The 69,364-nt window shown below is 44.5% G+C and overlaps 1 protein-coding gene and 1 pseudogene across 1 annotated transcript; both read left to right on the forward strand.

The window, feature by feature from the left end:
* The first annotated feature begins 15,687 nt into the window (after positions 1–15,687).
* Positions 15,688–17,193, forward strand: LOC119299707. The gene is made up of 5 exons (XM_037576868.1): positions 15,688–15,837; positions 15,924–16,278; positions 16,358–16,519; positions 16,613–16,676; positions 16,818–17,193. Exons 1-5 carry the CDS (start codon positions 15,688–15,690, stop codon positions 17,005–17,007), a joined length of 921 nt encoding a protein of 306 aa, XP_037432765.1. The 3' UTR covers positions 17,008–17,193.
* A 4,840-nt stretch (positions 17,194–22,033) lies between these two features.
* Positions 22,034–59,926, forward strand: LOC119297550 (annotated as a pseudogene).
* Positions 59,927–69,364: the final 9,438 nt, after the last annotated feature.

The following is a 69,364-nucleotide window of genomic DNA, read 5'->3' on the forward strand; positions in this document are numbered from 1 at the left end:
CGGCGGCGGTTCGGGCCCCGAGGGCCGGATCTGGGCCGCGTGGGCCCGCCTCGACGGAGGAGAGAGGAGGAGGGCCGCGCGGATGAGGTGGCGTCGCCTGGTTGGTGGAGATCGGTAGCGGGGTGATGTTGCAGGCGGCTATTGGCCGGAGTGAGGTGGCTGCGGGGCGGCGGACATGTCCGGCGCGGCGTGGAGGTGCGTCCGGGCGCGAGGAGGAAGATGGCTAGGGTTTTATCCGCGAAAATTTCAAAGGGGATCACATATATATAGGTAGAGGGAGCTAGGAGAATCCAAATGAGGTGCGGTTTTCGGCCACGCGATCGTGATCGAACGCTCTAGATGATGGAGAGGGTTATGGTGGGTTTTGGGCCAACTTGGAGGGGTGTTGGGCTGCAACACACACGAGGCCTTTTCGGTCCCTCGGTTAACCGTTGGAGCATAAAACGAAGTCCAAATGGTACGAAACTTGACAGGCGGTCTACCGGTAGTAAACCAAGGCCGCTTGGCAAGTCTCGGTCCAATCCGAAAATGTTTAATCCCGACACACGAAAGAAAAGTAGAATTGACCACCGGAGGAGAACGAAGAGCCGGAATGCAAAACGGACAACGGGGAAAATGCTCGAATGCATGAGATGAACACGTATGCAAATGCAATGCACATGACGACATGATATGAGATGCATGACAACAACAACAACACACAGAGACAAAAACCCGAACCCGAGAAAATAAAATAACTTAACGCCGGAAACGGCAAGAGTTGGAGTACATATTGGGTAAATTATATCCGGGGTGTTATATCCACATACTGGCCAACTGTCGGTCCTCCTTGGCGCAAGTTGCGAAACTCACGCTTCTTCATGGCCATAACTCCTGCTGAAACATGGGCAGTACGAAAAGCCTGCTGAAACTGGTCCCATGTGACAGTGTCGACAGGGAAAGTGGCTGTGAAATTCTCCCACCATGGTGCTGCGGGTCCTTCTAGCTGATGTGCGGCAAACTTCACCTTCTCCGCATCTGTGCATCCTGCTGTGGTTAACTCCCTGGCTGTCTTGCGGAGCCAATCATCTGCTACTATCGGCTCGGTGCTACTGGAAAACACCGACGGGTTTAGCCTAAGAAAACGGGCTAAGTGGTCAACAGGTGGTGGTGGTGGTGGTGGGTTGTTGTTGTTGTTCCCCTGATTCTGATTCTGAACTAGCAACTGCATCAATGTGTTCTGCTGCTGGATCAACTGGGTGAGCTCCGGTGGAAAGGCAAATCCGGGGTCACGTCTCGGAGGCATCTGAGGGGTTTAGAAAAGATGAGATGTAAGAATAGAGGGGGTCTAAAGAGAAAACACTACCCATATGCACATGAGGCAAAAGCAAACAATTCACTTCATTCCATCAAACAAGGGCATACAATCGATCTAACTATCGCAAAAGTGCTCGGACTACTATATTTACATGATGGACTACTACTACTGATGAGGTGGTCTACTAGAAATATTCTTCGGTGGCAGACTCCATGATATCTGCTCCAGCTTCATCAACATAGTCATCATCGCTACTATCTGGATCCGAGTCGGTGTCGTCGATGATGATGTAGTCTTCCGGGCTAATCTCCTTGGGTTCTTCGTCTTCATCCACTGGTGTAGGGCCTCCCATAAATATCCCGATCTTCATTGTTAAGTCGGCATTCTTGTCCACCAATACTTCAATTTTCTCTTCATAATCTTCACATGTAGCCTTGAGTTCTTCCTCCAGTTTCTTGATTCTAGTCTTAACCTTCTTCAGATCTATCATGTCGGCACACATCTGGTTCTCCTGTCATCGAATGTGCTGGTTTAACTCCTGGATAAAAGCTGCGATTGATCTATCCTTCCTGGTGCTGATCATCTCCCAGTGCTCATCTCGGCGCCCACAAATCTGGTAGATAGTATCCTTAAGATCCTTGTGGTAGACTTCTCCAATGCGTCCCATGGCGATGTGAGCTGCCATGCTCTTTCCTAGACTCCAAGTTGGTGCATCAAAAGAAAACTCTATGGGCTCAGTGACTGGCATGAACGTCCTTCCTGGAACTTGAACTTGAATCATCCAGCGCTCTTCTTCAGGTAAAGTGGCGTTGCAGGTTCCGGTGAAACTTGGTACTCCTATGTTCAGGTATCTAGTGACTTCCTTCAAGTGACGTCCAAAGGGTGTATCTTCATCCGGTTGCGTGAACTTATTCCTTGCATCCGCCATCCTAAAGAGTAGAAAAGATGAGAAGTCAGAAGAGAAGAGAGTGAAAAGTGATCTAGGTCTTTTAGCTTAGTGGTCGTGTCCTACAGTCAGCGTGTGCTTTGATACCATCTCTATAGTGACCAGACCTCAAACAGTCTGATCTCTGTGCTCCGGTGTCATCCCTGGATCAGTAATGCTGACACCACACAATACTCGGAGGATTTATAGCAGAGTAGCAATCACACACTTATTACATTGAGTGTCTCATAAGAGAACTTCTTACAATAAATATGGCTTAAGGCCATCTAATAACAATAACAGCGGAAGGCTTGGAAGATAAGTGAGTCCATCAACTCCAACGGCATCACTGAGTATAGAACCATGACCTAAAACTCCTTAATCATCGTCTGAAAAGTCTGCAACATTAACGTTGCAGCCCGAAACGGGTCAGCACATGGAATATGCTGGCAAGGTGACACATAGAGAGTAATGGAATGAAACAGCTATACTATATGCATATTTGGCTGGTGGAAAGCTCTATGGTTACAGTTTTGCGTAAAGCCAATTTTTCCCTACTTCAAAGGAATAAATTTATTTAACTATCATGGTGGTTGTTAAACATTGACAATGGTTGACAGCATTCTCAATCCCAATTAAACATCATCATTAAACATAACCCAACAAAATTAATTTAGAGTAACATGTTGAGATTCACATGATAATCCAGGTACTAGATACTCAAGATGTCCATAACCGGGGACACGTCTAATCATGATTAGTTTATTACACTCTATAGAGGTTTGCGCATTTTTCCCCACAAGACTCGATCGCCTCCGTTTGGTTTCTCGCACTACATGGTGTTTGAGAAGACGGATGACCGAGACATAGTCTTTCAGAAGCGCTAGCACCTTACGATCGGGTAGACCGTACCACCTACATCCCCTACATCTGCTAGTCTACCACTGTAAGAGTTCGCACGACTTAGTCAACTATGCTAGAGCCCATAATAGCTTGTGGCTGCACACGGAAGTTTCTAGTATGAATAGTCTCATGATCCCTTTGAGCCTGGGTGGCGGTCCAAAAGAAAACAGGCAAGTCCTAGAATACCCAGGTGCCTCAATCCACCCAGATGTGTGTTTAAGTTGCCACCTTAGATAAACCATTAATTAACAAAACTCACATCTGTCATGGATATCACTCACCCAATCCACGTCTACTAGCATAGCACGGCATAATAAGCAAACGTAGAAGTAACTCCCAAAGGTTTGATAATAAACAAGTAATAGGTACTACCTCAACTACTTCCCATCCCACAATTTAATTAGATCCTAATCATGCAATGTGTGAGGATTGATCTAATGCAATAAAACTGGGTAGTAGGAAAAATATGATCAAAGTGTTACTTGCCTTGCTGATGATCCGGGAAACCTAGAGATTCGAAGTAACAAGCGGCGCACTCCGGGTATTCTATCGCAGACAAACAAACAAGCATACAATAAGTACTCATCTAATGCACGGGTAAAAGTCAAATAAGAGATTTAACCAGAAGGTTCAACTTAAGAACTCCGGTTGGCAAAAAGAATCAAATAGAACGAAGCAACGAAAGTCAAACGACGAAAGAAAATGATAACCCACAAGTATAGGGGATCGCAACAGTTTTCGAGGGTAGAGTATTCAACCCAAATTTGTAGATTCGACACAAGGGGAGCCAAAGAATATTCTCAAGTATTAGCAGCTGAGTTGTCAATTCAACCACACCTGGAAACTTAGTATCTGCAGCAAAGTGTTTAGTAGCAAAGTAATATGATAGTGGTGGTAACGGTAACAAAGTAAAGACAGCAAAAGTAATGTTTTTGGTATTTTTGTAGTGATTGTAACAATAGCAACGGAAAAGTAAATAAGCATAAACCAGTATATGGAAAACTAGTAGGCACCGGATCAATGATGGATAATTATGCCGGATGTGGTTCATCATGTAACAGTCATAACATAGGGTGACACAGAACTAGCTCCAGTTCATCAATATAATGTAGGCATGTATTCCGTAAATAGTCATACGTGCTTATGGAAAAAAACTTGCATGACATCTTTTGTCCTACCCTCCCGTGGCAGCGGGGTCCTATTGGAAACTAAGGGATATTAAGGCCTCCTTTTAATAGAGAACCAGAACAAAGCATTAACACATAGTGAATACATGAACTCCTCAAACTATGGTCATCACCAGGAGTGGTCCCGATTATTGTCACTTCGGGGTTGCCGGATCATAACACATAGTAGGTGACTATAGACTTGCAAGATAGGATCTAGAACTCACATATATTCATGAAAACATAATAGGTTCAGATCTAAAATCATGGCACTCGGGCCCTAGTGACAAGCATTAAGCATAGCAAAGTCATAGCAACATCAATCTCAGAACATAGTGGATACTAGGGATCAAACCCTAACAAAACTAACTCGATTACATGATAAATCTCATCCAACCCATCACCGTCCAGCAAGCCTACGATGCAATTACTCACGCACGGCGGTGAGCATCATGAAATTGGTGATGGAGGATGGTTGATGATGACGACGGCGACGAATCCCCCTCTCCGGAGCCCCGAATGGACTCCAGATCAGCCCTCCCGAGAGAGATTAGGGCTTGGCGGCGGCTCCGTATTGTAAAACGCAATGAAACTTTCTCTCTGATTTTTTTCTCCGCGAAAGCCAATATATGGAGTTGGAGATGGCGTTGGAGGGCCACCAGGGGGCCCACGAGGTAGGGGGGCGCGCCCCCCACCCTCGTGGACAGGGTGTGGGCCCCCTGGTCTTCATCTTTGGCGAGGATTTTTTTATTATTTATTCTAAGATATTCCGTGGAGTTTCAGGTCATTCCGAGAACTTTTGTTTTCTGCACATAAAACAACACCATGGCAATTCTGCTGAAAACAGCGTCAGTCCGGGTTAGTTCCATTCAAATCATACAAGTTAGAGTCCAAAACAAGGGCAAAAGTGTTTGGAAAAGTAGATACGACGGAGACGTATCAACTCCCCCAAGCTTAAACCCTTGCTTGTCCTCAAGCAATTCAGTTGACAAACTGAAAGAGAAAAAGAAAACTTTTACAAACTTTGTTTGCTCTTGTTGTTGTAAACATGAAAAGCTAGCATTCAAGTTTCAGCAATTATTATGAACTAACCATACTCACAATAACACATAGGTCTCACAATTACTCATATCAATAGCATAACCAGCTAGCGAGCCATAATAATAAAACTCGGATGACAACACTTTCTCAAAATAATCATAACATGATATAACAAAATGGTATCTCGCTAGCCCTTTCTGAGACCGCAAAACATAAATGCAGAGCACCTTTAAAGATCAAGGACTGACTAAACATTGTAATTCATGGTAAAAGAGATCCAGTCAAGTCATACCCAATATAAACCAATCATAATGAATGCAAACGACAGTGTGCTCTCCAGTGGGTGCTTTTTAATAAGAAGGGTGATGACTCAACATAAAAGTAAATACATAGGCCCTTCGTAGAGGGAAGCAGGGATTGGTAGAGGTGCCAGAGCTCGATTTTTGAAATAGAGATAAATAATATTTTGAGCGGCATACTTTCACTATCAACGCAACAACTATGAGATGGCTGTATCTTCCATACTACATGCATTATAGGCAGTTCCCAAACAGAATGGTAAAGGTTTATACTCCCCCTCCTCCACAAGCATCAATCCATGGCTTGCTTGAAACAACGAGTGCCTCCAACATTCAACGGGTCCCAAGGGGAGTTTTGTTTAATTATTTTGATTTGCTTTGATCTTTTTGGATCATGGGACTGGGCATCCCGGTTACCGGCCCTTTCTCGTGAATGAGGAGCGGAGTCCACTCCTCTTGAGAATAACCCACCTAGCATGGAAGATATAGGCAGCCATGGTTGCACATGAGCTGCTCAAGCATACAAAACAGAATTTCATTTGAAGGTTTGGAGTTTGGCACATACAAATTTACTTGGAACGGCAGGTAGATACCGCATATAGGAAGGTATAGTGGACTCATATGGAACAACTTTGGGGTTTAAGGAGTTTGGATGCACAAGAAGTATTCCCGCTTAGTACAGGTGAAGGCTAGCAAAAGACTGGGAAGCGACCAACTGAGAGAGCGACAACAATCGTAAACATGCATTAAAATTAATTCACACCGAATATAAGCATGAGTAGGATATAATCCACCATGAACATAAATATCATGAAGGCTATGTTGATTTGATTCAACTACATGCGTGAACATGTTCCAAGTCGAGTCACTCAATTCATTTAAAGGAGGATACCATCCTATCATACCACATCATAATCATCTCAATAGCATGTTGGCATGCAAGGTTAACCATTATAACTCATAGCTAATCAAGCATGGCACAAGCAACTATAATCTCTAAATGTCATTGCAAATATGTTTACTTCATAATAGCTAAATCAGGAACGATGAATCATCATATTTACAAAAACAAGAGAGGTTGAGTTCATACCAGCTTTTCTCATCCCAATGAGTCCATCATATATCATCATTATTGCCTTTCACTTGCACGACCGAACGGTGTGTATAATAATAGGAGTGCATGTGCATTGGACTAAGCTGGAATCTGCAAGCATTCAACTCAAGAGAGAAGACAAGTAATATGGGCTCTAAGTTAAATAAACAATCATGCATATAAGAGCCACTAAGCATTTTCAATATAGTCTTCTCGACCCCCAAAGAAAGGAAAAGAAAAATAAAAACTATTTACACGGGAAAGCTCCCAACAAGCAAAAGAAGGACGGGAAATATTTTTGGGTTTTCTTTTTAATTCTACTACAAGCATGGAAAGTAGACTAACACTATTTTTTTTTTGTTTTTCTTAAGGTTAATTAAACACACAAGAAAAAAGCAGGAAAAAGGAAAATAAACTAGCATGGATATTACAATGAAAGAGTATGAGCACCGACATCTAGCAATGAGTGTGTGTGAACATGAATGTAATGTCAGTGGGAAATACGTACTCCCCCAAGCTTAGGCTTTCGGCCTAAGTTGGTTTATTGCCAGGGATAACCTGGCTGATATCCGTAGGTGAAGCTGGGGTCGTACTGCGATGAAGAATAGTTGGGATCATAATGTGATGAAGAGGACTCTGACTGCCACTGGCTGGCAACCGCCTCAGGATCCCAAGAATAAACAGACATTCGTGGAGGCTCCGGTTCCGAGGCTGGTGTAGGATTCCGATAGGCTTGAACAGCCGCCCACGGAACAATGTAAGTACCTGCAGACAAGTTAAACAAAGAGGGAGCAGGCAAAGTAATAGTCTTATAATCTAAATAAGCACGGGGCAGCGCTGTTTCTTCTTTCTCCTCATGCCTAATAGGTATTTCAAAATGTTCAGCTAGGCGTGAAGCATAAATGCCTCCAAAGATGGGGCCCTTAGTACGGTTCATACTCAACCGTCTAGCAACAATTCCACCCATACTAACAGAGTTATCGCGGTATAAACCATGGAGCAAAATAATAATATCAGGAATACTAAGGTTCCCACAGTTCCCGTGACCAATCAAGCAGCGACTAGCAAATAAGGCAAAGTAGCGTAAAACAGGGAAATGTATGCTAGTAATTCTTGCATCAGAAACCTTCCTGGTTTCTCCCACAGTGATAGTGTCAATATAAGCTTCCACTTCATTACGGTGTGGTTCATCTAAAGAACCCTCGAAAGGTATTTTGCAAACCTCGCAAAATGCAGCTAATGTCATCTCCCTAGCAACATCATATAAATGGAACTCTACTGTTGGAGGTGATTTCTTAGGGAAAAAGTAGAAGTTCTGCACAAAAGTATTTGTGAGTAAGAGATACTGATGACGTTGGTCGCGGAGGAAGTTGGTGAGGCTGGCGTTCTCAATCAATAGATAGAAATCTTCATAAATCCCGGCACTCCTCAAGAATTCATCGGAAGGCCATTCACACGGCCGGACCTCCGCGATACGAGGCAGATTAAATTTGGGCTGTTGTTCTTCTTCCTTTTGTTTCTCCTTAGAACTTCGGCTCGACGAGCCCCTCAAAAGTCTCTTCATTATTTCTGAAACAATCTGAAATTTTTAGTAACGTCAAACAAAGTGAACCAACTTCAATAAGATTGATAGCAACTACTCATAAGTGTGCCTAGAGCATATATCAAGCATTAGAACTACTTGGAACCATATATATTTGACATGCAAGCTCAAGAACATGGTCACCTATGCAGCACAAATTTGCAATGAATAAAGCACTAGAACAAAAACTAATTGGACCAATGGAGGAGTCACATACCAAGGAACAATCTCCCCAAGCAGTTTTGCGAGAGGTGCTTTGAGCAAGGAGATCGAAAATCGCAGCAAAAGTTGCTGGAACACGAGCTTGAGTTGGTTTTTCGGGTTTGTGCGAGACAGAGGAAGAAGATGGGTGCAGGAATAAGTGGAGGAGGGCCACCGTGGGCCCACGAGGCAGGGGGGCGCGCCCTCCACCCTCGTGACCAGGTGGCAGCTCCCCCCGCAGTAATTTTTGCACTAAAAATCCTTAAATATTCCCGAAAAAATCATATTAAATTGGCATGGCATTCTGAGGACTTTTATTTTCAGGATATTTTTATATTGCACGAATAAGTCAGGAAACAGACAGAAAAATATTATTTTACTTTATTTCTACTAAAGAACAGAAAATATAAAGAGGGTATAGAAGGTTGTGCTTCTAATTTCATCCATCTCATGCTCATCAAAAAGAATCCACTAACAAGGTTGATCAAGGCTTGTTAACAAACTCATTCCGTTAATCATGGAACTGGAGAAATTTCGAATAACACTATGTTACCTCAACGGGGATATGGACATCCCCAACAATAAGTATATCATATTTCTTTTTGACAGTAGGAAGAGGAAATTCAAAACCTCCAAATATAATCGATGGAATTTTTCCAATAGAGTTGATACTATAAACTTGAGGTTGTTTCCTCGGAAAGTGCACCGTATGCTCATTACCATTAACATGAAAAGTGACATTGCCTTTGTTGTAATCAATAACAGCCCCTGCAGTATTAAGGAAAGGTCTTCCAAGAATAATAGACATACTATCATCCTCGGGAATATCAAGAATAACAAAGTCCATTAAAATAGTAACGTTTGCAACCACAATAGGTACATCCTCACAAATACCGACAGGTATAGCAGTTGATTTATCAGCCATTTGCAAAGATATTTCAGTAGGTGTCAACTTATTCAAGTCAAGTCTATGATATAAAGAGAGAGGCATAACACTAACACCGGCTCCAAGATCACATAAAGTAGTTTTAACATAATTTGTTTTAATGGAGCATGGTATAGTAGGTACTCCTGGATCTCCAAGTTTCTTTGGTATTCCACCCTTAAAAGTGTAATTAGCAAGCATGGTGGAAATTTCAGCCTTCGGTATCTTTCTTTTATTAGTAATGATATCCTTCATATACTTAGCATAAGGATTTGTTTTGAGCACATCAGTCAATCGCATACGCAAAAAGATAGGTCTAATCATTTCAGCAAAGCGCTCAAAATCCTCATCATCCTTTTTCTTGGATGGTTTCGGAGGAAAAGGCATGGGTTTCTGAACCCATGGTTCTCTTTCTTTACCATGTTTCCTAGCAACAAAGTCTCTTTTATCATAACGTTGATTCTTTGATTGTGGGTTATCAAGATCAACAGCAGGTTCAACTGCTACATCATTATCATTACTAGGTTGAGCATCATCATGAACATCATCATTAACATTTTCACTAGGTTCATGTTCATTACCAGATTGTGTTTCAGCATCAGACATAGAGATATCATTTGGATTATCAGGTGGTTCGGCAATAGGTTCACTAGAAGTTTGCACAGTTCTATCATGTTTCCTTTTCTTCCTTTTAGAAGAGCTAGGTGCATCAATATTATTTCTTTGAGAATCTTGCTCGATTCTCTTAGGGTGGCCTTCAGGATACAAAGGTTCCTGAGTCATTCTACCAGTTCTAGTAGCCACTCTAACAGCATAATCATTTTTCTTACTATTCATTTCATCAAGCATTTCTTTCTGAGCTTTAAGTACTTGTTCTACTTGAGTGGTAACCATAGAAGCATGTTTGCTAACAAGTTTAAGTTCACCTCTAATATTATCCATATAATCACTCAAGCATTTAATCATAAAGGTATTCTGCTTTAATTGTCTACCAAAATAAGCATTAAAGTCATCTTGCTTAAACATAAAGTCATCAAACTCATCCAAGCACTGACTAGCAATTTTAGTAGGAGGGACTTCAACTTTATCATATCTATAGAGAGAATTTACCTTTACTACCTGTGTCGGGATATCGGGAGGTTCTTCAGTAAATAAGTAATTGAGATCATATACTTCTTCAACAGGCGGTAAATTAAGACCATGTATTTCTTCAATAGGTGGTAAATTCTTAACATCTTCAGCTTTAATACCTTTTTCTTTCATAGATTTCTTTGCCTCTTGCATATCTTCGGGACTGAGAAATAGAACACCTCTCTTCTTCGGAGTTGGTTTAGGAATAGGCTCAGTAATTGGCTCAGGAGCTGGCTCATGAGTTGGCTCGGGAGGTGCCCAATTATTTTCATTTGCCAACATATTATTCAATAAAATTTCAGCGTCATTCGGTGTTCTTTCCCTGAAAAGAGAACCAGCACAACTATCCAGGTAATCTCTGGAAGCATCAGTTAGTCCATTATAAAAGATATCAAATATTTCAGGTTTCTTAAGAGGATGATCACGCAAAGCATTAAGTAACTTGAGAAGCCTCCCCCAAGCTTGTGGGAGACTCTCTTCTTCAATTTGCACAAAATTGTATATTTCCCTCAAAGCAGCTTGTTTCTTATGAGCAGGGAAATATTTAGCAGAGAAGTAATAAATCATATCCTGGGGACTTTGCACATAGGCAGGATCAAGAGAATTAAACCATTTCTTAGCATCACCCTTTAATGAGAACGGAAATATTTTGAGTATATAAAAGTGGCGCGATCTCAGATTATTAGTAAACAGGGCAGCTATTTCATCTAACTTACGAAGATGTGCCACAACAGTTTCAGATTCATAGCCATAAAAAGGATCAGATTCAGCCAAAGTAATTATATCTGGATCAACAGTAATATCATAATAATCCTGATCAGGAACACAGATAGGTGAAGTAGCAAAAGCAGGGTCGGGTCTCATCCTACCTCTAAAAGATTCCTTACTCCACTTAATTGGCAACCTCTTACGTTCAGGTTTATCCGGACAAGCAAGAATAGCTTCATAAGATTCATTATTAAAAAGATAACCCTCAGGAATAACAGGCATAGGTTCATCATCACTAACATCATCGTGTTCAGGTTCACTAATTTCTCTTTCTCTAGACTTAGAAAGTTGCTCATCTAGAAATTCACCAAGTGGCACAATAGTATCAAGCATAGAAGTAGTTTCATCATAAGTATCATGCATAGCAGAAGTGGCATCATCAATAACATGCGACATATCAGAATTCATAGCAGTAGTAGGTTTAGGTGTCGCTAGCTTACTCATAACAGAAGGTGAATCAAGTGCAGAGCTAGATGGCAGTTCCTTACCTCCCCTCGTAGTTGAGGGATAAATTTTTGTCTTAGCGTCTTTCAAGTTCTTCACAGTGTCCAGCAGATATAAATCCCAAGTGACTCAAAGAATAGAGCTATGCTCCCCGGCAACGTCGCCAGAAAAAGGTCTTGATAACCCACAAGTATAGGGGATCGCAACAGTTTTCGAGGGTAGAGTATTCAACCCAAATTTGTTGATTCGACACAAGGGGAGCCAAAGAATATTCTCAAGTATTAGCAGCTGAGTTGTCAATTCAACCACACCTGGAAACTTAGTATCTGCAGCAAAGTGTTTAGTAGCAAAGTAATATGATAGTGGTGGTAACGGTAACAAAGTAAAGACAGCAAAAGTAATATTTTTGGTATTTTTGTAGTGATTGTAACAGTAGCAACGGAAAAGTAAATAAGCGTAAACCAGTATATGGAAAACTCGTAGGCACCGGATCAATGATGGATAATTATGCCGGATGTGGTTCATCATGTAACAGCCATAACATAGGGTGACACAGACCTAGCTCCAGTTCATCAATATAATGTGGGCATATATGCCGTAAATAGTCATACGTGCTTATGGAAAAAAACTTGCATGACATCTTTTGTCCTACCCTCCCGTGGCAGCGGGGTCCTATTGGAAACTAAGGGATATTAAGGCCTCCTTTTAATAGAGAACCAGAACAAAGCATTAACACATAGTGAATACATGAACTCCTCAAACTATGGTCATCACCGGGAGTGGTCCCGATTATTGTCACTTCGGGGTTGCCGGATCATAACACATAGTAGGTGACTATAGACTTGCAAGATAGAATCTAGAACTCACATATATTCATGAAAACATAATAGGTTCAGATCTAAAATCATGGCACTCGGGCCCTAGTGACAAGCATTAAGCATAGCAAAGTCATAGCAACATCAATCTCAGAACATAGTGGATACTAGGGATCAAACCCTAACAAAACTAACTCGATTACATGATAAATCTCATCCAACCCATCACCGTCCAGCAAGCCTACGATGCAATTACTCACACACGGCGGTGAGCATCATGAAATTGGTGATGGAGGATGGTTGATGATGACTACGGCGACGAATCCCCCTCTCCGGAGCCCCGAACGGACTCCAGATCAGCCCTCCCGAGAGAGATTAGGGCTTGGCGGCGGCTCCGTATCGTAAAACGCGATGAAACTTTCTCTATGATTTTTTTTCTCCTCGAAAGCCAATATATGGAGTTGGAGTTGGCGTCGGAGGGCCACCAGGGGGCCCACGAGGTAGGGGGGGGGGCGCCCCCATCCTCGTGGACAGGGTGTGGGCCCCCTGGTCTTCATCTTTGGCGAGGATTTTTTATTATTTATTTTAAGATATTCCGTGGAGTTTCAGGTCATTCCGATAACTTTTGTTTTCTGCACATAAAACAACACCATGGCAATTCTGCTGAAAACAGCGTCAGTCCGGGTTAGTTCCATTCAAATCATACAAGTTAGAGTCCAAAACAAGGGCAAAAGTGTTTGGAAAAGTAGATACGACGGAGACGTATCAGAAAACAACTTCGTTATACTAATATGAATCTAGGGCAAATTTTACAGTAGCAAAATCTTGTTTAAGTTGGTTAAACGGATAGAGGGTTTCGAGACGAAACTCCAGGCGCTTGAATCGTCTGATTCCGATAAACGAGGGAAAAGTTATACTAAAATGAAAATCGGATCAGGAATCGCGATCAGAAAAATCACAGATTTAATCCGAGAAAAAGAAGAACGACGAACGTTCGCTAGAACGAACGAACGGACGAACGCTCACTATTTAAATAAACCAAAAAAACCGATCTATTAAAAAAACCGAGACTAGAAAAAAACCGACGGAAAAACCAAACGGTTTTTCAAAAAAAAATAAAAAAACCGGTGCGAATTTCGAGGCAGCGGCGGGTCGGCGGCGGCGGCGGTGGCAGGAGCTGGCGGCTAGGGCTGGGGCGGCTTAGGGTTTGCCCCGGGTGGGCTGCCCCGGCTTATAAAGCCTGCCGGGCTAGAGTCCGAGGCGGACACGGCCCGATTAGGTCGGTGCGCGTTTTTTTTAAATAATTACGCGCAGAAGAAAAATAAAAAAAATACTAAACAGACTCCAAAAATTCCGAAATAAATTTAACGGGCTTCTAAAATCAAGCCGCACAAGATGAACATTTATTTTGGACCTATATGCAATTTTGAAAAACGCACATTTTTCCTAAATTCAAATAAAACACCCAAAAACTCCGAAATAAAATCTTATTTGATTTTATTATTTGATCCTCAATATTTATTCATTTTGGGAAAGTCATTTTATTCCCTCTCTCATATTTTTATAATAGAAATAATTGATGATAAAATAAATAAAATCAAATGATCCTATTCTCAAAATTTGAGAAAACTCAAATATGAAAATAACGAAATCCCCAACTCTCTCTGTGGGTCATTGAGTTGCTTAGGATTTCTAGGATCAACCAAAATGTAAAATAAAATATGATATGCAATGATGATCTAATATATAACATTCCAAATTGGAAATTTGAGATGTTACAATAGGGTTGAAGCTTTTCATGTCAACAATTGCAACTTTTTCGTTGTGTACTCGTGGGGGTGAAGCTTTCTATAGAGTTGGTTGAAGCTTTCTATAAAGCGGGTTGAAGCTTTTCAATTCATGGTTGAAGCTTTCCAAAACGACAGTTGTAGCTTTTTTTTTCTTTCGTAGTGTTCGCATGAAACTTAACTATTTCGTCGGCTGAAGCTTTTTCGAATACAATTTGAAGCTTTCACATGAACGGTTGTAGCTTTTTCATTTTATATGGGTGGTCTGTTGAAATTTTTGCAAACTACGATCGAAGCTTTCGACCGTGCCAAATGAAGCTTTTTTCACCTAAGCTTGAAGCTTTTTTCACAAAAGGTTGCAGCTTTTTACTCTGCGGTTGCAACAAAAACACAGAGAGACGCCATGGTCGTCGTCGAGGAGGATTTCTCAATCTCTGTTTGAAGCTTTTTCATCTGCGGGTTGAAGCTTTTTGTCAAACGGTTGTAACTTTTCCTGTATTTCATTGTCTGGTTGAAGCTTCTTTATCTACTGGATGTAGCTTTTTGTGTCCATGGTTGTAGCACGAGAAAACGCCGTTTGCAACTCTCCCAGTACCGCTGTTGCGGCTCCTCCCTGTGGCCATGGTTGTAGCACGGGCGCCTTGGTCCTCCCCGCGTTTGGCCTGTCGCCGGTTGCAGCAAAAAGGGAAGAGAGGAGGAGGAAAGGGGAGAGAGGGAGAAGGAAGAAGGGTACCTGCTGTTGCCGTGATCGAGGGAGGGTGGGCGGCAGCGGAGAAGTGGGCAAGGGCACTGAGATTGGAGGTAGGGACCTGCACGGGATTGGGGCTGGCCGGCGGCGAGATCCGAAAGATGAAGACGAGGGCCAGCAGCGCGCAAGGCTGAGAGGGAAGGAGGGGATCGGGAGGAAGAAGAAAGTGGGAGAAGATAAGGTGGGCCAGGGCGATGCGGGAGGCGTACGATGGGGGGCTGATCGCGTGGCTCGCGAGCGACCGGCCGAATCGTTCGGCCGGCGCACCGCGCCGAAACGTTTCCCATAAAAATATGGGGAGAGTTTCTCAAAAACAAAATTGAGAGGAATTGCCAGGCGACCCTGTCAAACCCTTTCACGATGTCAGAGTCCGACCTCTACTAAAGGATATATACGGCACACACACGACCTTTTCAATAAAAAAGGAAAACGAGCGCACCAAACCAAACCAGCGTGTCAAAGCCATCGACCAGACCTGCACAAGTTTCGCTCGTATCAGCACCTGGTGAAGTCTCGGCGTCTCGGTCTACCGTCCGACGTCCATCGCACAGTGCCGTATTCGATGGCCTACCCCCTCGTCCTGTCCCCCGGGAGGTTCGCTCTCGCCGCCGCCACGCGCGTTGTGGCGGCTCCGCCCGCTTCTTCCCCCCCTGCGCGCGTCTGTCTCCTCGCGCCCGCCCGCACGCCCCGCCTGGCGCGCTCGACGACGGTGGTGAGCATTGCATTAGCACATTAACTCCTCTCTTCCTTCAATGATGTTCTTCTCCGAGCTGAGCCCGATCGTGACTAACTGAGCAGGGGCCCTTGCGCGCGCACGCGCGCCTGAGATTCAAGCAGCGCGCTCCGGCGGACGACGGCGCCGCCGCCAAGGAGGCTTGCCCGCGCGACCCAGCGGATAAAGAGGGCGTCGCGGAGACCGACCCGTACGCCAAGCTGTGGCCGTGGGGGGACTACTTCCCCGACGAAGACGAATTACGCCGGGAGGACTTCGCCACCATGCAAGAACGGTTCTCGCGCGAATCTACGGAGGCGGTCGCGGCGCTAAAAGCCATGATCGCCGGCGTGTTCCGTCCACTCCTGGACAACTTCCACCACCTCCGGTCCCTGAAGACCGTCTACGACACGGAGGACTACCACATCGGCATGCCCTTCGGTACATAAGCCTATGTGTATCTCCTAGATAGTACTAGGATCAATAGCTTTTTATGTGATCTGACGAGGTCTTTGTTCAGGAGCGTTGGTCGCCTGCGTCGGGTGCTATCAACTGTGGAAGATGGATCCGTCCATGTTTGTCAGCACCGCTCTCGGCTATGCGTTCTACAAGCTCAGCGTTGTCTCGTTGGAGCTCCGGAAACAGGGCTTTGCCAATGACCTCATCACCCGACTTAAATTTGGTTAGTTGTTATCCAGGCCTCATATACACACATAATAATTTTCAAAACCAAACTTCTGTGGGTTAATTTCGTTGTTTGTTTTAACCTGTGCAGTTATCATGCTCCTCATCATGGCCGTAACTTACAATAAAAAATATTCTCCACTTGATGCTATCATGTGAGTTCCATGTTTGTCTTCTTTTTTACTACATTGTCGTTGGCAGAACTTGTTTGGTTGTTTACTGGCACATGGTGCCTGTTTTTATGCTCTATCATTATTATTGACAATAGAATTATCTCTCCCACTTTTGTAACACAGGGCGCCTGTTTTTATGCTCTATTCATTGACATTTGCTTGTGAAGTGACTGGCGTCAAGAAGCAGTTCAAGTATGCTGTGCCGCTACTTAACATAATGCTAAGGCACCCAGAAGGAAGACGGGAGCTACGCGCAATGTTGTCTGAGGTTGAACTTGAACTTGTATCAGAGTGTGGGATCGTGGTCTTATAAAACCAGTTATGTAAACGTGCTTTTATAGTGCCACTTGTAGAATCCTACACTTGGGGCCTTAATATTTTTGTTACCGTAGTAAGTTGTTTCATTTATATTGCACATTCATGAAACTGTGTCAAATACGTATAGTTGTTGCGCTATAGCCAGATTGTAATTACCGGAGCTTGAACTTGTATCAGAGTGTGGGATCGTTGTCTTATAAAACGCGTGAGGATATTAAATCGGTCTTGGAAGTGGAAACCGTGACATCTGAGAGCAAGTATTTGGGACTTCCGACCCTGGAAGGAAGAATGAAGGATGAAAGTTTTCAGCTGATCATGGATAAATTGGGAAAAAGATGTAACAATTGGACTGAAAGATTTATGTCTTATGCTGCAAAAGAGGGAGACTGGGTTTTCTCCCATGCACGGGATATGTACTCCCTCCGTTCCGAAATATAAGTTTTTTTAGACATTTCAAATGGACTACAACATACAGATGCATGTAGACATATTCTAGAGTGTAGATTAACTCATTTTGCTCCGTATGTAGTCACCTATTGGAATCTCTAGAAAGACATATATTTTGGAACGCAGGGAGTACAATACCTCACCTGTCCTGTCAGATACGCATTAAAATTGTGGGTCAGCATTAATACGGGAACATGGATACATGTTCGTTTAGGCCCAACAATGCAATAGTTATCCCCCTCTCCAACCTTCGAGTATGTTGTACGGATCCATTATTCCCCATTGCTGCTTTGATGCCGACCTTCTTCCTCCTCCCATCACCCATCATGGAAAAGCATGTAGAAGTCTCAAACATATGTATACAATATAGCGGCTAGTAATGTGTTGTTGGACATATTAAAACAATTTAACTAACTACTAATTGTTTATAAACACAATTTCTTTACATGACCTCACCTCAAACAGATGTTTCGTACATACAGGCAAAGTTGGGACGGAGCAAAGAAGGTGATGAGAGGACAAGCAGGAGAAACAATGAGACTTTGGGGCACAGAGAAGAAGTTGCGGGACAGGTGGGAAGCCCAACGCGGCATGGCATAAAGTGCATTTATGACTAACATGATACGAGCTATATATTAATTCAAGGAATAGCAAATACATCATGTATAGGAAGAAGGGTAGTTTGCATGCACTCGGATCTCCAACTAGATCAACGATAGATGCATGCACGGGACCTTCCATGCATGGCAGAATCGCTTTTCTCGCTAAAGAGGTACATATTAACTTAGTGGTACAAGCTCTCCCAACCTTCACCATGGGAATTTTCTTACTGTCCAAAGGATTCTGCGAAAAATATGAGAGAATGGTAAGAGATTTTTGGTGGGGAGATGAATAAGGACATAGGAAAGTGCACTGGATGTCGTGGGAACGCATGACTAAACATAAAAGAGCACGAGGGATAGGTTTTAGGGACATGCACCTTTTTAACGTTGCATTACTAGCCAGACGGGGGTGGAGGCTCATCCAACATCCTCACAGTTTGTGTGCGACGGTGCTTAGGTCAAAGTATTACACAAAAGGTGACATGTGGTCCTCGGATGTGTCACCTGCTTGGAAAGGAATTGAAAAAGGACTGAAGCTCGTAAAGAAAAGGATCATATGGAGAGTACGAAACGGAAGAAGTATTTACACTAGTGGAAAAACGGCTAGTCACAACTTTCGTTGGGGGCGTCATTTTCCATCAACACTAACACTGTTTTTTCAAATAGTGCTGGCGGACAGCATAATTAGCACGTCAGCTTTACATGTTGGGTCCCGATAACTGCCACACGTGTGGTGTATCAGGTAGTTGTGCCACACGCCTCGTGTGGCATGGACAGGAACCAGCCCGCACGACCGCGTTTGGGCGCGCAAAGGCACGGCTCACACGTCCGGTGTGTGGCAACCCCGCCCGCACGTCCGGGCCAGAGGACCCAACAGCCCGCATGACCCAGCCGTCCCGGCCTCTGATCGATCCCCAATCCCGACTGCCGCCATCTTCTCCCACCTCCCGAACCCCTACCTCCATCGCCGGCCTTCTCTGGTTGCCATGGCAACCAGAGCAGATCCGTAGGGCCTTCCCACCGCAAACCACACCCCTTATCTCCCCCACCCCACCCCCTCCACCCCCACCCCCACTCCAACAACGCCCTCCAAAGACGACCAGCTAAAAGCAGGTGAATCTCCCGATCTCCCTACTGCTTCTCATCCTTCTTCTGGGCAGAAAATTGCAAAATTACCGACGAAGTTGGCAACTAGATCCATCCTACAGGGGTAAAACACTACATAGGTTGTGTGTCTTCACAGTTGCCAAGCAGAATACACTAGATCTGCCATGTACTACGCTAGAGATAACCGTAAGTTCTCAGTAGATTGATGCACGTAGTTGGTAAATGAATGGATGTGTAGGAATCCATAAAAAGGGAGAGAAAATTGAGAAATTTGGAATAATGGGGGGTGTGAAAATTAATTGCCACTGGTGTCTAACATCAGTTGCCACCTATCATTGTCGTCAACTGCCACCATGTCAACTTATTGCTTGTCATCCTATTGTAGAGGTTGATACCATCGAATCAAACGGATAGCTAGCACCCAGATTTTAGAAAAGATAGTGGATGTGCATGTCCTACTAGCCATGATATGTTGGTTGCCTACGCATGAAAATGTGATAACACTGACGTGTTAACTTCTACATGCAAGAAGCACAAGGATACATTTTTTGTGGATTGTTGATGCATTCTTGTTCATGAAGTGATTGAGAGCACATTGGCAGAAACGAGACGCGGAAAAGAATGAATCACAAAGATGACGCTGATACTTGGGGTTCTCAAAGACCAGAAATGCCCCCTTGGGATGCATCAGAGTACAGTCAACTCATTTCTGCAGGGCCGTTGCTGCCACTACTAGAACATTATGCAGGCATTGGTGTGATGCGTGACAACAAAAGAAAAGAACATTTGCCATGTTCGCAACGATGAAGATGACATTCTACTTATGTCCTACACTGTCATTTTTTCGCAGGTTCTTATGACCAAAACACAATCAGGGGGGCTCCGTGGCAAGTTCAGTCACATGGCGCTAACACTGACAAATGTACGGGCAGCCAACTTCAACTAGCTAATATGGCTAATCAAGGTAACGCATACGAAAAAGAACACATACTGGTCTGGACATGAAAAATAAACTTGCAAAGGTTGGCAAAAGACTCACGAGTTATGTCGGGGGAAAACGCAGAGCCTTCATGCAGCACGTGGCAGCAGGCAGCACCCATGTACCTGTCATCGACGTCATACACAGGTGAGTCCATAAAAAGTGAAGTTGCGGACGGTGAATTAGCAGAAGGAGCATAGTTGACAACTGCAGTTGCCATGACTGGACAACTGCAATTACCATGAATTAATAACTGCAGTTGTCATCCCTGGACAACTGTAGTTGCCATGGAGGAACAACTGCAGTTTCCATGCCAGGACAACTGCAGTTGCCATGTATTGACCAACTACTACGATGCTTACAGGTTATTACGGTGGTGGTGCCCCGGCAAACGTCTCGTGGCAAGCTTCACAGATTGCAGATAGAGCACGTCAATCTGGTGTGACAGACCACACAAGATGGGCACATGCAGCACAAAAAGGTAAGGAAAAAATTGAACCACAAAAGAGCACTACATTTGTTTTGTGGCAAATAGCACGTGACAAAAAAGAAGATTTGTATCAGTGATGGTGGAAAAAATCAAGCATAAAACGCTAACAAGTGGTTGTGTGCAATGAGTCATATATTGTCTTCGGAAATTTGCCAACGGCTAGAAGCATGTGTGCAGCACTAATGGTTGATCGCATTTGCCTAGTGAGCTCAAGCCTAGAATGCAAAGTTTTGATGCTAGAACACACTGGTTGCCATGTATTGGTAGCAGTATTTGCCATGTATGCAGGACTGTAGCTGCCATGCATATAGAATCCAAGTTTTCATACTAAAAAGGAGCTGGTTGTCGTGCATTGGCAAACAATAGTTGCCATGTTTGTTGGACTATAGCTGCCATGACTGGACAACTACAGTTGCCATGCATGTCCACACGCAGACTCACGGCTTGCTGTTTGAATGATGTCATGCCAAATCACTTGAAGTTGATGTGATCCGTTACAATAAACATGTTATTCAAGCAAAATCTTACGCTCGTACCTGTTTTTTCTATTACAGGGCCTACAACTACAGTGAACAATGGCGCAGGGACATCTACTGTGGGGAGCTCTAAGCGCACGGAAGACGTGTTCCACCAGCCATCCGACAATCATGCCGCAAACAATGCTGAGTCAGAGTCGGAAATGGCAATCATTCCAGCAATGCCGACAGGCACCCCTTTGAACACAAGCACTGGCAACACTCAAGTAGATGAAACTGCCGCCGATACTGAAGTGAATGATGAAACTGATGACGAAGCACAAGGGGATGAAGATGGTGGGAAATCGGAGATCATGGTACCTCAGCCACCGTACGTTGGGCAGAGATTTGAATCGTTCGCAGAAGCAAAGGAATTCTACCAGACATATGTAAAGTTCCATGGGTTTGCGGTCAACACCGAATACCATAGGAAAATTAAGAAAACTAACGAGTACAAAAGAGGTGAGATGAGGTGCCACAAGGCATGAAGGAATAAGAAGGGGAAAGGTGTTGCGCCTGTCGTTCCGGAACGAAAGAGAGGTATCATTCTCAAGACCGAATGCCCTGTCCGATGTAAGCTAAACGTAGATGGAGCACAGTGGGTGGTCACCGAATATTTTGACGAGCACAACCACAAACTCATAAAGAAGTTTGACCTGGTAAAATTTATGACCGCCCACAGAGGATTCACCCCCCTCGAGAAGAAATTCATAAAGCTGCTACATGATTGTAACGTCGGTCCATCAAGAATGGTCCACATGCTATCACTCATCCACAGCAAAGAAGGGACTCTGAGTAGCATGCCCTACATACCAGCTGACGTCACAAACCTAAAGGCAAAGTACCATAGAGAGAGCAAGTTGGCTGACATAGAGGCCACAATGGCCTACTTCAATGAGAAAGCGAAGGAAGATCCAGATTTCTTCTACATGATAAGGTTGGACGATGAGGACCATGTCAGAAACATGTATTGGGTGGATGGTGCTGCAAGGAGAGCTTACAAACATTTCTGAGATTGCATTTCATCCGACGCGACATATATCACTAATATGTACAAGATGCCATGCGCTCCATTCATAGGAATAAATAACCACAATCAGTCGTTGCAGTTCGGATGCGGGCTCGTTCAGAACGAAGACATGGATGAGTACGTTTGGCTGTTCAAGACCTTCTTGGAGTGCATGGATGGACTTTCTCCGATGAACATAATAACAGACCAGGATTTTAGCATGCGTGCAGGCATAGAGGAGGTCTTTCCGTTGGCAGTGCACAAGCACTGCAGGTGGAACATTATAAAGAAGGCTGAGGAGATGCTAGGACCGTTCTTTGCTGACCGTCCAGAGCTGCACAAGGCATTCGAGTTGTGCGTGGACCATAGCTTGACGGTGGAGGAGTTTGAAAGGAGCTGATGGCCATGATTGAAACATATCAAGTCCCAGACAACGAGACTCTTGCTAGCCTGTGGGAGAAGCGAATGTAATGGGTGCCGGCCTACTTCATGAATTGCTTCTTCCCGTTTCTGCAGACTACGCAACGCAGCGAGGGGTTCAATGCTGTTTTGAAGCGGTACGTGAGCCCTGGCAACTTATTGCTACAGTTTGCCAAGTAGTACACAGCTTTGCAACAAAAAATACTGGGATCTGAGCTACAGCAAGAAGCGAACACCGCGCTAAAGCAGCCAAAATTGCTAACGTATTTACCGATGGAGAGGCAAATGAGCAAGATATACACCAACAAGATCTTTAACAAGTAAGTCAGTTGTGTTACAATCTTATTTGCGCAAAGCACGAAGGCAGTAGGTGCCATATAGAATGCAATGCAGTTGCCATGATATGTGGTTGCCATGTTTAATGAAATACTGTTTGCCATGCTTACTCAGCTGCAGTTGCCATGTTCAATGGAAATTCTGTTTGCCATGCTTACCCGGATGCAGTTTCCATGTTCAATGAAATGCAGTTGCCATGTTTAATGCACTGTACTTCCATTGGGCATGTTGGTATGCAAATGCCAATGTCAACTGAAAAAATGTTATGTTGTTGCCATATCTACTGAAATGCAATTGCCATGTTTACTAAAATGCAACTGCCATGTTTGCTGAAATGCAATTGCCATGTTTACTCAACTGTAGTTGCCATGTGTTAATAAAATGCAGTTGCCATGTTTTATGCAATGTGCTTCCATTGGGAATGTTGGTGTGGAAATGACGATGGCCAGTTGAAAATGTTATGTGGTTGCCATGTTTAATGTACTGCAGTTGCCATGTCTAATGTACTACAGTTGCCATGTCTAATGTACTACAGTTGCCATGTCTTATGTACTATATTTGCCATGTTCAAGGTACTATATTTGCCATGTTCAATGTACTATATTTGCCATGTTCAAACAAAATGTATTTCTATTTCCATGACAACATAAGGTGCTACAAAAAAGTGTGCACGATAGTTTAATAGAAAACACACAAAACTTGCAGATTCCAGGAAGAAATAAAGCGTGCCAGCATGTTCACGGCTTTCCAGGTGGACGAACATACGTTCAAGGTGTGTTCTATTTTGGGCATGTCAGATTCAGAACCTGAAGACCCGGATGTTGGGTTTCGTAGTAATTTCAAAAAAATTCCTACGCACACGCAAGATCATGTGATGCATAGCAACGAGAGGGGAGAGTGTTGTCTACGTACCCAACGCAGACCGACTGCGGAAGCGCTGACACGACGTAGAGGAAGTAGTCGTACGTCTTCACGATCCAACCGATCAAGCACCGAAACTACGGCACCTCCGAGTTCGAGCACACGTTCAGCTCGATGACGATCCCCGGACTCTGATCCAGCAAAGTGTCGGGGAAGAGTTCCGTCAGTACGACGGTGTGGTGACGATCTTGATGTACTACAGTAGCAGGGCTTCGCCTAAACTCCGCTACAGTATTATCGAGGTATATGGTGGCAGGGGGCACCGCACACGGCTAAGGAATAGATCACGTGGATCAACTTGTGTGTCTAGAGGTGTCCCCTGCCTCCGTATATAAAGGAGCCAAGGGGGAGGGCTAGCCGGCCAAGGAGGAGGGTGCAGGAGAGTCCTACTCCCTCTGGGAGTACGATTCCCCCTCCAATCCTAGTCCAACTAGGATTCCTCGGAGGGGAAAAGAGGAGGAGGGGGCCGGCCACCTCTCCTAGTCCTAATAGGACTAGGGGAAGGGGAAGGCGCGCAGCCCATCTAGGGCAGCCCCTTCTCTTTTCCACTAAGGCCCACTATGGCCCATATAGCTCCCGGGGGGTTCCGGTAACCCTCCCGGTACTCCGGTAAAATCCCGATTTCACCCGGAACACTTCCGATATCCAAATATAGGATTCCAATATATCAATCTTTACGTCTCGACCATTTAGAGACTCCTCTTCATGTCCGTGATCACATCCGGGACTCCGAACAACATTCGGTACATCAAAATGCATAAACTCATAATATAACTGTCATCGTAACCTTAAGCGTGCGGACCCTACGGGTTCGAGAACAATGTAGACATGACCGAGACATGTCTCCGGTCAATAACCAATAGCGGGACCTGGATGCCCATATTGGCTCCTACATATTCTACGAAGATCTTTATCGGTCAGACCGCATAACAACATACGTTGTTCCCTTTGTCATCGGTATGTTACTTGCCCGAGATTCGATCGTCGGTATCCAATACCTAGTTCAATCTCGTTACCGGCAAGTCTCTTTACTCGTTCCGTAATACATCATCTCACAACTAACATATTAGTTGTAATGCTTGCAAGGCTTATGTGATGTGTATTACCGAGAGGGCCCAGAGATACCTCTCCGACAATCGGAGTGACAAATCCTAATCTCGAAATACGCCAACCCAACATCTACCTTTGGAGACACCTGTAATGCTCCTTTATAATCACCCAGTTACGTTGTGACGTTTGGTAGCACCCAAAGTGTTCCTCCAGTAAACGGGAGTTGCATAATCTCATAGTCATAGGAACATGTATAAGTCATGAAGAAAAGCAATAGCAACATACTAAACGATCGGGTGCTAAGCTAATGGAATGGGTCATGTCAATCAGATCATTCAACTAATGATGTGACCTCGTTAATCAAATAACAACTCATTGTTCATGGTTAGGAAACATAACCATCTTTGATTAACGAGCTAGTCAAGTAGAGGCATACTAGTGACACTTTGTTTGTCTATGTATTCACACATGTATTATGTTTTCGGTTAATACAATTCTAGCATGAATAATAAACATTTATCATTATTATAAGGAAATAAATAATAACTTTATTATTGCCTCTAGGGCATATTTCCTTCACCGGACAAAGGAAGGAACTACTTCATGAAAGCCTCGATCGGCCAAGGCGAATACTACTGCCAATGCTGCAAGTTTGAACGGGACGACATTGTGTGCTATCACATACTAAAAGTAATGGACATGAACAATGTGACACGGATGCCCCGCCATTTCATAAGGCGGCGATGGACTTGGGACTCTGACGACGCGTTGGCGCCGCAGACAACAAACGCAGTTCTGGCTGTGTATGACGAGAGACCTGAGTCAACCATGGAAGCCGTGAGGCACGTCGTGCTGACAAAGAACTATGCTGAGCTAATTGATGAAGCGTGCAAGAGTGATGAGACAGCGAGAGTCGCAGAAAAACATAGGAAGGTGAAAGTGCGTTATATCGACTAGGGGGGTGAATAGGCGATTTTTATGGAAGTCTTCAAAACATGGAAGTTTCGAAGACAAACGATAGAAATAAACCTATTACCATGCAGCGGAAGGTAGACTACACTAGGTAAACCATAGTCATGTATTCAATGAAGTGAAAGCACAATGACTAATAGCAGCTAGGTAGTAAGGATCAGGTAGGAAGATATTAAGAAGCCAAACAGATCACACAGTCACTCAGTGAAGACAAAAGATAGTGCAAACATACAATGACTTCACAAGGAGTAACAGTAAGTAAAGAGAAGGGAAGGAAGAAACCAGTGACTCGTTGAAGACAATGATTTGTTGAACCAGTTCCAGTTGCTGTGACAAGTGTATGTCTGGTTAGGGCGGCTAGGTATTTAAACCTGAGGACACACAGTCTCGGACACCCAGTCCTGAACACGCAGCTCAGGACACCCAGTCCTCACCGTATTCCCCTTGAGCTAAGGTCACACAGACCTTGCCCAATCACTCTGGTAAGTCTTCAAGGTAGACTCCCAAACCTTCACAGACTTCGTTCACCAGCGATCCACAATGTCTCTTGGATGCTCAGAATGCGACGCCTAACCGGCTGGAGGATTCGCAGTCCTCAAGTGTAATAAGTCTTCAGATCACACAGACAAGAAGACTTAAGTGATGCCTAATTCTCTTTGGCTCTGGGTGGTTAGGGCTTTATCCTCGCAAGGAATTCTCTCTCAAAGGCTTCGAGGTGGGTTGCTCTCAAACGACAAAATCCATACTCTGAATCTGAGCAGCCAACCGTTTATGGTTGTAGGGGGTGGGCTATTTATAGCCACTAGGCAACCCGACCTGATTTTTCTGAAATGACCCTGTATAACGCCCTCGATGCGGCTATATCTCCCATGTGTCGAAGCACGACTTAGAGGCATAACCACATTGAAAGCAATGTCGCAAGTGAGGTAATCTTCACACAACCCATGTAATACATAAGGGAAAGAGATACATAGTTGGCTTACAATCGCCACTTCACACAAATACATGAATAAAGCATTACATCATCCAAATACAATCAAGGTCCGACTACATAACCATAATAAAAGAAGAACCCCAAATGCGACGCGGTCCCCGATCGACCCCAACTGGGCTCCACTACTGATCAACTGGAATGAAACAGCACAAAGGACAAGATCTTCCTCGAGCTCCTCCTGAGCTTGGTTGCGTCACCCGCACGGACTCATTGGCACCTGCAAGCTGGTTTGGAAGTATCTGTGAGTCACAGGGACTCAGCAATCTCTCACCCTCGCGATCAAGACTATTTAAGCTTATGGGTAAGGTAAAGGTATGAGGTGGAGCTGCAGTAAGCGACTAGCATATATGGTGGCTAACATACGCAAATGAGAGCAAGAAGAGAAGGCAAAGCACGGTCGTTAAAAGTATGATCAAGAAGTGATCCTAAAACAACCTACGTCAAGCATTACTCCAACACCGTGTTCACTTCCCGGACTCCGCCGGAAAGAGACCATCACGGTTACACACACAGTTGATTCATTTTAATTAAGTTAAGGTTCAAGTTATCTACAACCGGACATTAACAAATTCACATCTGCCCATAACCACGGGAACGGCTTTCGAAAGTTCAAATCCCTGCAGGGGTGTCCCAACTTAGCCCATCACAAGCTCTCACGGTCAACGAAGGAATAGACCTCCTCCCGAGACATTCCGATCAGACTCGGTATCCCGGTTCTACAAGACATTTCGACAGGGTAAAACTAAACCAGCAACACCACCCGAATGTGCCGACAAATCCCAATAGGAGCTGCACATATCTCTTTCTCAGGGCACAACGGATTGTCCAAACTTCCGGTAGGCCAGCCCAGAGTTGCCCCTGGTGGCCACCGGCGGCTGACAAGTTGGACCAACACTCAGAGGAGCACTGGTCCGGGGGGGTAAAATAATGATGACCCTCAGGAGCACGACTCCCAAGGGAAAAGAAAAGGCTAGGTGGAAAATGGTAAAACCAATGTTGCGCATTGCTGGAGGAGTTTTACTCAAGGCGAACTGTCAAGGGGTTCCCATAATAGCCCAACCGCGTAAGGAACACAAAAATCCAGGAACATAACACCGATATGACGGAAACTAGGGCGGCAAGAGTGGAACAAAACACCAGGCATAAGGCCGAGCCTTCCACCCTTTACCAAGTATATAGATGCATTAATTAAATAAGATATATCATGATATCCCAACAAGTAAACATGTTCCAACAAGGAACAACATCTCCATGTTCCAACAAGGAACAAAACTTCAATCTTCACCTTCAACTAACAACGCTATAAGAGGGGCTGAGCAAAGCGGTAACATAGCCAAACAACGGTTTGCTAGGACAAGGTGGGTTAGAGGCTTGGTTCAACAATATCGGAGGCATGATAAGCAAGTGGTAGGTATCGTAGCATAGGCATAGCAAAAGAGCGAGCAACTAAGCAAGCAAAGATAGAAGTGATTTCGAGGGTATGGTCATCTTGCTTGAGATCCCGCAAGGAAGAAGAACGAGTCCATGAAGAAGACAAACGGACGTTGACGAATGGGTCCTCACAAACGCGACGTTACCGGAACCAACCCGAATAAGCAAACACCGGAAAGAAGCACACAACATAGTAAACAACCAACACATGAACATGGTATGATATGCGAGATGCGGTATGTGATGCATATGCATGATTGGACAAGGAATGCATGAACCTGGACTCAACTTGGAAATCCAAGAGTTCCACTGGAAAGGTGAGGTGATTTCGGTTCAAATCGATATAAAGATCGCCGGAATCAGAGTTACGGTTTGGAAATGGCAAGCGATTCAAATATGACCATGTTCTGCGATTTGCAGCAAGTAGCCATCTAAAAGAAACAAGATGAACATGCTACAGCACTCAAACATGACAACAAAATACATGGCACGGATCCACTCAAGATGCTTAACAAAAGATGAACACTGAGCTACGGCCAATTCATCCATTAACAGGTTCAAACAAGCATGGCAAAAATGCAATTGGTAAACAGGTTTCAGACTTAGTGAAATTAACACTTGTCTGGAATTTCAGATCAGATAGCACTCTTTGGAGCAACAAAACTATATGCTACATGACCTGAACATGGCAAAGCAAGGCATGGCATGGAGCTACTCAAAGAGCTTAACAAAAGTCCCTTAGTGACCTTGAGCCAAAAGGGATCAAAAAATACAATTGCAAGCATGTGAACATGGAAAAAACATAATCAATTCTCAGACTTAGTGAAAACTGGAGCATGCAAATCAGATATCAAGTAGGCATGTTTACGAGCTCGATGCACTCACTACAGAGCAAGGCATGACAATCTAAGCATACACCCATCAAGAATACACATTATACAAGCTAGACATGGAAAAAACAATAACATGACATGCACGGACCAACTACAACATCCTCGGCAAAATCGCTAACAAGTAGACAATCTGCCCAGATTCACGAAATAGCAAAAGTAGAGCTCGATTGACTCAAGCTAGGGTGCTCCATAATTGCAAACAAAGACATGGATGGATAGAGAACTACAATATTAAGAAAACATCCTTACTGATCATCCTCAAAAGATGCATGGATCACTAGGAAACAACATGAACATATGGCATAATGAGATAAACAGGTCAAGGACTTAGTGGAAATGCTAAGTCCCTGAAATCAGCATTAACGAATGCACCACTTTGCAAGCTTGTGCTAGCCACCACACACATCACAAAAATACATGGGTTGCACCTCTGGATAGATGGCAAAACATATAACAAAACTCATGAAGAGCTCAGGGGCATCACATGCACACATTAACCATGGCAAAAATGAAAAATATCTAATTGGAGCAGCAGATCTGACAATTATTTCAAATAGCATTCTTCTAACAGCATTTCGGGCATCAAGATGAACTCAAATGAAAATGATGCAATGAAATGAAATGATGTGCTCTCTGAGACAAACATTTTGATATGCTATATGCCCAAAACGGATCTACGTATGCAAAGTTATAGGATGGTGAACATGGGCATTTGAAACGTGGAGGCTAAACACCGCACCGGGCGCAAGATAGAGGCTGGCTCACCCTGGGCTTCGGCCCATGAAGGAGGAGGAGGCAGGCCGAGGCGGGAGCGGCGCGCTGGGCCGGACTCGGGCGCGGCCCACACGGCGCGCGGTCAACGGGGCGTCGACTCCTCCCGATTGGATCGGGGAGGCAGGGCGAGGCGGAGATCCATGGCGACGACGGCCGGCGGCGATCCTGGGAAAAGGCGGCGGCGGACGGGAGCCGCCGGATCTGGCCCGATCCGCGGCGGATCTGGTCGGAGGGGCCCCGGGTAGGGAGTAAGGTGGGGCGGCGGAGAGCCCGCGCGGGAGGCGCGGTGCGGCTGCGCCTTTCCGGCGACCTCCAGTGAGTGGAGGCGGTGGCGGCGATGGCCGGCCGGCGGGAAGACGACGGCGCGGTTGGCGGGACGGCGCGGCCCAAAATGGCGGCGGGGAGGGCCGGACGCGGGACCGAGCGGGCCGCGGCGGAGGGGGCCGGCCGTGTACACGTGGCAAGCTTTGATTGGGCGCGGGCGGCGGCGGAGGTTGAAACGGACATGTCCGTCGGCGATGTTTTTGTCCGGCGCGTGAGGAGAGGGAGGGATCTAGGGTTTCATCCGAAATTTCGGGAAGATGTACATATTTATAGGTAGAGGGAGCTAGGAGAGTCCAAATGAGGTGCGGTTTTCGGCCACGTGATCGTGATCGAACGCTATAGATGATGGAGAGGGTTTAGGTGGGTTTTGGGCCAAAATGGAGGGGTGTTGGGCTGCAACACACACGAGGCCTTTTCGGTCCCTCGGTTAACCGTTGGAGCATCAAACGAAGTCCAAATGGTACGAAACTTGACAGGCGGTCTACGGTAGTAAACCAAGGCCGCTTGGCAAGTCTCGGTCCAATCCGGAAATGTTTAATCCCCACACACGAAAGAAAGGTAGAAATGACCACCGGAGGAGAAAGGAGCGCTGGAATGCAAAACAGACAACGGGAAAAATGCTCGGATGCATGAGACAAACATGTATGCAAATGAAATGCACATGATGACATGATATGCAATGCATGACACGCAAGCAATGACAAGGCAACAACAGCAAATAACTGGACGACACCCGGCACATCGGTCACGGGGCATTACACCCTGGGTCACTAAGGAACTGACACGTGTTCCAACAGTCAGATTTCAAACTCACACGGCAACTTTACTTGGGATACAAGCAAAGCTGACTCGTCCGACTCTGGACAAGATTCGCTCTCATAGTCTTCACTCTAAGACATAGGTTTTGTTTAAGCATCACTTCAGTCATTCTGACTGGTTCTCTTGGACCCCACTTAACAGTACGTTGGTTCCTATGACTCAACAAAGAAGAAAAAGAACTACGAAAGATCTAAGTCTTCGAGCTCCATAGGCTTCATGCGATGTCTTCTCTTGTCATAGTCTTCAATGTGAATATCTTCATATACCACCTTTGACATCAATGTCTTCATACATTTTTAGGGGTCATCTCTGGTAGGAAAACCGAATCAATGAGGGACTTCTACCTGTGTTATCCTGCAATTCTCACAAACACATTAGTCCCTCAACTAGGTTTGTCGTCAATACTCCAAAACCAACTAGGGGTGGCACTAGATGCACTTACAATCTCCCCCTTTTTGGTGATTGATGACAAACTAGTTGAAGTTTTCAACGGGGAATATAATATGTGAAATTGTAAAGGATAAGGAATTGTCTTCATAAGTTGCAAGGGCTCCCCCTGAAGATGTGCATATAAGTAATTTGCTTTTGGAATGCAAATGCACATGGCAGTTTGTGCTTGTGGAGATCCTCTTCAACTTATGATGACAATCCACTATGCATGTGAAGGTATGTGAAGATAATGACATGCATAATGGAAAATGGACGTCTACAAAATGATCTAAGTGCGGAATTTATCGTCGCACATGCGGAATTTATCATCGCATCACAAGGTGGCAAATAAGTAGCAGACGACCATCGAGTTTAAGTGTTACAACTCAAAGAACCAAATGTATCAAAACGAGAGTTGTAAACATGAAGCAAAATATAAAGCACCCGCCCATATGGACCCGCTTGAAGACTATCAAACTCATATGCTTCTCCCCCTTTTGTCAGTAAGTGAAGGAAATATGCCCTAGAGGCAATAATAAAGTTATTATTTATTTCCTTATAATCATGATAAATGTTTATTATTCATGCTAGAATTGTATTTACCGGAAACATAATACATGTGTGAATATATAGACAAACAAAGTGTCACTAGTATGCCTCTACTTGACTAGCTCGTTAATCAAAGATGGTTATGTTTCCTAACCATGAACAATGAGTTGTTATTTGATTAACGAGGTCACATCATTAGTAGAATGATCTGATTGACATGACCCATTCCATTAGCTTAGCACCCGATCGTTTAGTATGTTGCTATTGCTTTCTTCATGACTTATACATGTTCCTATGACTATGAGATTATGCAACTCCCGTTTACCGGAGGAACACTTTGGGTACTACCAAACGTCACAACATAACTGGGTGATTATAAAGGAGTACTACAGGTGTCTCCAATGGTCGATGTTGGGTTGGCGTATTTCGAGATTAGGATTTGTCACTCCGATTGTCGGAGAGGTATCTCTGGGCCCTCTCGGTAATACACATCACATAAGCCTTGCAAGCATTACAACTAATATGTTAGTTGTGAGATGATGTATTACGGAACGAGTAAAGAGACTTGCCGGTAACGAGATTGAACTAGGTATTAGATACCGACGATCGAATCTCGGGCAAGTAACATACCGATGACAAAGGGAACAACGTATGTTGTTATGCGGTCTGACCGATAAAGATCTTCGTAGAATATGTAGGAGCCAATATGGGCATCCAGGTCCCGCTATTGGTTATTGACCAGAGACGTGTCTCGGTCATGTCTACATTGTTCTCGAACCCGTAGGGTCCGCACGCTTAAGGTTACGATGACAGTTATATTATGAGTTTACATGTTTTGATGTACCGAAGGAGTTCGGAGTCCCGGATGAGATCGGGGACATGACGAGGAGTCTCGAAATGGTCGAGACGTAAAGATTCATATATTGGATGATATGGTTAGGCCAAGGGGTCAAGCCCATGAGGCTTTAGATCGGTGCAAAAAGGAGTTTTGCGGAGGCCAGGGGGCCAAACGCCGGAGACCCTGGCGTCTGGCCCTGAGCCAGACGTCGAGGCCCATGGCGTCTGGGCCAGACGCCAAGGATTGTGGCGTTTGGTCCTGGAGTCCGAGTGGGACTCTTGCCTTTCAGGCAAAACCGACTTTGAGGAGGCTTTTGCTCCAAGTTTCGACCCCAGGGCTCAACATATAAATAGAGGGGCAGGTCTAGCACCAAGGACACAACAAGTTGGTCCACGTGATCTATTCCTTAGCCGTGTGCGGCGCCCCCAGCCACCATATTCCTCGATAATACTGTAGCGGAGTTTAGGCGAAGCCCTGCTGCTGTAGTTCATCAAGATCGTCACCACGCCGTCGTGCTGACGGAACTCTTCCCCGACACTTTGCTGGATCGGAGTCCGGGGATCGTCATCGAGCTGAACGTGTGCTCGAACTCGGAGGTGCCGTAGTTTCGGTGCTTGATCGGTTGGATCGGGAAGACGTACGACTACTTCCTCTACGTTGCGTCAACGCTTCCGCAGTCGGTCTGCGTGGGTACGTAGAAAACACTCTCTCCTCTCGTTGCTATACATCACCATGATCTTGCGTGTGCGTAGGAAATTTTTGAAATTACTACGAAACCCAACAGTGGCATCCGAGCCTAGGTTACTTATGTTGATGTTATATGCACGAGTAGAACACAAGTGAGTTGTGGACGATACAAGTCATACTGCCTACCAGCATGTCATACTTTGGTTCGGCGGTATTGTTGGACGAGACGACCCGGACCAACCTTACGCGTACGCTTACGCGAGACCGGTTCCCTCGACGTGCTTTGCACAGAGATGGCTTGCGGGCGACTGCCTCTCCAACTTTAGTTGAACCGAGTGTGGCTACGCCCGGTCCTTGCGAAGGTTAAAACGGAGTCTATTTGACAAACTATCGTTGTGGTTTTGATGCGTAGGTGAGATTGGTTCTTACTTAAGCCCGTAGCAGCCACGTAAAACATGCAACAACAAAGTAGAGGACGTCTAACTTGTTTTTGCAGGGCATGTTGTGATGTGATATGGTCAAGGCATGATGCTGAATTTTATTGTATGAGATGATCATGTTTTGTAACCAAGTTATCGGCAACTGGCAGGAGCCATACGGTTGTCGCTTTATTGTATGCAATGCAATCGCGATGTAATGCTTTACTTTATTACTAAACGGTAGTGATAGTCGTGGAAGCATAAGATTGGCGAGACGACAACGATGCTACGATGGAGATCAAGGTGTCGCGCCGGTGACGATGGTGATCATGATGGTGCTTCGGAGATGGAGATCACAAGCACAAGATAATGATGGCCATATCATATCACTTATATTGATTGCATGTGATGTTTATCTTTTTATGCATCTTATCTTGCTTTGATTGACGGTAGCATTATAAGATGATCTCTCACTAAATTATCAAGAAGTGTTCTCCCTGAGTATGCACCGTTGCAAAAGTTCTTCGTGCTGAGACACCACGTGATGATCGGGTGTGATAGGCTCTACGTTCAAATACAACGGGTGCAAAACAGTTGCGCACGCAGAATACTCAGGTTAAACTTGACGAGCCTAGCATATGAAGATATGGCCTCGGAACACGGAGACCGAAAGGTCGAGCGTGAATCATATAGTAGATATGATCAACATAATGATGTTCACCGATGAAACTACTCCATCTCACGTGATGATCGGACATGGTTTAGTTGATTTGGATCACGTGATCACTTAGAGGATTAGAGGGATGTCTATCTAAGTGGGAGTTCTTTAATAATATGATTAATTGAACTTAAAATTTATCATGAACTTAGTCCCTGATAGTATCTTGCTTGTTTATGTTGATTGTAGATAGATGGCTCGTGCTGTTGTTCCGTTAAATTTTAATGCGTTCCTTGAGAAAGCAAAGTTGAAAGATGATGGTAGCAATTACACGGACTGGGTCCGTAACTTGAGGATTATCCTCATTGCTGCACAGAAGAATTACGTCCGGGTGAAATCGGGATTTTACCGGAACCCCCCGGGAGCCATATGGGCCATCATGGGCCTTAGTGGAAAGGAGAAAGGGGCAGCCCAAGGGGGCTGCGCGCCTCCCCCCTTCCCCTAGTCCTAGTAGGACTAGGAGAGGTGGCCGGCCACCCCTCTCCCTCTTTCCCCCTTGGGAATCCTAGTTGGAATAGGATTGGGGGGGAGTCCTACTCCCGGTAGGAGTAGGACTCCTCCTGCGCCACCTCCTCCTGGCCGGCGCCTCCTCCCCCCTTGGCTCCTTTATATACGGAGGCAGGGGCACCTCTAAACACACAAGTTGACACAAGTTGATCCACGTGATCGATTCCTTAGCCGTGTGCGGTGCCCCCTGCCACCATATTCCTCGATAATACTGTAGCGGAGTTTAGGCGAAGCCCTGCTGCTGTAGTTCATCAAGATCGTCACCACGCCATCGTGCTGACGAAACTCTTCCCCGACACTTTGCTGGATCGGAGTCCGGGGATCGTCATCGAGCTGAACGTGTGCTCGAACTCGGAGGTGCCGTAGTTTCGGTGCTTGATCGGTTGGATCGTGAAGACGTACGACTACTTCCTCTACGTCGTGTCATTGCTTCCGCAGTCGGTCTGCGTTGGGTACGTAGACAACACTCTCCTCTCGTTGCTATGCATCACATGATCCTGTGTGCGCGTAGGAAATTTTTTGAAATTACTACATAACCCAACAGTGGCATCCGAGCCTAGGTTAATGATGTTGATGTTATATGCACGAATAGAACACAAGTGAGTTGTGGACGATACAAGTCATACTGCCTACCAGCATGTCATATTTTGGTTCAGCGGTATTGTTGGACGAGACGACCCGGACCAACCTTATGCGTACGCTTACGCGAGACCGGTTCCCTCGACGTGCTTTGCACAGAGATGGCTTGCGGGCGACTGCCTCTCCAACTTTAGTTGAACCAAGTATGGCTACGCCCGGTCCTTGCGAAGGTTAAAACGGAGTCTATTTGACAAACTATCGTTGTGGTTTTGATGCGTAGGTGAGATTGGTTCTTACTTAAGCCCGTAGCAGCCACGTAAAACATGCAACAACAAAGTAGAGGACGTCTAACTTGTTTTTGCAGGGCATGTTGTGATGTGATATGGTCAAAGCATGATGCTGAATTTTATTGTATGAGATGATCATGTTTTGTAACCGAGTTATCGGCAACTGGCAGGAGCCATATGGTTGTCGCTTTATTGTATGCAATGCAATCGCGATGTAATGCTTTACTTTATTACTAAACGGTAGTGATAGTCGTGGAAGCATAAGATTGGCGAGACGACAACGATGCTACGATGGAGATCAAGGTGTCGCGCCGGTGACGATGGTAATCATGACGGTGCTTTGGAGATGGAGATCACAAGCACAAGATGATGATGGCCATATCATATCACTTATATTGATTGCATGTGATGTTTATCTTTTTATGCATCTTATCTTGCTTTGATTGACGGTAGCATTATAAGATGATCTCTCACTAAATTATCAAGAAGTGCTCTCCCTGAGTATGCACCGTTGCCAAAGTTCGTCGTGCCCAGACACCACGTGATGATCGGGTGTGATAAGCTCTACGTCCATCTACAACGGGTGCAAGCCAGTTTTGCACACGCAGAATACTCAGGTTAAACTTGACGAGCCTAGCATATACAGATATGGCCTCGGAACACGGAGATCGAAAGGTCGAGCGTGAATCATATAGTAGATATGATCAACATAACGATGTTCACCATTGAAAACTACTCCATCTCACGTGATGATCGGACATGGTTTAGTTGATTTGGATCACGTGATCACTTAGAGGATTAGAGGGATGTCTGTCTAAGTGGGAGTTCTTAAGTAATATGATTAATTGAACTTAAGTTTATCATGAACTTAGTCCTGGTAGTATTTTGCAAATTATAGATCAATAGCTCGCGTTGTTGCTTCCCTGTGTTTATTTTGATATGTTCCTAGAGAAAATTGTGTTGAAAGATGTTAGTAGCAATGATGCGGATTGGATCCGTGATCTGAGGATTATCCTCATTGCTGCACAGAAGAATTATGTCCTTGATGCACCGCTAGGTGACAGACCTATTGCAGGAGCAGATGCAAACGTTATGAACATTTAGCTAGCTCAATATGATGACTACTTGATAGTTTAAGTGCACCATGCTTAACGGCTTAGAATCGGGACTTCAAAGATGTTTTGAACGTCATGGACCATATGAGATGTTCCAGGAGTTGAAGTTAATATTTCAAGCAAATACCCGAGTTGTGAGATATAAAGTCTCCAACAAGTTCTATAGCTAAAAGATGGAGGAGAATCGCTCAACTAGTGAGCATGTGCTCAGATTGTCTGGGTACTACAATCGCTTGAATCAAGTGGGAGTTAATCTTCCAGATAAGATAGTGATTGATAGAATTCTCTAGTCACCATCACCAAGTTAGTAGAACTTCGTGATGAACTATAATATGCAAGGGATAACGGAAACAACTCCCAAGCTCTTCGTGATGATGAAATCAATGAAGGTAGAAATCAAGAAAAACATCAAGTGTTGATGGTTGATAAGACCACTAGTTTCAAGAAAAGGGCAAAGGGAAGAAGGGGAACTTCAAGAAGAACAGCAAGCAAGTTGCTGCTCAAGTGAAGAAGCCCAAGTCTGGTCCTAAGCCTGAGACTAAGTGCTTCTACTGCAAAGGGACTGGTCACCGGAAACGGAATCACCCCAAGTGATTGGCGGATAAGAAGGATGGCAAAGTGAACATAAGTATATTTGATATACATGTTATTGATGTGTACTTTACTAGTGTTTATAGCAAACCCTAAGTATTTGATACTAGTTCAGTTGCTAAGATTAGTAACTCGAAACGGGAGTTGCAGAATAAACAGAGACTAGTTAAGGGTGAAGTGACGATGTGTGTTGGAAGTGGTTCCAAGATTGATATGATCATCATCGCACACTCCCTATAATTTTGGGATTAGTGTTGAAACTAAATAAGTGTTATTTGGTGAGCATGAATATGATTTGATCATGTTTATTGTAATACGGTTATTCATTTAAGTAAAAGAATAAATTGTTGTTCTGTTTACATGAATAAAACTTTATATGGTTACACACCCAATGAAAATAGTTCATTGGATCTCGATCTTAGTGATACACATATTCATAATATTGAAACCAAAAGATGTAAAGTTAATAATGATAGTGCAACTTATTTATGGCACTGCCGTTTAGGTCATATTGGTGTAAAGCGCATGAAGAAACTCCATGCTGATGGGATTTTGGAATCACTTGATTATGAATCACTTGATGCTTGCGAACCATGCCTTATGGGCAAGATGACTAAAACACCGTTCTCCGGAACAATGAAGCAAGCAACAGATTTGTTGGAAATCATACATACCGATGTATGTGGTCCAATGAAAGGCTTACAGCAGGTATCATTATTTTCTGACCTTCACAAGATGATTTGAGCAGATATGGGGATATCTACTTGATGAAACATAAGTCTGAAATAATTGAAAGGTTCAAAGAATTTCAGAGTGAAGTGGAAAAATCATCGTAACAAGAAAAATAAAGTTTCTGCGATCTGATCACGGAGACGAATATTTGTGTTACGAGTTTGGTCTTCAATTAAAACAATGTGGAATAGTTTCATAGCTCACGCCACCTGGAACACCACAATGTTATGGTGTGTCCGAACGTCGTAACCGCACTTTATTGGATATGGTGCGATATATGATGTCTCTTATTGATTTACCATTTTTGTTTTGAGGTTATGCATTAGAGACAGCTGCATTCACGTTAAAAGGGCACCATCTAAATCCGTTGAGACGACACTATATGAACTGTGGTTTAGCAAGAAACCCAAGTTGTCGTTTCTTAAAGTTTGGGGTTGCGATGCTTATGTGAAAAAGCTTCAACCTGATAAGCTCGAACCCAAATCGGAGAAATGTGTCTTCATAGGATACCCAAAGGAAACTGTAGGGTACACCTTCTATCACAGATCCGAAGGCAAGACATTCATTGCTAAGAATGGATCATTTCTAGAGAAGGAGTTTCTCTCGAAAGAAGTGAGTGGGAGGAAAGTAGAACTTGATGAGGTAACTGTACATGCTCCCTTATTGGAAAGTAGTTCATCACAGAAATCAGTTCCTGTGACAAATACACCAATTAGTGAGGAAGCTAATGATATTGATCATAAAACTTCAGATCAAGTTACTACAGAACCTCGTAGGTCTTCCAGAGTAAGATCTGCACCAGAGTGGTGTAGTAATCATGTTCTGGAAGTCATGTTACTAGACCATGATGAACCTATGAACTATGAGGAAGCGATGATAAGCCCAGATTCCGCGAGATGGCTTGAGGCCATAAAATCTGAGATATGATCCATGTATGACAACAAAGTATGGACTTTGATTGACTTGCTCGATGATCAGCGAAGCCATGTTAAATAAATGGATCTTCAAGAGGAAGACGGACACTGATAGTAGTGTTACTATCTACCAAGCTCGACTTGTTGCAAAAGTTTTTCAACAAGTTCAAGGTGTTGAATACGATGAGGTTTTCTCACTCGTATCGATGCTTAAGTCTATCTGAATCATGTTAGCAATTGCCACATTTTATGAAATCTGGCAAATGGATGTCAAAACTGCATTCCTTAATGGATTTATTAAAGAAGAGTTGTATATGATGCAACCAGAAGGTTTTGTCAATCCTAAAGGTGCTAACAAAATGTGCAAGCTCCAGCGATCCATCTATGGACTGGTGCAAGCATCTCGGAGTTGGAATATACGCTTTGATAAGTTGATCAAAGCATATAGTTTTATATGGACTTACGATGAAGCCTGTATTTACAATAAAGTGAGTGGGAGCACTACAGCCTTTCTGATTAGTATATGTGAGTGACATATTGTTGATCAGAAATGATGTAGAATTTTTTCTGCAAAGCATAAAGGAGTGTTTTAAAGGAGTTCTTTAAAAAGAAAAGACCTCAGTAAAAAGGCTACTTATATATTGAGCATCAAGATCTATTGAGATAGATCAAGACGCTTGATAAGATTTTCAATGAGTACATACCTTGGCAAGATTTTTGAAATAGTTCAAAATGGAACAGTTAAAGAAAGAGTTCTTGCCTGTGTTGCAAAGGTATGAAATTGAGTAAGACTCAAATCCCGACCACAGCAGAAAATAGAAAGAGAATGAAAAGTCATTCCCTATGCCTCAGTCATAGGTTCTATAAAGTATGCTATGCTTTGTACCAGACCTATTGTATACCTTGCTCTGTATTTGGCAAGGGAGTACAATAGTGATCTAGGAGTAGATCACTGGACATTGGTCAAGAATATCCTTAGTAAGGACTAAGGAGATGTTTCTCGATTATGGAGGTGATAAAAGAGTTTGTTGTAAAAGTTACATCAGTGCAAACTTTTACACTGATCCAGATGACTCTAAGTCTCAATCTGGATACATATTGAAAGTGGGAGCGATTAGCTAGAGTAGCTCCATACAGAGCATTGTATACATAGAATATTTGCAAAATACATACGGCTCTGAATGTGACAGACCCGTTGACTAAGCTTCTCTCACGAGCAAAACATGATCACACCTTAGTACTCTTTGGATGTTAATCACATAGCGATGTGAACTAGATTATTGACTCTAGTAAACCCTTTGGGTGTTGGTCACATGATGATGTGAACTATGGGTGTTAATCATATACAGATATGAATATTGGTGTTAAATCACATGACGATGTGAACTAGATTATTGACTCTAGTGCAAGTGGGAGACTGAAGGAAATATGCCCTAGAGGCAATAATAAAGTTATTATTTATTTCCTTATAATCATGATAAATGTTTATTATTCATGCTAGAATTGTATTTACCGGAAACATAATACATGTGTGAATATATAGACAAACAAAGTGTCACTAGTATGCCTCTACTTGACTAGCTCGTTAATCAAAGATGGTTATGTTTCCTAACCATGAACAATGAGTTGTTATTTGATTAACGAGGTCACATCATTAGTAGAATGATCTGATTGACATGACCCATTCCATTAGCTTAGCACCCGATCGTTTAGTATGTTGCTATTGCTTTCTTCATGACTTATACATGTTCCTATGACTATGAGATTATGCAACTCCCGTTTACCGGAGGAACACTTTGGGTACTACCAAACGTCACAACGTAACTGGGTGATTATAAAGGAGTACTACAGGTGTCTCCAATGGTCGATGTTGGGTTGGCGTATTTCGAGATTAGGATTTGTCACTCCGATTGTCGGAGAGGTATCTCTGGGCCCTCTCGGTAATTCACATCACATAAGCCTTGCAAGCACTGCAACTAATATGTTAGTTGTGAGATGATGTATTACGGAACGAGTAAAGAGACTTGCCGGTAACGAGATTGAACTAGGTATTGGATACCGACGATCGAATATCGGGCAAGTAACATACCGATGACAAAGGGAACAACGTATGTTGTTATGCGGTCTGACCGATAAAGATCTTCGTAGAATATGTAGGAGCCAATATGGGCATCCAGGTCCCGCTATTGGTTATTGACCAGAGACGTGTCTCGGTCATGTCTACATTGTTCTCGAACCCGTAGGGTCCGCACGCTTAAGGTTACGATGACAGTTATATTATGAGTTTACATGTTTTGATGTACCGAAGGAGTTCGGAGTCCCGGATGAGATCGGGGACATGACGAGGAGTCTCGAAATGGTCGAGACGTAAAGATTCATATATTGGATGATATGGTTAGGCCAAGGGGTCAAGCCCATGAGGCTTTAGATCGGTGCAAAAAGGAGTTTTGCGGAGGCCAGGGGGCCAAACGCCGGAGACCCTGGCGTCTGGCCCTGAGCCAGACGCCGAGGCCCATGGCGTCTGGGCCAGACGCCAAGGATTGTGGCGTTTGGTCCTGGAGTCCGAGTGGGACTCTTGCCTTTCGGGCAAAACCGACTTTGAGGAGGCTTTTGCTCCAAGTTTCGACCCCGGGGCTCAACATATAAATAGAGGGGCAGGGCTAGCACCAAGGACACAACAAGTTGATCCACGTGATCTATTCCTTAGCCGTGTGCGGCGCCCCCAGCCACCATATTCCTCGATAATACTGTAGCGGAGTTTAGGCGAAGCCTTGCTGCTGTAGTTCATCAAGATCGTCACCACGCCGTCGTGCTGACGGAACTCTTCCCCGACACTTTGCTGGATCGGAGTCCGGGGATCGTCATCGAGCTGAACGTGTGCTCGAACTCGGAGGTGCCGTAGTTTCGGTGCTTGATCGGTTGGATCGGGAAGACGTACGACTACTTCCTCTACGTTGCGTCAACGCTTCCGCAGTCGGTCTGCGTGGGTACGTAGACAACACTCTCTCCTCTCGTTGCTACACATCACCATGATCTTGCGTGTGCGTAGGAAATTTTTAAAATTACTACGAAACCCAACAGTAAGGACCAAAAAGGTTCGAAGACATAGAGCATCTACTCGTTCCCATGAAGAGTAGGTGAAGCAGCAGGGTCGTCGGTGGTGTTCGGCGGTGCAGAAGAGCTTGGAGCAGTGTCGAAGCGGGCTGAAGGAGGTGGCGGTGAAGTAGCATCGTCTTCATCCTCGATTACTCTGGCATTCACAGTTGCAGCAGAGGAAGAGAACTCAGAGTCTTCAAGAGATGGAGTTCGTCGCAGAACTGCCCTTCGAGGAGGTGTGGAGTCAAACTTGAAGTGTTCAGAGAAGCCATCCTCTTGAAGATCATCTTCAGAGCACATTAGCGTCAGCCCTTTCCAGGTGCGTCGAGAGGTTTCGTGTGCAACAAAGGCATTCTTGGTGGCAAGTTTGTGAATGCGATTAACATCCACCAAGAGGCTTTGCATTTGACGCTTCAGCCAGTCATGATGCCTATCCTGTTTCTGATGAAGAGCCACAAGAAGCTCTCGGTCATTGAGAACACGAGTGCGCTTCTTGGGTCATTGGGCAATTGTGCTATCAGTGGCTTCAGTGAGAGTAGGATGCGGTGCACGTGTAGTTCCAGCCAAAGGATACACACGAGTGACTGCTTCAACTCCTTCAATGTTCTGAGAAAAACTTTGATGCTCCGCATTCTGAAGACTTAGAGGTTCCTTGGCAGGCTCAGGATAAATGGCTTCCACAAACATATCCACATCAGGCAGAAAAATCCGATGATTGCGAGCAGACGGCTGATATGAGATGGCGGAGTGGAGTTTAATCAGCCGCATTATCCATGGAGCGTAGAACTTCAAGCCAAAAAGATCAGAGCCTGATGCAGCAAGCTGGCGAATGAAGAAGTCCTGTGCATTGAAGCATTTGCCATGAAGAATATAGGAGACCAAAGTCTTCATTGCACCTTCCAGCTTGGCATATGAGAATGTCCTTTGATTGGCCAGAGAGTTCGCCTTATGATGTGATAAATAGTCCTTGGCAGATACTCAAGGTCTTCAACGAAGAACTCCGTGGGATATGCATCATCTTGGGGCAATGGCTTCATCATACTGAGCATCTGACTCATGTTAGGTTCAGGCTTCTGAAAGATGCTCTCAATAGCTTCACTATGAAGCTGACAGCCATGTTCGTAGAGATCGCCAGGAGTGGGCAGACCAGTGAGCTCAATGATGTCAAAGGCTTTGGCTTCGTGATGAACATTTCCTATCATCCACTCCAGGACCCAAGTCTTAGGATCTCTGTTGTACCCACGGATGTGAAGTGTGGCATAGAATTGGAGCAGCAACTCTTCATTCCAATGCTCTTAGTCGGTGACGAACGGCAGCAATCCAACCTCTTTGAAGCAATCCAGAGCTTCTTCCAGACAGGGCAGACCAGCTATTGCTTCAATGTCAAGACGCTTATGTGGGAAGATGCGACCTTGATTGTATAGAATGCAGGAGTAATAGCTTCGCTGCGGATAGCTCCAGAACCGATCAGATGATATTATTTCCCTTGAGTAGGGGTTCTTGGAGCTATTGAAGAAAGTGTTGTCTGCTTTGAAGCCATTGATATTGAAGGATCCAGGTGCTGATGCAGGACCTGGAAACCTGGGCAATCTTGGGATTGGCTTCTGTACCTGAGGCATGTGCTCAACATGATAGTCGAACTGAGGACCAGCAGCAGGTGCAGGAACAGGAGCAGTGGGATCAGTGGCTTCGCTGACTTCTGGTGCTTGGGTTGGTGAAGGCTCCACTTTAGCTTCAGCCATGACAGCGTTAGTGGCTTTATTGGTGTTGGTGGTGGCAGCCTCAGGATTCTCAACCACCACTTGACGAGCTGGAGGGTTGTTCACAGTCATGTTCTCCTCGAGAACATCTTCTTGGTGAGACGGGGGTGTAGCTGCGCTTGGTGTTTCTTCTTCATCGGCTGATGCAGCCAGAATGTCTTCAGCAGCTTTAGCTTCAGACTCAGAGACTGGAGGCCTTGGTCCTTTGTGAAGCCTGCGTAATGCTGGCAACGCCTGTGGAGTTGGAGTTGGCTGGGCCTCAAACTCTTCTTCCTCTTGTGCTTGTGGGCGATCAGCCCATGATGCATCCTGAGCAATTGGCGTCAGAGGACAACCAATGCTGATGAGCTAGGGATGGCAATGGGGACAATCCCCTACGGGGACCCATAGAACATCCCCGTACCCATCTATTCCCCATCACCCCATCCCCATCCCCGTTTGCATGACCGGGGATGAAATTTTCCCATACCCATGCCCCACTGGGGAGCGGGGCCCCATTAGGGTCCCTATCCCCATAAACAAATAATCATATATATAATATGATAAAATACAATCAACATTTATTAAAGTGAAATAACAAATAAAAATGCACTAATAATGGTACATGGCGACAAGATGTTGTATGCACCATGGTTGAACACATAACAAGCCATAATGGGCATGTTTTCAACACAAATATCATAGAAATATTGAATAGTGTGAGCACACGCTTGAAGAGAGTATCAATGCAAACACCACATTTAATAAGGATGAAATTTGTCTAACTCGCTTGACATAATTTATTGACTACAAAATTTGTCTGACTCGCTTGACATAATTTATTGACTCCAACATAAGGTTCCATATGACCATAACTAACTTAAGGTAAACATGATCGTGCGCAAAAGTATTGCAGAGGTAGCAAGCTAACAGCTACAGCCTTGGTATGTGTTCGGCATCATTGTTTGTTGAAGTTGAGCTGACTTGTAGGAAGTACAGAAGGAACCCCCTCTATAGTGTGATGCGCTGCAGAAACACATACGACAACCATAAAAAAATGCTTGATGAATAGATAAAAATCTTTGAAGTATGAAAATGGTGCCATGTACAATCTTAGATTGACTCACATCTAAACCTTATTGTATATCATCAAGGCAACTCCAGAAACTAGCAGCCTCGGTCTTCTCATCATCTACATGTGACATGTCCAAAAAACAGAAACATAAATTTAATCATAAAACTAGAAAATAGAAATGGTTAAAGGATCAAATGATAGAGAAATGTGCAAACCTTTAGCTTTGTTTCTCTCCCAGTTTTGTGAACACATTAAAGCCTCTAGCAAATCAGGGGTCAGACGACTGCGGTGCTCACTAAGTACTCTTCCACTTCTACTGAAAGCTGACTCGGAAGCTACTGTAGTTACTGGGATGGCAAATATATCACGTGCAATAGCCCTCAAAGTTGGGTAGCGTGAACCAGCAACATTCCACCATCCCAACACATCAAAATTCTCTTGATTAGCTGGCACATACTCATCATCCAAGTAGCGGTCTAACTCTGTTCTGGATAAACTGGTTGCAGGCCTCTTTCTAGCTACTCGTGCACTGAAGATGGACATCACCTCGTTAGCTTCCATTACAGAAATGGACACAGACTGGGCTTCTGTATTCTCTTGCTCACTCTCCATTTGATATTCAAGCATCAGGCTAGACACTAACTCATGGATCTCATGAACTTTACTCTCACAATCAATAATGGACTCGTCACCAAGGAGCATTTCAAAGCACACATGCAGCATATCAATCTTAAACCGTGGATCAAGGAGTGTAGCAATACCCATGAGACCTTGGATATCAGACCAGTACTTGTCAAATTTTGCACTCATAGCATCTGACATAGGTTCTATAATTTCATTCCCACACTTCGACCACTTCCTTATATTCATTTTAATTTCACAGATCTTAGGAAAGTAAATATTAGCAGTCACATACTGAGTCCCAGAAAATATTTTAGTAATGTCAGCAAACAACTTAAGCCTATCACAGACTTCTCCACAAAATTTCCAATCATCATCACTAGGAGCACAAGTAAAGGTCTTTTCCCGCTGCCTCAAGCGATTAAATACACTCTTGTAGCGTAAAGCAACACTGAGCATAAAGTACGTAGAGTTCCATCGTGTTTTCACATCAAGGGATAATTTTTTACTTTGGTCTACTTTCAGCATCTTGGCAACCTCTTGAAAATTCTCTATTCCCTTAGGTGTGCTAGTCCAGAATGCAACACTATCACGGATTTTCTCAACCGATTCTTCTAACACATCCAAACCATCCTTGACTATCAGGTTAAGAATATGCGCACAACAACGCATATGTAAAAGCTTGCCACCTAACATAAGCTTACTTGGACCTATCAGATTCTCTAATATGGGAATGCAAGCATCATTTGTTGTGGCATTATCAACAGTCAATGTAGATACCTTATCTTCCAGATACCATTCGACCAGTGCATCATGAAGTATCTCGGCAATTACACGAGTTGTGTGTGGTGCTGGAACATAAATAAATCTGCATATAAAAATGCAAAAGCTTGTTATTAGAGACCATGTTATACAACGGTGGTGCAGTTTGCATAAAAAATAACACAAAATATATGACCAAAAATACCTCATAATATAGCTCTGAAGCTTCCAGGATTCATCAACGAAATGTGCTGTGATAGCCATGTAGCCTCTTTTCTGATGTTTAGACGTCCACATATCTGTAGTGATAGCCACCCTGCTTTTATTTTTCTCCATGTAGTTGATAGCCCTCTTCTTTTCAATTTTATAGCTATCTAAGATGTCACTCCTAATAGTATTTCTTCTCACCATCTTAAATAATGGCTGGAGTGCAGAAACAAATTTTCTAAACCCAATGTGATCAACAATTGACAGAGGATAGTCATGGAGAAGAAACATGGAACCAAGAGCCTTTCTAGCAACATCCTGGTCAAAAGTATAGTTCTCTACAGCAACTTTCCCACCTTGTACATTCGAACTATACCTCAAAGAAGTTTGCTTCTTGGTGTCCGCAGGCCTCTTGCGATATGGACATATCTTTAAATGGTCAAGGAGATGCTTCGTTCCATTTCTTGTTTCCCCTCCAAGCTTCTTTGAGCACCAGTTACACTTGGCCTTCATCATGTTCTTCACTTTTACTTTCTTAAACTCCTTCCAAACAGGAGATGTCAACTTCCTCCTAGGACGAACGACTACTTCTTCTGCTTCATTTTCTTCCTCTTGTGCTTCATCTTCTTTGATGTCTTCCTCTATGACAACTGAATCTGTATTCATGGGCTCAGCCTATGATACTGGTACCTCATCAGATTCATGTTGAGGGGATGTCAGTGTAGGAGCGGTGACTAGGCTGCTGCTTCCAGCGGTGGAATCCAATGGATCAAGGATCTACAAGATGAAAGAAGTTTAAAACATATGATTTTGTTCATCAGTATAGTACAGTACTGCTACCCCATGTTGAAAATGCTACTTATCTCCCACTACGTGGAAAGAATAAAGGGATATGCATTGATTTGCACACACTAAATTATTATCATGTTAAATGCAAGAATATATATGGTATTGAGTAATATATGTAGTTACCAATTACAATTACATAATGATCATGAAAAAAATGATACTACATTTATCATAGGCATGCGTACAAATCAATTCATGTAAATAGACTGTTGTGGTAGTAAAGAAGTGTAAAAAATCATAATCAATCATTATGTGATTATGATTTCTGAAACTACTGACTAATTATTCAGTGCTAGCACGGCACAATTCAGAACTGACTCTCCCCCAAAAATTAGTGGATGATGATTGATGAACAGTACTAAAATCAATCTAAAAGTTTGCAAGCCAAGGGTCGACGAAAAACAACTAAATCTTAAAAATTGTGGATGATGACCAGTACTAAATCAATCTAAAATTTCAGCTTCATGACCGAATCTAAAAAGTCTGGACGCCGATCAGTACTACAAGATACTACATGTGAGACATACATGAAAAACAATCTTCACAAATTCCAATCTCCATCATGTATGGGCCAATCTCCATCAGCAGAAGATGTCCACGCCGGAGCATGAGGGCCAATCAACTAGAAGGAGGGCGGGCAGGGAGCTCGGCTAGGCATGGCTAAGGACGGCGGGGCACGGCGGCCGGCGAGGAAGGCACCTGCGCCGTTATCGGACTCTATGGCGGGGAGTGGCTCAGGGGGACGGCGCACCTGCGCCGCCGCCGCCGCCAGCCTCTGCTAGGTCGAAGCTGTCGGCTTCTCCTATCCCCTTCTTTCTTCTAGTCGCTCGAAGAGGATAAACACGAGAGAGAGAGAGAGAGAGAGAGAGAGAGAGAGAGAGAGAGAGAGAGCACTGTGGAGATGGATGGCTGTAGGAGACGAGGTGATGGCCGTCCGGCTGCTGGTGCCTGGGTCGTGGCTGATGAATTTGATGCATCAGCGTTACCTAGGAACCTTGAGCTACGGCGTTGTGCTTCTCCTGTTGCTGCAGATCTAGGAGTAGGACGTGTTGACTTCGGCATGGCGGCGGCTGAGGTGAGCACGATAAGATGAGAGCTAGGGTTATTAATTTTTTAGGGTTGACTTCATCCTGTATATATAAACATATATATGGTCCTACATGTCATATGTAAAATGCGGGTCCCCGTTGGGTAGCGGGTCTGGGGACTAGCATACCATCCCCATCCCCGTTGTACCCTATGGGGAATAAATAAGTTCGGTAAATATCCCCATGGGGAAGATTTTCACCCATCCCCTACCCCTAATGAATGAAATCCCCATGGGTTTGGCGGGTATGGGGCCCCATTGCCATCCCTATGATGAGCTCGTTGTGCGTGAGCACAGGCGATGATACCTGTTGGTGCTCGAGCTGAGGAAGAACTGCATCATCTTCAACATGGTCATGGTGACCAATGTCTTCAGCAGCGATGGGATCAGCTGCTGGAATGTCTTCAGCTTCATGAGCCCCTGTGAAAGCAGGCTCATGGACAGTCAGTTGGCGCTCTTGAGGTTCAGCTTCAGGGTGAATCATGGAGATGGGTTCAACAATCAAGGGCTCTATGGGAGCAGCCCGTTCCTTCTTGGTATTTCTCTTCTTCTTGGAAGGGGAAGTAGCAGAGGCTTCAGGATGTTTCCTCTTCCTTGCTTCAGCCTCAGCAGTCCTTGTCTTCTTCAGTTCTGAAGCAGTAGACCTGGCTTTTGGCTTCGAGCCAGTCATGCTAGTTGGGAAGACAATTGGAACTGCTTCCTGCCTTGGTGTGTCGGGTTCAGCCATAGCGGGCTTCTTCTTCTTCTTTGCAGCCATCCTGGGGTCGATGCCAGGACGCCCAAGGGCCTTACGCTTCTCAGCCTCATTGTAGGCTTGCACACACCTGTCAGCCAGGACCTTCATGCGCTCACGAGAACCCTGAGCTTCTGCACATTTCTTGAGAAAGGCTTCCTTGAGCTCGTGCAGCATAATCTTGAAGTTCTTCACCTCTTGCATGTTGAGCTTGGCCATATGCTTCTTGAACTGAGATTTCTCAAAGTCAATCTTCTGCTTCAGTTCAACAATGCGTTGGGCGATAGCTAACTCTGAAGCAATGGCGCCATGGAAGGCGACACTGAGGCCAATGGGAAGTTGCAGATCTTCGAAGCTGATGTTGGGCGTGTCAAACCATTCATCAATGAAGTTGTGGATGATTGCCACGTCAAAGAGAGGCAGATTATTGAAGATTTCTGGTTCTTCTTTGCTCTTGATCAGTTGCTCAAGAGCGTCATCTACAAGATCTTCATCACTTGACAGATTAATGGCATCATTACGCAGAGCAGCAACAGCTGTCAGTTCTTGGCCGGTGTGTGGCAGAGGCATCTTGACCTTCTGGGGCTTGGAGATGCGTGACAAATCTTCAGACTGCACACTGTCTTTAGGAGGTGCAGTTGCCAGTGGCTTCACCCATGAGATTTTTGAAGCAGAGGCAGGATTTGAAGCTTTAGGCTGCTTCTTTGGCTTCGGCGCTGCAGGCGCTTCATCTGATTCAGCGTCATCTGCAGGCTCATTCACGGATGTCCCTTGAACCAAGATATGGGTGATGAGACCTTCAAGGTTGTAGAAAGGACCGACGACATTGGGTTCTGCATCTCGTGTGCCGTCAGCCCTTGGAGCAGAAGGACCAGGGTTGAAGTCTAGTCCCAATGACTTCTTGTTCTGCTTTGCTGAGTTCTGGGCAAACTGGAAGTTGCGCTTGAACAGAATGTCGTCACGACACCATAGTAGTGACGATGAGTGTGCATCTGCAGGCTGTGGCCCACGGACCATGCAGGGATAGAAACCTTGTTCAATGGCTTCATCTCTGGTCCTGGGTTAAAGATTTTTGTAGAGGATGTCTCCCCATGGTCGCTTGATGGCATTCTTTTTAGCATATTCCTTTGTCACAAATCTGTACTTGAACCACTGTTCTGCCAATAGCGTCGAATCCATTGGATTCGTGTCTTGCGCTGATTGTAATCCTCTTCAGGATCTGTCTTGTACAGTTCTGAGAGGTCATCCGGCAGATCTCTTGATGTTTCTCCATGATGCTTTCTGCCACCCTTCCTTGCTGATTTCTCTAAAGCCATGAACTTTAAACTGAAAGGCTTCAATACGTTCAAAGGCTTCAAAGGCTTTTTCTTGCTGGACAGACAGGAACTGGCTTCGGGAGAATTTATGTGATACTGTAAGAATTCTGCAAATGAATGCAGACTATGAGAACCAAGGGATTCTCCCACGGACATGTACCTGTGACAGCATTAAGGTGCGAGGGAAGGGGAAGAGGTCATATGCATTCTCAGAAGATTTTGAAGATAAATCAGTTTAGAATACATTGACCTCATCGTGCGAAGACATTCACTCATAGATAAGGAGTTGGTTCCAGATTTGTACGAATCCACAGATCAGTACAAGTGAGGAATCTAACTACTTTGTGAAGCATAAGTGAATATACTAGGCATCTTATGAGATGCAGTATGAAAGAGATCCAACTTGTGTGAATAGAAACTGCTTGTGGTAGAAAGTGATAAAGCTATAGGATCAAAGGGGCCGTAAAAAGGAAGTTTTATTTACCACACGAAGAACTGCTAGACGGAGTGGAAGAGGAGGCCGAGCAGTTCGATCTTCCGTGCCCTAACTTGGTGACGGAGGGCACCTACGGCGACGGCGGATAGGATGATGTCCGCGGTCGGCGTGAAGACGGCGTCGGAGAGGTTGCAGCAGCGAAGCGCTTCATCGCCGACGTCGTCGAGGGCTAGCGGTGGCGCTAGGGTTCGTGCGAGAGTGGAAGAAGAGATAATGACTGTGGTGAGGCGTGTATTTATAGGTACAGGGGCGGCACTGCGTTATTACACAGGTTCCCCTGGCGATTCACATCTGAGGGACACGTGGCCGTCATGCAGCATATCGGGGGTTGTTCCACATCCCACGCACGCTTGGATTGTCGGGTGGTCGTTCCCACTTCTCCGGGTTTCAGGTGAAGGAATGAGCATTGAAAACAGACTTAATGTTTGTCTCTGTATCTTCTGCTGACAAGGACGCAGAGAAGACATTCGACAGTTTCAATAGAATGCATATGATTTGGAGAGATAGAGTTTGAGATAGAAAGCATAGAGAGGTTAGGGTCCGATCACATTCACTTAGTTCAAAAGATTCAACAAGAAGACACAGCTATAAGTGAATGCTGTAGAGGACAGAACACTAGTATATATATAATCAACATAGTGAAGATAATCATGAAGACATGTTGAGATTGAAGCCAAACCAAATGTGAAGACATAGCAAATGTAACGCCATGAGTGAAACACTTCAAACAGAACATTTGGTGGTGGCGTTACCCACCGTGTAGGAAGTATTAGACCCAGACACGGCGCACAATTATCGTGGCGCTCCGAAGACAAATTCCACATTAATGTATTCACACTTAGAATGTATGTCTTCATTTATGGAAGATATACTTTACTTTGTGTGTTGCACATCTAAGTCATCAATATGCATAAGTGTTAGGATGTGTGCCTGATCACAGGACATTTGAGGATTCCAAGATATTTAGCTCACACTGTAACTTGCAAAATCTCTTCTCATCAAAGGGCTTGGTGAAGATATCTGCCAATTGCTCTTCAGTGTTGACGTGTATGATATCAATATCTTCCTTCACAACATGATCTCTGAGAAAGTGATGACGAATTTCAATGTGCTTTGTCTTCGAGTGCTGAACTGGGTTGTTGGCAATCTTGATGGCGCTTTCGTTGTCGCAGTAGAGTGGCACTTGCTTCAGATGAATGCCATAGTCCTTGAGTGTTTGCTTCATCCACAGAAGCTGAGCGCAGCAAGATCCAGCAGCAATGTATTCAGATTCAGCAGTGGAGAGAGATACACAGTTCTGTTTCTTTGAAGACCAACATACAAGTGATCGTCCTAGAAAATTACATGTGCCTGATGTAGACTTGCGATCCACTTTGTCACCAGCATAATCAGCATCCAAGAATCCAACCAGATCAAACTCTGAGCCCTTTGGATACCATAATCCTAGAGTTGGGGTGTGAGCCAAATATCGAAGAATTTGCTTCACAGCTAAGTGATGCGACTCCTTTGGTGCCGCTTGAAATCAAGCACACATGCAAACACTAAGCATAATATCTGGCCTAGATGCACATAGATAAAGCAAAGAACTAATCATGGAGCGGTATACCTTTTGATCGAACTCTTTACCATTGTCGTCAGGACCCAGATGATGCTTGGCTGGCATTGGCGTCGTGAAGCCTTTGCAGTCTTGCATACCGAACTTCTTCAGGCAATCTTTGAGATACTTCTCTTGACATATGAAGATGCCGTTGCGTTGCTGTCGTATTTGAAGACCGAGCAAGAACTTCAGCTCTCCCATCATGGACATCTGATATTGCTCTTGCACCATATATCCAAACTCTTCACTGTACTTCTGATTGGTGCAGCCGAAGATAATGTCATCCACATATATTTGGCACACAAACAGTTCACCATCATATGTCTTCGTGAAGAGAGTGGGGTCGAGGGAACCAGGTATGAAGCCTTTGCTCTTCAGGAAGTATTTGAGTGTGTCGTACCAGGCCCGAGGGGCTTGTTTGAGGCCATACAGTGTCTTGTTGAGCTTGTATACCATGTCAGGATGTTTTGGATCTTCAAAGCCAGGCGGTTGTGCAACATACACTTATTATTCAATCTTGCCATTGAGAAAGGCACTCTTCACATCCATTTGATATAGAAGTATGTTATGATGATTTGCATAGGCCAGCAGCATGCGTATGGCTTCAAGTCTAGCCACAGGAGCAAATGTTTCATTGAAGTCAATGCCTTCCACTTGAGTATATCCTTGAGCAACGAGACGAGCTTTGTTTCTGACAACTTGACCATGCTCATCTTGCTTGTTGCGGTATATCCATTTGGTGCCTATTATGTTGTGCTTCCGAGGATCAGGACGCTTAACCAGTTCCCATACATTATTCAGCTCAAGCTGTTGAAGCTCTTATTGCATAGCTTGAATCCATTCAGGTTCCATGAAGGCTTCTTCAACTTTCTTGGGTTCTGTTATTGAGACGAATGCGAAGTGCCCACAGAAATTTGCTAGCTGAGTTGCCCTTGAATGAGTGAGTGGACCGGGTGCATTGATGCTATCAATTATTCTCTCAATCTGCACTTCATTGGCAACACGAGGATGTACAGGGCGAAGATTTTGCTCTTGCTGATCATTGTCGTTGTTAGAGGGAATGTCTTCAGGCTGAGCATTGTCTTCAGGTTGATCAGGTGCGGAGATGATAAGTTCGTCTTCAGGTTGAGCTTCAGAAGGTATGATTTCTCCAGTTCCCATTAGCTTGATTGATTCACTGGATGGAACTTCATCTAGCACATTTGGCAGGTGCTCTCTTTGTGAACCGTTAGTCTCATCGAACCGCACATCCACTGTTTCAACCACTTTATAATGAAAGAGATTGAAGACTCTGTAGGAGTGCGAATCCTTTCCATATCCAAGCATAAAACCCTCATGTGCTTTTGGTGCAAATTTTGAAGTGTCATGTGGATCCTTGATCCAGCACCTGGCGCCAAATACTCTGAAGTAACTGACATTTGGCTTCTTGCCAGTAAGGAGCTCATAAGATGTCTTGTTCAGAAGCTTGTGAAGATAAACACGATTGATTGTATGGCATGCAGTATCAATGGCTTCAGGCCAGAATTTTCTTGGAGTCTTGTATTCATCAAGCATCGTTCGGGCCATCTCAATGAGTGTTCTGTTCTTGCGTTCGACTACGCCATTCTGCTGTGGCGTGTATGGGGCTGAGAATTCATGTGTGATGCCCAAGGTATCAAGATATGTATCAAGGCCAGTGTTCTTGAATTCAGTGCCATTGTCACTTCTGATGTGCTTTATCTTGGCGCCATAGTTGTTCATTGCTCGATTGGCGAAGCGTCTGAAGACATCCTGCACCTCAGTCTTGTAGAGGATTATGTGCACCCAAGTATATCTAGAATAATCATCAACAATGACAAAGCCATAGAGACAAGCAGTAGTAGTAAGAGTTGAGTAATGAGTGGGACCGAAAAGATCCATGTGGAGCAGTTCAAAGGGTCGAGTAGTAGTCATGATTGTCTTCGAGGGATGTTTGGCCCTCGTCATCTTTCCTGCTTCACAGGCACTGCATAAGTGATCTTTATTGAACTTGACGCCCTCGATGCCTATGACATGCTTCTTCTTTGCAAGGGTGTGGAGGTTCCTCATGTCAGCATGCCCTAGCCTTCGATGCCAGAGCCAGCATTCTGAAGCTTTTGCTAGAAGACATACGGCAAGCTGTGGTCCTGCTGAGAAATCTACCACGTACAAATCATCTTTCCGATACCCTTCAAACACTAGAGACTTGTCAGATTCCATTAGAACAAGGCAACGATATTTTCCAAATATTACGATCATGTTCAAATCGCAAAGCATTGAGACAGACATTAAGTTGAAGCCAAGGGATTCAACAAGCATGACTTTATCCATGTGTTGATCCTTTGATATTGCAACTCTACCTAGACCCAATACCTTACTTTTACCAGTGTCAGCAAATGTGATGTGACTCTTGTCGGATGGACGTAAGGTTGAGTCCATAAGAAGGCTTCTTTTGCCAGTCATGTGGTTGGTACACCCACTATCAATAATCCATTCTGAAGACGCTGGTGTCGTACCCTACAGTGCAGTTAGGGGGATAGGCTTCATGAAGAGAATTGTGAAGCAAAAACATTTGATGAACCAGTGGGTTATGAAAGCTTAGATCCAGATTAGGACTGATAGGGAGAGTAGCAAGAGATTCAGGAACGAAGTACATAGTAAGACCATTCGGGCATTTGATCTTGCGCCCTACAAGCTGTTTAAGGTCCCCAGCAACAGCGTCAGAAGATTTTGGTTTTCTGCTGGAGACCTTTCCCTGCAAAAGAGAGTTAAGCCTTCTTAGCCACCCACATCTTCAAGGGTGGCTTAGAAGCGATAAGTCTAAGTGCAGCGTCTGAGAACTTTGGCTTTGGAGCCCTAGCAAAAAGTCTTGCAGGCGGACAATAATACTCATAAAAATAAGCAGAATAGTTTTTGGCCTTATGAACATGGCGGTTCGATGAACCGCGCTCATATTCATAGGCCTGAGTATGGTTTCCCTACAAAACATTTGCGTTAGTGCGACTCAGGTGAGTCCTCTGTCTCGTATGAAGCCTTTGGACCATATGAAGCTTGTGGTCTGGGGTTTGTCTTCTTCAACTGTGGTGTCATGATGACATTCACAGGAAGATTTTCCAAACACTTTTTCGGCACCCAGATCTTCTTCATAGGCGGCCCATTCCTGCAGTTAGTACCAATATACCTGGAAAACACTTCACCATTCTGATTCTTAAACAGTTTATAGTTTGCATCAAAGGATTCATCAATGACAATGGGGTTAGCACAAGTGAATCCAGATAGATTGGATGGATCTGCTGAAGGTTCCTTTGCAGCAACCCATGTGGTTTTGGGATACTGCTCACGTTTCCAATAAGAGCCATCAGCATTCATTTTCCTTACGAACCCAACACCCTCTTTCCTCGGGTTTCGGTTCAGAATCTGCCTTTTGAGGACATCACATAGTGTCTGATGCCCTTTAAGACTTTTGTACATCCCTGTTTCAAGCAATGTCTTCAACCTAGCATTCTCATCAGCAATAGCAATGGTATCCTCAGCAGAGGGGTTAGTTACCACATCAACAGTTGAAGATATTTCAACAGTAGCAGCAGTAGAACATTCAACAACAGAAGTAGCATTATCACGCTCAATGCATTTAAGACATGGTGGTTCAAATCCTTCCTGAGCGGAACTGATCTGTTCAGCGCGAAGTGACTCGTTTTCCTTTTGAAGATCTTCATGAGCCGCGCTCAATTTCTCAAGATCTTGCTTCCTTTGAAGATAATCATAGGAAAGCTTTTCATGAGTTGTTGAGAGCATTTCATGACGACTTTCAAGTTCCTCATACTTAACGTGAAGATTTTTTATGTCTTCAATTAAGGACTCAGATCGAGTCATTTCAGCGCCTAACAGATCATCGCTTTTGTCTAACAGTTTTTGAATATGTTCCATAGCTTTCTGTTGTTCAGTTGCAATTTTAGCAAGTGTTTTGTAGCTGGGTCTTGAAGCACAATCAGAGTCATCTTCACTAGATGTTTGATAGTGAGTAGTGCATGTGTTTACCTTGGCACCGCGTGCCATGAAGCAGTAGGTAGGAGCGGAGTAGTTCTTGTCATTTGCATCGGTGTCGGTGATGAAGTCATTGTCTTCAGTGTTGAAGATGGACTTGGCAACGTATGCTGTAGCCAGACTTGCAATGCCAGAATCGGACTCCTCCTTAGACTCCACCTCCTCCTCGTCAGAAGCGGACTCCTCCTCTGAATCCATTTCCTTGCCAACAAACGCACGTGCCTTGCCAGATGAGCTCTTCTTGTGTGACGAAGACTTTGAGGAAGACTTGGAAGAAGACTTTGAGTATCTCTTCTTCTTCTTGTCGTCAGAGTCATATTCCTTGCTCTTCTTCTTCTTTTTGTTCTCATTGTCCCACTGCGGACACTCAGAGATGAAGTGGCCAGTTTTCTTGCACTTGTGGCATGTTTTCTTCTTGTAGTCATGAGCAGAAACTTCATCATTCCTTGAGCTTGATCGTGAAGATTTCCTGAAGCCTTTCTTCTTGGTGAATTTTTGGAACTTCTTCACAAGCATAGAAAGTTCCTTTCCAATGTCTTCAGGGTCATCAGAACTGTTGTCAGATTCTTCTTCAGATGAGGAGACAGCTTTTGCCTTCAAGGCACGAGTTCGCCCATAGTTTGGACCGTAGATATCTCTTTTCTCAGAAAGCTGAAACTCATGTGTGTTGAGCCTCTCAAGTATGTCAGACGGATCGAGTGTCTTGAAATCAGGACGTTCTTGAATCATCAGGGCTAGGGTGTCAAACGAGTTGTCAAGTGATCTCAGTAGTGTCTTGATGACTTCATGCTTGGTGATCTCAGTAGCGCCGAGGGCTTGAAGCTCATTTGTGATGTCAGTGAGTCGATCAAACGTGAGCTGGACTTTCTCATTGTCATTTCGCTTGAAGCGGTTGAAGAGGTTGTGAAGGACACTGATTCTCTGATCTCTCTGGGTTGAGACGCCTTCGTTGACCTTGGAGAGCCAGTCCCAGACTAGCTTAGATGTTTCCAAAGCACTCACACGGCCATACTGTCCTTTGGTCAGATGACCACAGATGATATTCTTGGCAGTAGAGTCCAGTTGAACGAACTTCTTGACATCAGCAGCAGTGACACCTTCTCCAGCCTTGGGAACGCCATTCTTGACGACATACCATAGGTCGACGTCAATGGCTTCAAGATGCATGCGCATCTTATTCTTCTAGTAGGGATATTCAGTTCCATCGAAGACGGGGCACGCAGCGGAGACTTTGATTATCCCTGCAGTCGACATAGCTAAAACTCCAGGTGGTTAAACCGAATCACACAGAACAAGGGAGTACCTTTCTCTGATACCAATTGAAAGTGCGTTATATCGACTAGAGGGGGGGTGAATAGGCGATTTTTATGAAAGTCTTCAAAACGTGGAAGTTTCGAAGACAAACGATAGAAATAAACCTATTACCATGCAGCGGAAGGTAGACTACACTAGGTAAACCATAGTCATGTATTCAATGAAGTGAAAGAACAATGACTAATAGCAGCTAGGTAGTAAGGATCAGGTAGGAAGATATTAAGAAGCCAAACAGATCACACAGTCACTCAGTGAAGACAAAAGATAGTGCAAACATACAATGACTTCACAAGGAGTAATAGTAAGTAAAGAGAAGGGAAGGAAGAAACCAGTGACCCGTTGAAGACAATGATTTGTTGAACCAGTTCCAATTGCTGTGACAACTGTACGTCTGGTTAGGGCGGCTAGGTATTTAAACCTGAGGACACACAGTCCCGGACACCCAGTCCTGAACATGCAGCTCAGGACACCCAATCCTCACCGTATTCCCCTTGAGCTAAGGTCACACATACCTTGCCCAATCACTCTGGTAAGTCTTCAAGGTAGACTCCCAAACCTTCACAGACTTCGTTCACCGGCGATCCACAATGTCTCTTGGATGCTCAGAACACGACGCCTAACCGGCTGGAGGATTCACAGTCCTCAAGTGTAATAAGTCTTCAGATCACACAGACAAGAAGACTTCAGTGATGCCTAATTCTCTTTGGCTCTGGGTGGTTAGGGCTTTATCCTCGCAAGGAATTCTCTCTCAAAGGCTTCGAGGTGGGTTGCTCTCAAACGACAAAAGCCGTACTCTGAATCTGAGCAGCCAACCGTTTATGGTTGTAGGGGGTGGGCTATTTATAGCCACTAGGCAACCCGACCTGATTTGTCCGAAATGACCCTGGGTCACTAAGGAACTGACACGTGTTCCAACGGTCAGATTTCAAACTCACACGGCAACTTTACTTGGGCTACAAGCAAAGCTGACTCGTCCGACTCTGGACAAGATTCGCTCTCATAGTCTTCACTCGAAGACATAGGTTTTGTTTAAGCATCACTTCAGTCATTCTGACTGGTTCTCTTGGACCCCACTTAACAGTATGGTGGTTCCTATGACTCAATAAAGAAGAAAAAGAACTACGAAAGATCTAAGTCTTCGAGCTCCATAGGCTTCATGCGATGTCTTCTCTTGTCATAGTCTTCAATGTGAATATGTTCATATACCACCTTTGACATCAATGTCTTCATACATTTTTAGGGGTCATCTCTGGTAGAAAAACTGAATCAATGAGGGACTTCTACCTGTGTTATCCTGCAATTCTCACAAACACATTAGTCCCTCAACTAGGTTTGTCGCCAATACTCCAAAACCAACTAGGGTGGCACTAGATGCACTTAGAAAAGGCCCTGAAAAGAGAGCTTGATGAGATCAAGAAGAGGAAAGCTGAGGAAGCCTTACACAGGTTCCCCCGCACATCAAGTGTGCCTTCGTCCACGGGGCCATCATCTGAAAACTAAGAGATAGGATCTGGAACAGCAAGCACACAAACCCAGGTCAGGAAGCCGCCCCGTTCCATCACAAAGGGGCGTCCAAAAAAGATAAGGTACAAATCGAGATTGGAGATTCAAGCAAAACACAAGAAAACGAAGAAAGGGACGGGCAATCCGTAAGCAAAATTGGGGCGCTGTGACATGGTCCTTGGGGACATTTTGTTTTGTAACCTAGATGTTGTGATTTTTTTCTAGAAATGGGAGACTGACTCTTGAGGGGCATCAGAAGTTGCAGGAAAATACATTGAATGGGTAACTGCAGTTGCCGTGTTGTGTGTACTTGATCTGCCATGTTATATGTGTTTAATCTGCCATGCTATTTTGTACTAAATATGCCATGATATTTTATACTGAATCTATCATGGTAAATATACTCGGTCTGCCATGTTAATTATACTCAATCCGCCATGTCAAGTATACTGGATCTGCCATCTTATTTATGCTGAATCTGTCGTGTTCTTTGTACTGAATCTGCCCTATTAGTTGTACTGAAAAATGCCATGTTATTTGTAATGACTCTACATCGCGTATATTTTCATGATAATTTGACACGCTTTAGTCACACATGTTGTGTTGTGTGCAATCTATGGGAAACAAAGTTGAAAAAGCGTAACGTGCATCAACCGCAGAAAAGATTACGGCTACATGATCAAAACTACCATGGTAGCCGGTGCAGTTAGGAATGAAAAAGAAGAAGCAAAACCGTCAAATGAAAATGACAATGACTTTTAATAACCATGTCTGATGAACTACAGTTGCCATGTTTTAGAACATAGTGCATGCATTCGAAGCAGCAACCTGGTGGTGCAAACGATGAAACCACAATAATAATGATAAACATAAAACGTATCTACTATCACACCTGAAATAGGTTCACATCCACACAAAATATTACAGAAAATATTCAAATGTCACTCACGAACCACCATTGCGTACTAGGCTACTCGGGGTTGCAGTCATAGCATAGCACACGGACATAGTTTTTGAGAAGAACAAAAGGACCTTACATTCCTCGGCAAGAGAATGTAAGGTATGCGTCCGGTGTGTAATGCCACGTGATCACTTGTACTTCTTGATGACTTTCTTGACAGCTTCCTCCACGAACTCGTGTGCTCCGGACCGCTTGTTGAAATCTTCATTCGTCAACCAGTTCCATGTGTAAAATTTCCGGAGCTCAACGACCGTTGCAGCTGTGACAGCGGGAACAAGTCTACCTTCCCACTTTGCAAGGTATTCCAACGTGTGAAATCCATAGTCCATCCTGCACAAGAAAAAGAGTCAGGTGAACTCGCAAAAAGGATAGACATAGCAATGATAAACTTCAATTCAGATGTAACAACAAAGAGGGGTGGGATTGATGTAAATGGCACATGAAGGGGGGGTAGGAAATTACGTGTTCCCTTGATTCGTAGTCGCCACGTACTCAATTGGGAAATGTCTGATCTGGACCTTTGAGTTTTCGTAATGACGGTTCCATGTCTCTTTTACGTTGTTGATGAAGAATTCAGCATGCGAAGTAAGGTCTGCATCGGCTGCCGAACGCATTGAATCAAGCACCTCAAAGTGTTGGTTCTTCAGGTCAAGACAGATAGCGTAGTGGTGACCACACTTGTCGTGTGGGTCGTGTGGTGCAAGCTCCTGGAACATGGGGAACAGGACCTGCATGTAAAAGTGAAGGAAATGAGAAGCAGAGTTCACATGAAGAACAGCAGAGGGACAAAAAAAGTAGAATCACGTAGAATGTTTAGTTATAGTGGGTAGTTGAAAGAAAGTTACCGTCCATGTATGAACAAAATTTACCGTGTATTTTACTTTGAAGTTGCCACATAGTTTACACGGGATGCAAAAATCAAAAAGTCAGTTTACACGGCAGTTGATACCGCATGAAACATCTGCCACATAAACAAAGTGCAGATAATGGCAAAAAACCATACCATGTGAAAAAAGTGCAAACAGGGAAGGAGTACTCACATATTTCTTCAGTGTGAGCTTGAATTGACCGTCTTGAGCAAAATTCTTCCTCTGGATTTTGTGGTGGAAGTCACCATCCCATATTTTGCTGGTCACACTGTAATGCATGATTGTTTTGTCGGGAGACATATCCATATGCTTGTTGATGTAGTCAATCCCGCATGCAACTACATTCGTCGACATTTTACCGTTTGGCCTCACGGACTCAGCAAGATCACCCAGGTCGACGTACGTCGCTTCGCATTGAATGACCTTGGTTCTGTCCAAACATGAGTTGTATGAAAATGATATAACATGAAAGAATCATGTGTACTAAGTAAAAAAGGAAGAACTAAAACGTAAGTGGATCATATATAGAAAGTAGAAAAAAATATGAATGGTAGAAAGAGCAAAGCAAAATGTGGTCATTACGCTTTCATCTCCTTCATGTGCTTGCTGCTGGCCCTCGCATTTCCAAATCGCTTGACAATATCGTACAGCTGGGTCTGTTCCTTTGTGTCCCTGACTTCGGGCTCGTAGTCTTCCGCGAGAGGTGGGTGAACTACCCTTTGCTGCCTCACAGAACCAGGGGTGGCACTCCTAATGGTATCCTCAGATACCGTATCTGCAGGCACATTGGAACATGATTGCCCCTGACCTCGTGAGGACCTCCTCTGCAATGCTGCCTCCTTGATCCTGCAGTAAGCTTCATCAAGTGACGGTGAAATCTCCTCAGGGGTGCCTGCAAGGATCAAAAAAGTGGATTAGGATACCTGGAAAATAAAACAAATGGAATGTGAAAAGATAGGGTGCATGATGTGAAATGTAGGTACAAAAAGTAGGGAGTTGCCATGTGGAGGCAAATCCAGTTGCCATGTGTAGTGCACTGTAGTTGCCATGTGAAAACAACTACAGTTGCCATGTTGTGTCAACTCCAGTTGCCATGTGCTTGCCGAATGGAAAATGCAACATGGAAACAAAAATACAGGTGACATGGTGCAGCAAATCCAGTTGCCATGTGTATTGCACTGTAGTTGCCATGTGACAACAACAACAGTTGCCATGTTGAATCAACTTCAGTTGCCATGTGATTGCCGAATGTAAAATGCAGCATGGCAACAAAAAATGTAGGTGACATGGTGCAGCAAATCCAGTTGCCATGTCATCACATAACAGTTGCCATCACAAGTGAGAACTCCAAAAAAATGCTTGGGACAAAAGTCAGACTACACAGATGTATACAAGAAAATGATAAGCACATAAGAAATGTACCTTGGACGATCGGCTCTGCGAACTTGACAGCCTTCCTGCCCTCGACCATTAGTTGCGCCATCATTGCGGGCATGCCTCCCGGGAAAGCAAAGGCAACTGGCATAGGATCTGGCACCACTGGTTGATCTTGACTGATGCCAAGGCTGAAGCTCGGTGGGGTGAAGGCCATTGGGTGCCTCTCATGCCTATTGGCCGGACCGCGAACAACTTGCGGGGCAGAATCCAAGGGTGAAAGATCAACAAACATATCTGAATCGGCCGCTACAGAATGATCGGGCTTATTTGTAGGGCGGGGCGTGTTGTCAGCGGTATCAGCCGCAGCTTCCTTGACAATCTTCTTGTTTGGACTGTAGGGGACACCAACATTGACTGGGAGCCTGGAAGTGCGCAGATTTAAGCTGGGGATTTCCACTGCGGGTAAAGGCGCAGTCTGCTCCGGGCGTTCACCTGCGTCACTCGTGCCCAGCTTGACACCTGCATCAGTTGTGCTCCGGTCTTCCGGTTTCTCCATCACATTGCTTTTGGAAGGTGGCGGGAACAGTATGGACGCAAGAACATAACCAGACTCATCTCTGCTGCTCCTAGCTATAGCTGATGCGTTGGGTATGTTTGTTGATTGCTTGCGGGGGCTACGACCCCTCGGTGGAAGACCAGCACGCGAAACAGTCGCCTTAGCAGTATCTGCACCGACAGGAGCTGGAGCTGTTGTGCCAAGACTCTCACCTGTAGATGGCATATCATTATGAACTGCCGCCTCAGCCACTTCTATCGTGGACACAAGAGTGCCACCATGCACGCGCTTGGAATCAGTGTCAGATGAGCGGGAATCTTCCTTGCTTAGGTTGGTCTCGGAAGCGTCCACCTCAACGCTTGCTGATGGGGTGGCATGGCTCACAGCAGCATCCTTCATTGCCAGAAGATTTGGCAATATTTCAGCTGTCCTGGCAGATACTGACTCGTCACTCCCCGATGTACGGATGCCTGTTGTTCTAACCTGCACATCTGCAACCGGCGGACATGGTTGGCCACTTGCGTCAGAGTTAGTGGGAACAGTTGACGGTGCAGCAGCAGTTTTGTCGACTGGTGCCTCATGAACATCTGAGTTGCCCCCTGTTGACAACTTTGAATGAAGGCGTTCGAGTGGGCCCCTAATGATATGCTTGGCCCCGCGTGTAGTAGTCTTCTTCACCCTGCAAAAAAGAAAGCACATGAAAAAGGTATTAAAAATGAACAAAAAATATTTGCCATGGTATAAATCTAAAAAAATGAAAAATAGGTGGAAAAGCTGGTAGTTGCCATGTAAGGGGAATATGAGTTGCCATGTGGCATAGTTAGTAGTTGCCATGCAAATCCAGCAAGAGTTGTCATGCTAGCCAACTTGAAGAATGATAAAAATGTCTGATCTACCAGGAATGCAATTTCAAAACTAGGTATGGGATGAGCACACAAGCCAATGGAAAGATGGCAGTTGCCATGTAGGTACAATAAGAGTTGCCATTTGGCCTAGATAGCAGTTGCCATGTAAAAAACAAGCAGGAGTTGCCATGCAGTTAAAAAGGAAGGAAATCATTTGAAAATAGCAGTTGCCATGTGGGGACGATGACAGAAGACCATGTGGCAAGCTGAACGGATGCATTGAAAACTCAAAAATATAGCACTATGTCAATGAAAGGACATGGAAAACCTACTTCTTGTCTGGCTTTCTCAGGTCTGGCAACACGACAGGATCCTCGGTGTTGGACGTTGTCGTACGAGTAGATGACCTGGTGGAAGGGGTGTCACCAGCAATGGGGGCACCTTTGTTCAACCGAGCAGAAACACGGGTTGGCGTTGGTGCCTGTTTCTTCATAACTGCTCGTCCACCAGCCGTCGCCTCACTACACGTATAAGATGGAGGAAAAAATGGCAATTGTCAGACAGCAAACTCGTTGCTGCGCTTAGCAAAAACAAATGCAAAAAGGGATCAGTCTGCTCCAAAAATATAGACAAAAAAACTAAAATTAAAGTCGAACCTCCTCCTAGGAGCTATGGGATCGGTCCTAGACCTCTTGCCAGGAGAACCCTGCCCAACATCCTCTGGAGCCCTCCCTCTCTTTGATGGCAACACCCCCTCGCCTCTTGCAGCCGTATGTTCTTTGACTTTCTCTGGTGGGGGGACATCTGGTGCATCCTTGCCCTTCTTACCACCTACACGAACTTCAACATGTTCATCATCATCGGTGTCCTGTTGCACATTCTCCATGTCATCGTCGTCATCCTTGCTGAGACCAGCGTCTCCATCTAGTTCATCTTGTGTGTCAGCAAGCTCTTGGGAACTGTTGTAGTCATACCGGCCACGGCAACCAGTTGGCCGATGTGTCCGTTCTGGGACAAATGTAGTGAACTGCCTCGCAACTGCGTCGCTATCGAAGCCATTAAGGGACGTCCACCCCTCAACCAACTTCCCGAGCAAGACGGTCATTCCGGATGCAAACTGCCCAATTAGATGCTCAACAGGTGCCCTCACCTGTGCACGAAAAAAGAAGCAGCAATAACCAACCATATTACAGTCACTTGCACGCCATCAAAAATAATCCAAGGCAACCACAGATATATATATTTGATTACCTCAGTAGGGCAAGATGGAGCTGAGTGCACGTCCATCCACTTTCCAAAGTTTTGAGGCCCCCCAAACACGTTGTAGTCTATAGCATGCTTGGCCATCAGCTGGAAAAAACCAAAAAAATAGCTAGGATGTAAGAGAAAGAATGATGAACACTGACTAGCAGTTCATGTGTTGCAAATACAACAAAAAAGAAGACGCGGATATAAGTTTCAGCATGAATGACAGAGTTGCCATGTGGAGTGAGACATGGATACCATACGCAGACAGCCATGGCTAACAAAGGTAGTCATCTCTTGTTAACCACAGACGGTTGCCACATGACGATATGTTATGCCACAAAAATTTGTAAGAATGTAGAGAAAGAAACCAGAACTAACCTGCAGTTTTCCATATTTGGTATCAGTTACACTGTCTGCAGCAAGCACAGCCTTGACAGCATTGATAGTCCACGCAGAAACAGCAAACTTGTGCGTAGGCGGCAGGCCTCCTGTCCCAATGAAATCCACGGTGGATAGATCAAGACAGTCGACGTACATGAGCCGATGTACAAAAATTTTAAAAAGAAAGAAATATCAGTTGCGATCATGGTATTTTGCGAAAAAACAGGATAATATATGTTCCTACGATCATCAAGTTGAAGTGCATGTAAAGAGAAAAAGAAGAAGTTGCCATCTGTATGTGCTAGTTGCTATCATAGTGTGATGGAAGTTGCCATATTGTCATGATGGCAGTTGCCATATTGTCATGATGGCAGTTGCCATCATAGTATGATGACAGTTCCATATTGTCATGATGGCAGTTGCCATATTGTCATTATGGCAATTGCCATCTTGTTATGATCAGGTTGCCATGCATGAATAAAAGGTGTTAAAAAGAGTGTTCACAGAAAGGACTTGTAAAAAAATACCATTAAATGCAGTCGACAACCCTTCTGGTACATCTTGCTTGAGAATGCATCATGCAGGAAGTCGGCAATGAACTTACACCAATTCATGTTCTTCACATCTTTCAGTTTCGCCTGCACCACACAATTTTCAGGAAAACGAGTTGCCGCATCAGAAATCAAATGGAAAAGAACATCAAAAAACACTGGCAGTGACTAGCTTGCACATGACATCAGAGCAAAAAAAATGAAGGAAAATAATGTAGTAAAGATAGATCATTCACCAGGATGGGGAAGCATTTGTTGCTTGGGCGAAGAGAAGTGGTCGGCGCGAAAATAGCTGAGATGAGGTACATGAGTAGTTTCATCTTAAAAACCTCGCCATGGGTTGTCATGGCCTGCAGCGAATCTGCCAGTACAGACGTGTTCGGCATGGATTCCAACCCAGGAAACAAACAGGGGAACAACGCTTCCTCGATCTTGTTATTGACCTCATACGGGACTTTTATTTGTCCACGAGGCACACCCAAAGTGCAGAACATGGATTCCTCGTTCAACGGCAGTCTTCCACGTCCCGAAATCACAAATTCCCTGGAGGCGGGGTCGTAAATCTCACCAAGCCAGTCGCATATAGGGTTGACTAGATTCGTGCACCGGACATTCATCAGAGCCTGCATACCCATCTCAGTAGCAGCTCCCTTCTGATCATCGGTAAATCTATCAGTCAATGAAGTCAGTCGTTCCTGGGAGGCCCTGTTGCGAGTACGTTTCTTCTTCTGCAAAAAACAGACAAATGATCAGTTGTTGCCATGTTTTCACTGTCATGAAATTTTAGTTCATGACAGACGACTGCAAAGCTCGAGGTAGCAACCAATAACATATGCAGGAGGAAGAGGGTGTGTGGACAGTTACCTCGTCGCCCTCTTTTCTCCGTCCATTTACCCGATTCTGCTCTGGTGGATCCATGAAATCATCATCATCATTTTGATGATCGCCGCGAGCCATTCTGCTGAGGTAAGAACAGACCAAATTGTCACGGTGGAAATGAAAATGCAGGAAGTAAGCAGTTGCCACCTAACAGAATGTCCTTGCCGCATGGGCTCGAGTGAAAATGTCAACTAGTGAATGCAAAATATCACATGAACACGCCCGCACCCCCCCTATGATTGTCGAAAACATAAATGTGGCAATTAAGCACATTGGTTACATTTGAAAAAAATGTACAGATCTTAAATGCACTTAAAAACAAAATGTTGAAGTTGCCATGTTAGCACAAGATAGTACGAAAGAAAGTCACAAAATCCTCCACTGCACAAACCTAAGATGTGACAGCTCACACCCTGTCCTCATACAACAATGACTTGCCATGTGTTCAATGGCAAAAATGTGCTAGGTTGAAATTTCCATGCTAAAATACAACACAGAATTCAAAAAAGCGATGAAAAACATCTAATGAACAACCTGAAATTGCCACAGTGTGTTCAGATATCACAAGTCATCATGGCAAAACACAAAAATTACGTCTACCGTACAATGAATATACCACATCATACTGACTGTAACATGGCAACAGACATGTTGTGTTCAGACAAATACTTGCCACATGGAAAGCATATATATGGCATCTGACATAATTGATGTGCAAATTAGTTGCCATGTTATGCAGCCAATTTGCCACATTATCCTGTCTACAACATGGCAACAGCCACAGTGTGTTCACAGTCTATTTGCCACAAGAATATACTATCCAAGTGGCAACAGACACAGTTGATGTGCAGATTAGTTGCCATCCAGTGTAATTGGTTGCTGAAACTGCAGTGACTACCGATTTACTACACTTTACCATTCCTACAGTGTGGCAACTATCACAATCATTCAGCAAAAATTAGTTGCCACATGGAAAGCATGTTTGTGGCAACTATCACAGTCATTCAGGAAATTAGTTGCCACATGGAAAAGCATGTTTGTGGCAACTATCACAGTCATTCAAGAAATTAGTTGCCGCATGGAAAAGCATGTTTGTGGCAACTATCACAGTCATTCAGGAAATTAGTTGCCATACAGTCATGATAGTTACTCAAACCACCACGTTTGCCTTCATACTGCAGTTTGAAAAACAACTAACTAGATCTAGGGTTCAATGGCAACTATAATGACTTGAAATTCATCCCCAAAATTCTCCCCGAACTGATCGCAAATACCAATTCAAAGCAATGCGCAACTATCAGATCGGAAAACAACGGCCCAATCCCAAGGCACAACCAGTGTGTGTCTCCGGACAGGCAGAACCACACCGGCGCGACCGCCACCGCGGCGGCGACGAAACTGCCCAGTGCCACCGAAAACGGCAAGCTCAGGACGCATCGCCAAATCGCCTGAATCTCTATGAATCTCGAGCGAAGCATCAAATACGGAGGGAAGGGGAGAAAATGCAGGCAAGGATTGTGAGAGTGGGAGCGAGCATTACCTTCAATCTGTAGGCGCTCCGGCGGAGCCGCTCCGGTTCGGCGAGCACCACCGACGGCCGCGAACGCCGTCGACTCTTCCGCCTCCGCCGCCGCCTTCTCCCCTCGTCTTCTCCTCCAATCGTCTGAAATGCGAAGTGGGTTGTGCGAGTAACTGTGGGGATGAGTAAATGGAACCATGAGGGGGAGGTGGGCGAAGTGCGCGACGTGTTTGACGTCAACCACGGTCGGCGCGTGGCATGCGGGCGCATAGTAGTTCCACC

This window comes from Triticum dicoccoides, chromosome 5A (assembly GCF_002162155.2).
Source record: "Triticum dicoccoides isolate Atlit2015 ecotype Zavitan chromosome 5A, WEW_v2.0, whole genome shotgun sequence".
Lineage (NCBI taxonomy): Eukaryota > Viridiplantae > Streptophyta > Magnoliopsida > Poales > Poaceae > Triticum > Triticum dicoccoides.

Excerpts from the sequence above, each read along its gene's own strand:
- LOC119299707 (XM_037576868.1), top strand. The coding sequence starts at position 15,688 with ATGGCCTACCCCCTCGTCCTGTCCCCCGGGAGGTTCGCTCTCGCCGCC. Across the intron at positions 16,279-16,357 it reads CCACATCGGCATGCCCTTCG|GAGCGTTGGTCGCCTGCGTC; the intron begins GTACATAAGCCT and ends GTCTTTGTTCAG. Across the intron at positions 16,677-16,817 it reads TCTCCACTTGATGCTATCAT|GGCGCCTGTTTTTATGCTCT; the intron begins GTGAGTTCCATG and ends TTTGTAACACAG.